General features: G+C 36.6%; 6 protein-coding genes across 16 annotated transcripts; 5 read left to right on the forward strand and 1 right to left on the reverse strand.

The window, feature by feature from the left end:
• Positions 1-332: 332 nt before the first annotated feature.
• LOC135605236 (histidine-containing phosphotransfer protein 2-like) lies at positions 333-5,992 on the forward strand. 2 transcript variants are annotated; one of them, XM_065095086.1, is made up of 6 exons: positions 333-539; positions 1,161-1,291; positions 1,360-1,428; positions 3,485-3,556; positions 3,799-3,871; positions 5,709-5,992. In XM_065095086.1, exons 1-6 carry the CDS (start codon positions 480-482, stop codon positions 5,751-5,753), a joined length of 450 nt encoding a protein of 149 aa, XP_064951158.1. In that variant the 5' UTR covers positions 333-479; the 3' UTR covers positions 5,754-5,992. The 2 variants fall into 2 exon arrangements, with proteins under 2 accessions (XP_064951158.1, XP_064951159.1); XM_065095087.1 differs by lacking the exon at positions 3,485-3,556.
• A 384-nt stretch (positions 5,993-6,376) lies between these two features.
• On the forward strand, positions 6,377-11,697 carry LOC104000246 (probable glycosyltransferase 2). 2 transcript variants are annotated; one of them, XR_010484404.1, is made up of 5 exons: positions 6,377-7,833; positions 10,206-10,354; positions 10,926-11,008; positions 11,095-11,421; positions 11,640-11,697. XR_010484404.1 is itself a non-coding variant. In XM_009422246.3 (1 exon), the coding sequence occupies exon 1, from the start codon at positions 6,420-6,422 to the stop codon at positions 7,788-7,790; it is 1,371 nt and encodes a 456-aa protein (XP_009420521.2). In that variant the 5' UTR covers positions 6,377-6,419; the 3' UTR covers positions 7,791-8,075. The 2 variants fall into 2 exon arrangements, 1 of the variants encoding a protein (XP_009420521.2); XM_009422246.3 differs by lacking the exons at positions 10,206-10,354; positions 10,926-11,008; positions 11,095-11,421; positions 11,640-11,697 and having other exon boundaries at positions 6,377-8,075.
• On the forward strand, positions 11,652-15,824 carry LOC104000247 (uncharacterized). Of its 2 annotated transcripts, XM_065095088.1 has the most exons (7): positions 11,652-11,697; positions 12,652-12,741; positions 12,818-12,930; positions 12,998-13,133; positions 13,229-13,296; positions 14,790-14,876; positions 15,293-15,824. In XM_065095088.1, the coding sequence occupies exons 2-7, from the start codon at positions 12,699-12,701 to the stop codon at positions 15,371-15,373; spliced, it is 528 nt and encodes a 175-aa protein (XP_064951160.1). In that variant the 5' UTR covers positions 11,652-11,697; positions 12,652-12,698; the 3' UTR covers positions 15,374-15,824. The 2 variants fall into 2 exon arrangements, with proteins under 2 accessions (XP_064951160.1, XP_009420522.3); XM_009422247.3 differs by lacking the exon at positions 11,652-11,697 and having other exon boundaries at positions 12,579-12,741.
• A 1,471-nt stretch (positions 15,825-17,295) lies between these two features.
• Positions 17,296-31,325, forward strand: LOC135604786 (pleiotropic drug resistance protein 2-like). The gene is given in 16 exon segments (XM_065094438.1): positions 17,296-17,642; positions 17,859-17,979; positions 18,681-18,769; positions 19,668-19,752; positions 19,880-20,170; positions 20,256-20,346; positions 21,166-21,909; positions 22,361-22,491; positions 23,224-23,556; positions 24,361-24,651; positions 24,754-24,837; positions 26,504-26,637; positions 26,713-26,940; positions 29,450-29,621; positions 30,705-30,959; positions 31,053-31,325. Coding segments are annotated over 16 exon segments (3,669 nt in total).
• A 1,308-nt stretch (positions 31,326-32,633) lies between these two features.
• On the forward strand, positions 32,634-41,308 carry LOC135585562 (uncharacterized). 7 transcript variants are annotated; one of them, XM_065095096.1, is made up of 8 exons: positions 32,634-33,198; positions 35,113-35,214; positions 35,362-35,619; positions 36,615-36,740; positions 36,844-37,012; positions 37,127-37,422; positions 37,880-40,004; positions 40,872-41,100. In XM_065095096.1, the coding sequence occupies exons 1-7, from the start codon at positions 32,821-32,823 to the stop codon at positions 39,863-39,865; spliced, it is 3,315 nt and encodes a 1,104-aa protein (XP_064951168.1). In that variant the 5' UTR covers positions 32,634-32,820; the 3' UTR covers positions 39,866-40,004; positions 40,872-41,100. The 7 variants fall into 7 exon arrangements, with proteins under 7 accessions (XP_064951168.1, XP_064951164.1, XP_064951166.1 ...); XM_065095091.1 differs by adding an exon at positions 41,278-41,308 and having other exon boundaries at positions 32,670-33,198; positions 36,832-37,422; positions 37,880-39,918; positions 40,872-40,962; XM_065095095.1 differs by having other exon boundaries at positions 32,670-33,198; positions 36,832-37,012.
• Positions 41,309-42,532: 1,224 nt separating this feature from the next.
• Positions 42,533-56,227, reverse strand: LOC135605238 (nucleobase-ascorbate transporter 12-like). Of its 2 annotated transcripts, none has more exons than XM_065095097.1 (10): positions 55,405-56,227; positions 55,221-55,318; positions 54,959-55,129; positions 53,700-53,800; positions 52,302-52,437; positions 52,102-52,152; positions 51,701-51,988; positions 46,720-46,954; positions 46,242-46,528; positions 42,533-43,177 (listed from the first exon to the last, which is right to left on the reverse strand). In XM_065095097.1, exons 1-10 carry the CDS (start codon positions 55,949-55,951, stop codon positions 42,956-42,958), a joined length of 2,136 nt encoding a protein of 711 aa, XP_064951169.1. In that variant the 5' UTR covers positions 55,952-56,227; the 3' UTR covers positions 42,533-42,955. The 2 variants fall into 2 exon arrangements, with proteins under 2 accessions (XP_064951169.1, XP_064951170.1); XM_065095098.1 differs by having other exon boundaries at positions 42,533-43,173; positions 46,238-46,528; positions 55,405-56,198.
• Positions 56,228-70,964: the final 14,737 nt, after the last annotated feature.

Below are 70,964 nucleotides of genomic sequence, written 5' to 3' on the forward strand. Positions count from 1 at the left end.
ACAATATTTAGCATTACTCACACTATAAATGGATCCTTCAAAAAAAAAGAAGAAAAGCTCCAACTCATTTTAATGAATATTCTCGTAAATCTGCCACGTCATCGATGGGGCCCAAGAACAAATTTGTCACAATAATTATCGAGTACTGTTAACAGACCGGTCTTTACCATTCTCCACTATTTGGTGGAGCCCCCACCACTACCAATGCCTACCAAATCTAAAAGCATCTTCTCATCCTCGTGTTGGTTGATGTAGGGCAACATTTTGTCAAAAAAGCAAGCAGTTGGTGGCATCAGAACCTTCCTTTTGTGAGCCCGCCACGCTCATTATCTTTTCCATACGCGCATCAATATCGCTCAATCTATTTCCATTGCCTTCTCTGACGATTCTTGCGTCCTCGATGCTCTCTTCCTCCTCCTCTCGCTAGGGTTGGTTGTACTCCCTACTCTTTCCTGTCTCAGTCGCCCCTTCTGTTGTCGATGTCTCTGATGGCGCTGAGGGAGCAGCTCAACGTGTTGGTGAATTCCATGTTCCTCGAGGTACTCAATCGCTTCGGTAACTTCGATCCCTTTTTCTTGTCGAGGAACAAATGGATTAAACAAAAAAAAAAAAATCCTTTTTTGGTTAGCTTTTGTGTTTGTGATCGCTGATTTGTCGTAGTAGCGTCGTCTTTTCATCGTTAAGATCTCGTACAAGGGTTTTGTTTTACGACGGGTTTTATAGGGGGTTTAACATAATCTTTACGTTTGTCCTTTTTCTGCATTTATTTTGCGAAGATTTTTTTTTGTTTTTTTTTGTGTGTGGTTGTAGTCTCTCTTCTGTCGTAAAGAACTCGTCTTTTCGTCGTTAAGATCTCTTATGAGGTTTTAGTTTCATGATGGATTTCAAACTGTTGTTTGAATTCTCTGAATCGAGATCTTGGTGTTCTTCTGGATCAATTTCTTGGTCTCCGCTATTTTAGATCCCCGAACTGACTTGAAGTTGACTTCCCTGTTTGATCAATTTGCTGCTCGTTGTTAAAGGCAACGCCTTAATTTGGTAGATCGCGTTGCTCTTATGATTCGTGCTTTTACTGATGAATCTGCGAAGCAGATGGCGAATATCTATAATGGCATGGCTTGCGAGATCGCTCTAATTTGGTCAACCCTTGTGGCTTGCAGGGTTTGTTGGACCAACAGTTCCGACAGCTTCAGATGCTACAAGATGCAAGTAGTCCTGGTTTCGTTGCTGAGGTGATCACCTTGTTCTGCGAAGATTCGGAGAGGATGCTGACAGAGCTGACAAAACTGCTGTATGTTCTAGCAACACTGTTGTTCAAGCTTCATGTGTATCTCGATCAATCTGACCTATGTTGTGCAGGGATCAAGCTGTTGTTGATTATCAAAAGGTGGATGCTTACGTTCACCAACTGAAAGGAAGCAGTTCAAGGTGTTTGTACATTCTTTTTGCTCCTTTTTTCTAGTATGTTTCTTCAATTGCTTGCATTTCAAAATTATATTATTTTTCCCTGGAAATTTTCCCTTCTTCGGCCACTGACTTGTAATCATTCTACTGAATAATGACATGATAGACAGAAATATGTTGAGCAGTTGAAGAATAACCATAAAGCAAAATTTCTGTTGGATTTGCTAATTTGACATGCAATTTATCCAAAACCATGGTACAAAACACAATGAAACTTTTTGCCCATTATAACGTCCTTTTCTCTTTCTATTTATTATTAGTTTGTTCTGTTTATATTATTTGAAATTAGGTTTCTACAGTATGATTTCAGAAGTAGAGGTGTCTTCCCAATTAATGTTATGTAGTGTCATAAAATGATGCTGAGAACAGCAGCTACAAGTTACAACCAGGTCGTGATCTTTGAACTATTGTTCACTTCTTGCCAATAGGTTTGCAGTGGGTTTTGGCTAATGCGATATGGTATATGATGAAGCACAGTGCTAACTTGTTCTTGCTCTAATAAAGATCAGGCCCACGAACACCTTTGTATGTTTTGGATTATCAGTATGTGGCATACTATTCTTGTTCTACCAAAGATTATACAATTAAGATCTGTAGAAAATGAAGATTGAACTCGGAGAGTCTTGGCAGGAGTTTGAGAGATTTTCAGTGGGATACCCATTTTGTGTTTATAGACCCGATGATGCCTTTTCAGATTGAATGCAACCTCTCTTTGCACTTGTGGTGGTCACATTCAATTTTCCATTCTTGGAGAAGTTTAAAACTAACTATCAATTTGAAAGTTTTTTAATTCATTTATCACCTTGTCTATGATGGCAGAAAAAAATAATTCAATTATCTGACTATACACCAATTAATGCAAGTGTGCAATGTGCAATGTGGAATGTGCTAAGTACTTGCACACCAATTAGTGTGCCGTTACTGCCCAAATGGCTGTACATGTCAATTCTCCTCACATGGCATTTAAGCAAAAAACAATAGAAGGAAAATATCCTTAGTAGTAAAGTAGTCATTTTTTTCTTTCCAGTGTGGAACTAGAGTTTCCGTTGCACATATTTACACTGGCTCTTCATCTTCATGGCTTAAAAACAGAAGTATTGAAAGGCCCATTTAGGTAGTGCAAGAAACATTAACATAGAATTGGTTTTTAACCCTATTTTTCAAGATGGTTTATTGAACTTGAAAAGCTTTCAGAGTCGCAAATTCATACAGATAGTCATAAAAAGAAAGCTTATTATTTGGGAATTGCATTAGAAACATTGCCTATTCCAAGCACTGATGGAAAACACATCTAGAACAAGTAGCTGAACAATTGTAATTTTGTGTCATTGTCATGTCCATTTTGGTCATGCTACTTTATAGCCCTCAAAGCATGTCAAATGCTTCAAAATAAATTGATAAAAAATGTACAATCAGTTTATTTCTATCATCTTATGTGTACAAACATTGGCAACATGTATATTTTGGACTTTTGATGTATTGCGATTGTAAACAACTTCTTAATATTATGGGTAAGCTTTTAAAGTTTTTCTATGAATGGCTATAAATAATGTGAGATTATGTTATGCATTTCATAGGCTACATAAACACTGATTATGGGTTGCCTAAATTGTGCAAAATATATCTTTGCATTTAAGGCTGTATCAATGGACATATATATAACTAGTGTGTCCACATCCTTTTGTGTCCTACTTTTTTAAGATTTGCCAAGTATTCATGCTCATATTGTGTAGCGTCCATGTCCATGCTTTCTCTTTGGAAAACTTATCTTACAAACAGGTTTCCTTTAAATTAGCTTCTGATTTGCATTTTTGAATGCTAAGGTGGTTTACCTTGTTCTCTTCATGAATAACTCCAAGAAATGTCGAACTTATTGCACTGCGATAAATCCTTGGTGCTCAGTGTATCTTTAATTGTATTTTAAAACAATTACTATATATAGAAAATCATTCGTGACTATTTGCTGCCTATTTTGAGAACCTCATGCAGTTTTTTCCTATACGGGTCTGTTGTTATGCAGTGTCGGTGCGCAAAATGTAAAATTGGCATGTATTCAGTTCAAGCAGTTTTGCGAGGAGAATAATAAAGAAGGGTTAGTCTTGTTGCTCAAGATATGCAATCACATAAATATATAAAAATTCTTTTTTCTCTTAAAATAAGTTATAAATGTCAAAAATCCTCATTTATCAAAAAAGAATGGAGCAATAATTAATGATTTGATTGCTTTAAGTTCAATCATTGTCTTTGTTACATCTATGATTTAAAGGCTTGGCATCTCATTCTGTGGCTCTTCTTTGACTTCTACCTATAATGAGAAAAGGATCTCTTTATCAGGTGTCTTAGTGCGTTGAACATGGTCAAACATCAATATTATTCTCTGCGGAGCAAATTTGACACTATGTTGCAGGTAATTCTTTTCTTGTTTGACTGAAAATGCTATGAAAATATCATGGATGTTCCAGATTTAGGTAGTTATTGTTTATTACAACATCTACTCCTACCAGGCAATTGTATGGTGAATCATGTCGAGTGTGATATGCGATTTTTTCTCAAAACAATTGTTAGATTCTAGCAAGGAAAAACCATTTTTTCAATCACTAAAAGTGAACATGCTGGAATTTTTGGTAGGCTCCTTTAATTTTATTATGCTAGGTAAAATAGACATACACTCTGATCTTATATGCTGGTTTTATTGTTGTTGGATTACAACAAGTTACTATATACCATGTTGATTGGTTTGGTGTGGACATGGTTTTAATTCATAAAGGCACTTCAATTTTTTGCCTTTTTGTTGTCAAATTTCCATGCAGATTATCCTGTCAAAAGGTTGAATAAAATAGGATGTCTTTGTAGCAACTCTTTTACATCACCTTCTCTACAGGCACATCTAATTAAGTTTCAAGGATTCAAAAACTGATTTTCAAATTGCAAATTGTTATTTAAATCTTTGAATATCAAGAGACAGTTTTTCCCACTTGAAAAGCGACCTTGAATTGAATGACCTTGGCTATCCTCTAGCTTTTAAATTTTTGTTGGGAAATTATAGGATATATCTTCTCAATCAGACCCATTGGTGGGAGTTTAGTGGACTGGACTGTCCTTTATGTCAATCAGACCCCTTTTGCTTAAGGGTTTTACTTCCGTTTGTCCTCTGTACTCATTGGGTTTGATTTAGTTTTCAGTCTCAAGATTTTGTTCATATGCATTTCTATTTTCTAGTAGATAATGTCAGATGAAATACATTTTGGTGATTCGTTCTTTTTTATCATGAGATTCATTCTGAAGTTTCCATTGGTATGCTTTTATGTTTTATAAGACATAACGGCATATGAAGACTCGGGTGGAAGTTCTGCTTGCTTATTCCTTTCAGATATGAAAGTCATACATAACAGAAGTTTTCACTTACCTTTTGCTGCTTGTAGCTTCACATTCGTTGGATCTGACTATTTCAAAATCTATCTGATAGTGATAAAGTCTACATGGTTATAGTTCATTTACTACACATATGCCAACATCTACTTGAACAAACTACATGATTAAATAATTGAATTAACATTATAGAGATTGCTACCATCTCTTGTTTGTGCGAGCTGTTTGCCATTTTACATAGGAGTAGGTCACTTCCCCTTACTTGAAAGTAAATCATCATAGGTATATTCTTAATTGTGATGATACTTACATTTGAGGGTTTTTGTTTCATTGTTTTGGCATGCCACTTGCTTTTGTCTAGTGATCATGAAATGGTAGCAATCCATAATTGCATTGCTATTAGGGTGGGTCTTGTAGTTGCCATCTTGCTGTCATTCCTTGTATGGGCTCCCATTTCACCACCAAGCTTGATTGAGGCAATGACAAGGTCTTTCTCATAATACAAAGTGGTATCATGAGTTCCGCAATCTCAATGAGCCCATCGCTAGAATGTTCAAATGAAGCACAGTTGTTGGTTTCTCGTGTTATCGGTGTTCACTAGATTTCTTTGAGGACATCCCCTTGTGTCAGATAAGGGAATGACCATGACATGTTCATCTGAGTTAACTTGGTTTTATAGCTGCCCTTTTTTTTTGAAATTAGTGCTGCACAAACAAAGCTGCAAAGCCGTAGCAGCATGTTTCATATCGTCAAACCACAGTTGATCCAACACCCCCTTAGATTGTTTGAATTTCCGTCGCAATTAGAATTCGACATAATGCTAATGCATAACCATTCATGAACCCATAAACTAACTTGTGTCTATTCTTATGCAGCTTGAGCAGAGGATCCAAGCATATGACAGCGAACAACAAAATTAGAAAAAAAGCGGCACACACGATATCATATCATCTGCACTTCGTGTTCCTGTAAATTGTACTGTTTGACTTCACACATTGGGTTCAAGACATATCTCTGAGACCAATTGGGAACTTGGTAGGTTAGTGATGTTAACAAGTCTCATGCATGTCACTGGGAATGTAGAACCTCTTCAATCTTTGTGGAGGACTGACGTTGATAACTGATTCAAACTTGATATTAAACATCAATAACTTTAACCCGACTTATTTGTTATCGGGTTGGTCCGATACGACCTGATTAACCCCATTTATTGTCATTGCTTGTTGTTGATTAAGCTCAATGATGAATGAGACTTGTTGGGTATGAAACAGATCAAATTTCAAGAATAATTTGACCTATCAAGGTGTGGGTCATATCGGATCAAATGGGTATCCAAACCCGAGTCTGATAGATGGTAAACGGGTCAGGCTGATCCATCCATTTGCAATACAAACCCGTCATGTTGTCATGTTAAGTGTTATATATGGTTTGTATTGCAAATGGATGGATCAGCCTGACCCGTTTACCCCGTATATATATATATATATATATATATATATATATATATATATATATATATATATATATATATATAAGGCTTCCGACAAAGCCGACTACTCAACCGAACCGATCCGAAGAGTCCCGTGATGGGCCAGGAGGCTACCGGCTACAAGACGCCGCCGGAGAGGGACCGCCTCGACGCCGCCCGCACCCGCGCTCCCCGCCGCCGCCAGATCCGCAAGACCTTCAACAACCTCAAGATCACCGTCCTCTGCGGCGTCGTCACCATCCTCGTCCTCCGTGGCACTATCGGCATCGGCAGCCTTGCCGGCCCTGGCGGCGAGGCCGACGACCAGAAGGTCGTCGAGGACATCGACCGCATCCTCCGCGAGATCCGATCCGACTCTGACCCTGACGACGACGACAAGATCCCTTTCGGCTTCAACTCCACCGCCGCCGCCCTCAACTACACCTCAGCCTCCGTTCTCGCCGCTGCCGCGAACTACACCCTCGGCCCCAGAATCTCCGACTGGGACGAGCAGCGGCGGCGGTGGTTGGGCGAGAACCCGGGGTTCCCGAGCCGGACCTTCGGCTTGAAGCCGCGGATTCTCCTCGTCACGGGATCCCCTCCCAACCCCTGCGACAACCCAATTGGCGACCACTACCTTCTGAAGGGCACCAAGAACAAGATCGATTACTGCCGCCTTCATGGGATTGAGATCGTCTACAACATGGCGCACCTCGACCGGGAACTCGCCGGGTACTGGGCGAAGCTTCCGCTGATCCGGCGGCTAATGCTGTCGCACCCGGAGGTGGAGTGGATCTGGTGGATGGACAGCGATGCGCTCTTCACGGACATGGCCTTCGAGATCCCTCTCGACCGTTACGCCGCGCACAACCTCGTCGTCCATGGCTACCCGGATCTCATTTTCGAGAAGCATTCCTGGATCGGCCTCAACACCGGCAGCTTCCTGCTGCGGAATTGCCAGTGGAGCCTTGATTTGCTTGATGCGTGGGCGCCGATGGGGCCCAAAGGCCCCATTCGCGACGAGGCTGGCAAGATACTGACGGCGAACCTGCAGGGCCGGCCGGCGTTCGAGGCGGATGATCAGTCGGCGCTCATATATTTGGTCTTGTCTCAGCAAGATCGGTGGGGCGACAAGATCTACATTGAGAACTCGTATTATCTGCATGGATACTGGGCTGGGTTAGTGGACAGGTATGAGGAGATGATGGATAAGCATCATCCTGGTTTGGGGGATGAGAGGTGGCCTTTCGTCACCCACTTTGTGGGTTGCAAACCATGTGGTAGCTATGGGGATTATCCTGTGGAGCGCTGCTTAAGCAGCATGGAGAGAGCTTTCAATTTTGCCGATAACCAGGTCCTCAGGATGTATGGATTTGCTCATGGAAAACTGTCTAGTCCTAAGATTAAGAGGACCAGGAAGCAAACAGCAAAGCCACTGGAGTTCTTGGATCATCTTAAACTTGAAGCCAGGATAGAAACCAGAGGATGAGCGAGGCCATTATCTACACAAGCATCGTTCTCAGAAATCTCAGGTCTGCGGTGCCTTTTTGTTGCTTCGTTTGATAATATTTTGCTTTATTGTAGTGCAAACTTGAGCCTCTGGTTAAGTCACTACATCTGAAGGTAAAATTGAAGATCTTTGGGTTTCAGTTTATTTAGGGTATTTTATCTGGGAAGGAACATGGAATGGAAGGAAAAAAATTCTTTTGTAAACATCTTAAATGTTTTCTCATACATTTTTTGTAATGATGATGAAAAACTGTTTCAGTGACTATCTTTTCCTTACATGATTGCTATTTAAGATTGTGTAACTCATTTTTCTTTTGTTCTATGTGTCAGCTATAGATGACACTGAAACACTTGTGGATGATCACATGAGAAATATACAAGAAGTAAAGGAAACCCTTTAAAAAAGAATCTATTCATGAAAAAAAGATGATTTACTTATCTGCCATGTTAATATTGCAGTACAATCTTAACTCAATCTTGGTTTCTAGAGTCTATAAAATAATGATAGCTCTTTTAGCATGACTGATTTCAAAAAGGAAATCAACTTTGACACCAAGAAGTTAATCCTTATGTACACCTTTGAGGTGAACTTTATCTTTTGTCCTCTTTTCATGAGCCTGGACTTCTTTTCTGGAATATTATGTGAAAGATGCTAATCTTTTTGTCTTTCTTCTCAAGGTTTTTTTGGTTCTCTAAAAGACTTTAGTTTCCTTCATGTATGTTCACTATGTGTCTACATTTAAGAGAGAGATTTAATATTGTCCACTGGTTACTCTACCTTTCTCTGTTTGGTAATACTCGAGTCTTGAAGAATCCAACTTGTGGACAAAGACTTGTTGTTTGGAGTTCTTGGATTTACCTTGTCATTATCTGATCAAATATGCCTACGTTCAATAATTTGGATAGAACAGGATTTTAATTAGATGGTCCAAAATACTTTGACCAGATTCGCTAATGGTGGCACTTATAAGCTAGACCAATCTAATCTAAGCTTGTCTTGTGACTATATAACATGATATTACATACTCATAAATTGTTGGAGTTCCATTTGTTCTCGCCAAGTCCTAATATATATGATTGCCTTACTAGTTCAAGCATCAAGTAATTTAGATTATAGGATAATATCTATAGAGTACTATATTACTTGTAAATACTAGTAGAAGGTCTAAAAATAAGCTAAGTGCATGCAATAAATCACCCACCCAGTATTTAGTGATAGGCTGTTAAATTATTGCATATTTTGATAAAAGCACAGCAGGAAAGGTTTATTTTAGACTGATAAGAGTGACAGTGAATGAAAACTCAAGAGAATGCCTGAGAGTTTCGATCAACAGTGACTGAGGACATGTGCAACTTCAGAATATATGTATTTAATCCGTGATATTGTTTTTATGTAACATTACCAGCAAGGAAGATACTAGAATGGCACCTGCATGGTTCCATGTATGCTATGATGATGTTCCAAATAATATGGCCTTTTATTTTTGAGTCTCAAGTTCAAATCTGCATTTCATACATGGTCTGAGGAGAACTATCAAACTGAAAAAATTCTTTTATCGCTTTTATCATTAAAAGAATGCATGAGATGCATAGCTTGGTGCACGAGGCTCCTTGGCCCCCATATCCGCGCTGGTACCTGATGTTAGTTTCTATACCTGGAAGTATTTCAAGCAAATTTGTGGCAAGTGCTAGTTTCCTTGGCTGTCAACTGTGGGCCTGTGGCTGCTGTAGAGAAGCTATGTGGCTATAGGCTTTTCCTCCTCTGGAGGGAATGCTTGACAGATCCTGCATTAAGATTTCTTTGTCTCTACTGCAGGAAGTATGAAATTACATCTAAATAAAACTTCTAAGCAGATGCTATTTTTAGAAAGCTACCTACCAACTTAATTAATCTGTTAATCAGAGGTGATAGATGCTTTAGGAACAAATCAAGAAAGCAGTGATAATAACTAGAATTACCCTGATATTGACAAGCACGGTAATGAAGTGGCAACATTAGCATCATCAGCAAGGAAAGCAGTCAGAAGTCTCTTTTACTAAATGCTCCAGGTGCTGTGGTTCAAAATGGTTTAAAATTGATATCTGTTATATCTAATATATAATGACCAAGCAGATAGTGTAATCTTTAAATATTTTGCAGAACTCAGGAAATGTTAGTGCTGTTTATTTTGCTGAGGTATGCTTCTGCAGATGCTTGTTTGTGTTTAAAGCCATGAATATTAGATTCTCAGTAAAATAAATATTGAAGTGCAAAGGCTAAGAGAAAATTTTGTATATGCTGGTTCATATATTACTAATGATCTTGTGCTAATTAAGAGGGGATTCTTCCATTTTTGATATTGAAGGACTCTGCTCGTTTTGATCTACATATCTGCTGACTCTAGTGAGCTTTCAGGAACTCATAACAATGAATTCTATGTTCATTGTTGATGCTTCATCTGAAACTCTTCCATTTGTTATTTGATGACACGCATCTTTGGCCTTTGTTAGTGATATTCTAGACTGAAGTAGATCAAAAGCCAATTACAGAACTTTTGGAGAAAGGTCAGCTCTTCTGCAACTTTATGTACATTTTTTTATTCTTTCTCGTTGGTTCTGTGACAAAATGACTGGCAACTCTTACATCTTTAAGATACTTCTTGCTCAGTTCATTTACATAGTAGATAGATCATTATCTAGAACTTTGTCAGTACTGGTATTCCATCCTAATTTATTGTTCCAGCATGTCCAAGAGATTATACTGTGCATTTGGAAATAAATTGGTAGGATGAATTGATGAATTTCAAATGTTTTCATGATTATTATTTTTTTTAATTTTTGCGAGTACTGCTTTAGGATAAAAAAATTGGTATACACGCTAAGAATTCTTTGGATTTGAAGTTAATGCTGACTAATTGCATCAAGACAGTCCAGGTGCAAAATGTAACCATAAAACCAAAGCATGTCATTTGTGGTGGTAATGATCGTGCACCCTACAGGAGTTCAAAGTTTAAACCACTTTCCAGGAAGCATTATGTGCAGCTTGACACCATAATTTTGTCAGTATTTGCTTGTATCGCAATAGTGTTACAGGTTTGATGTTATCCAATTCATGCCTGTATGTTCTTTGCTGCAGAGATCCTCCATGCTGCTGAATACCTGCTTTTGGTGGAAGGTGGAGTATCAGCCTCTAACTGGAATTTGTTCTAGTTCGAAAAGGTGACTGAGGAACACTGTCTGATGATTTCTTTAGAAGAAGATTCAGCCCCGTCATCATTTAATCTAAGATTTATTGAACATTTCAGGATCTCCTATTGCATCAAATGACTCTTGCTTCAACTATCAATTCGCTATATGCTTGGTTCTCCATCTTGCAGTCCCAACATCCATCTCATCTGCTTAGCAGAATACTGCAACTTGCTTGGGAAACAAATGATAGATTTATAAATATATCATTTTCATGTTTAGAGCACAGTTTTGTTGTAAATTAACTAAATAAAACGTTAGCAATTTTGAATGGAGCTCAACAAACACTGACCATTTGCCCACCGGCATGCTGTTAACCAGGACTAGAAGTGGCTCAACTCATACAGATCAGGTGTAGCGGAGGCAATCAAGTTCAAACTGTTCTCGTAAGTGGAAGTTCAAACTCAGTATTGTGCTTGATCCTATTTACCTAAACTTAGTAGTGATATTAAACTTGTTTTTGGCTATCTTTATCGTATCTTTTAATGATTAAAACGAGTTCATATATGTGCAAGTTAGGCAATCCAGTTGGTTCTTGGAACCATTGTTTCTTTAGGCTTGTGAGCTCACTGCAGTTCCACAAGTGTCCTTTTTGTTCTATCAGGTACACTTATGCCTGTCATGCTGCTGTTTCAGGAGCTTCTTTGCCCACACATCTTAAGGTAAATTTCTCACTATTGTTCTAAATTAGTCCTCAGTTTTAAGTTTTCCTTGCAGAGAACTCCCCCTTTTTAATAATGTAATAGTTAATTTTTCTTTCTTAATTAACTTCTTCAAATGAATCGCCTTAATTCATAAGCAGGAATTTAGTAGACTGGTTTAAAAAATATTGTATTCAATGAATTCTAGAAGAGTTAGCCTAACTAGTAAATATTTTGTCAGATCATCACAAAATTTTAGTATCAAGACTTGTTTTACAAAAAAACGTTATTAATAGATTAAATCAAATAATAATTGTGATGACAGTGATGTGCCAAACAGCAAATAACATTATTACAGGTAGAGTTTGCGAGGGCTAGCTTATTAATGCATCAACTGCATATGAAATGTAGCTTTGCGTGTATATTTTTATTGATACGAATTGTTTATATTTTAGTGTCAAAATAGTATCCAATTATCGTAAAATTTATTTCAATCTTATTTGACCCTCAAATTATCACTCAAAACTTGTGTGTTTTGATTGATTTCTTGATCAATTATACTTTTCGCATTAATTACATTGTCTCATTTTTCCCCGTTGAAAATTTTTAAGATTTAATTTAGTAATAATAGTAACTATGAAATTATAGAATATTAAGGTACTATCGGTTCAATTAGAGGAAAAACTGAAACGAAAATTATATTGTATTACTTCAAATATGTTAAAATTAATCACTTCATAGGGTGGTTAACCTCACTTCGTTTATGGATATTAACACAATATTTAGAGGGATAAGCATGCTATATAAGAATTTATGGGGGTGAATTCGTTATTGTCAAACTTTTCAAGGATGAATATGTAAAAGTTCTTACATTATTCCCCTCGTGAACTGTCCAATTTACCATTTTGCCACCTATCATGTCACTCGGCTGTTCCAATCGCCCGCCACATCAACGCCCCCTTTCCTCTGTTAAAGTCTCTGCTTCCGCTCTCCGGATCGACCCCGTCTCCGCAATCGCATCCATGGCGGAAACGGAACCCTTCTCTGTCCTCTTCGTTTGCCTCGGTACTCTCTCCCGATTCCCTAAATCGTGGTCTTATTCTGGTAGCTGCGACTTCTCACTCGGCTGATCTCTTGTCAGGGAATATCTGCCGCAGCCCCGCCGCGGAGGCCGTGTTCACGGATCTCGTGCGGAAGAGGGGAGCGGAGTCCAAGTTCAAGATCGACTCAGCCGGCACCATCGGTTTCCATGAGGTAGTTTTTCATCTGCAAAACGAGATTTTTCCTTTTGTTCTTTAAAGTGCGTATTGTATCGTGCAAGGGTAATCCTGCGGACCCACGGATGAGGGCCGCTGCGAAGAGGCGTGGGATCGATGTCACCTCGATATCGAGGCCGATAAGACCCTCGGACTTCAGGGAATTTGATCTCATATTGGCCATGGACATGCGAAATAGAGGTGCGTCGTGCGTTTGTCTTCTAATTGTTATAGTACAGAAGTCCGAGTTCTGGTAGCTTGATGGTTCGTGAACTGATTCATTACCAATGTTTTAGAGGACATATTGAGTGCTTATGGGAGATGGAGATCTAAGGAACCTCTACCAGAAGATGCTTCCAAAAAGGTTAGTTTCAACTTACTTTTCTCATTCTGTGCATTTGATGTTCCTTGTTCTCTATTTCTTTAATATGGTAGTCAGTACAGTTCGCATACTGTGAACGTTAATTTTGAAAAGCCAAATTATAAGGTGGTCTCATGTCCCAGAAGAATTTTACTTTTTTTTTTTATAGTCAACCTTTCCATTCTGTTTGAACCAAATGAATATTTCTTGTTCTTTTTTCCCACATTAGAAGTAATCTCGCCTTTTGCTCTTCACTTTCTTCTCCGAAGAGTTGGAATGGTGTGTTTGGGTTTATTGTGTGTTGCCTGAACTGATTACACAACCATCACTGCAAGTTCTTTAAAAACAAAAGAATCTCATAGTTCTATAAGCTGGAGGCATAATGTAAACCAGATAGTTTATGGCCTTGACTTTTGTGTAAAGGATAAGAGCAAAATTATATTTTAAGAGAATCATATTAAGAAATTTAATAGCTTTTTCATGCTCTCTGTAACTGACATGCTTATAACCATGAAGTAGTTACAAAATAATGCAATTTCTTTTATCTCCTAAAGTTTGTCCCACTGCTCTCCCCAACCTTTGTGTAGAAACAAAAAATTCCAAAAATAAATTTTTCTGGCACCATCTAAAATGGTATTATTGGTGGTGTCACTTTCCTTGATTTTTCTTGTTTGTATAATCAAATGATAATATGTTCCATATCTTGATTTTTCTTGTTTGTATAATCAAATGCTAATATGTTCCATATCTGAAATGCTGTAAACGCCTACTACGTCTGTCACTTTAGTGCCTTGGCTCAAAACTAGAGCTAGCATTATTAGAGTTTCTTCCTTTACCTCTTTTGTCTCTATGCACAGGGACTTTCTGCTGTAAGTTATTATTAACATGTCATTGTGAGCCGTGGCTATGGTTTCCAATGACAATATTATTTTTAATTTATTAAAAAATATTTTATTACAAACCAATCAATAATAATTGGTTCATGAAAAAGTTATAGACAAACTTGCATCTTATTATATTATCCAAATCCATTAACTCTTATGATTCTTAGAATATGATTGGATAGTAGAAAATTTTTCGCAAAGAAATTGAATCTTATAATGTATATGCAATGACGATTAGTAAAAAAATTGATACGTACAAAGCTTCCTTAAGATTGATCTTCGTGGATATAATCTTGACCATTTGAAGTCATTCTGTGTATGAGGCTTTGTTTCTAGTCAAAATCTTCATGCAGGTTGGTTCCTCTACTCGTATGACATAAGACAACCCTCTGAAGTAGCATTTATAAATTATACTAGTTGAGAACTTTAGGATTAGGAGTCCTTTCTGAAGATAAGTCTTTTTTCTTTTAGGACTCCTTAATGCATTTTTATGATTAAGTCTTTTATAAGACAATTACTTTTAGGTCCATAAGTACAAAGATGGAGCACTGAAAATTGGTATACTTGTTTGTTTATTTTTGTGATTTATTGTCTTTTTCTTTTATTTTTCAGGTTAAGCTCATGTGCTCCTTTTGTAAAAAACACAACGAAGCGGAAGTTCCAGATCCTTATTATGGAGGCCCACAAGGTTTTGAAAAGGTAATTAAGAAGAATTGCTGCTGAATCAATGTTTATAAACATCACTTTTGGGTCAATATTTGTAATTTCATATTTAAAAAATTATTATTAAATGTCATTAAACTCTATGGCTGATTTTAATTGGAAATAGGATACATAAATGCTTCCCCTTGCTTCTTCTTCATCCATGGCTCATTATTATGAGCAGTCCAAATATGGTATGGTATTACATCGAGCAGTTTTTTTAATACAACACAAGTCTCAACTATCCAAGGTGTATAATTATGAGCAATCCAGATACAGTCTTATGCCAAGGTTTTTTCTTTTCTTTTTTTTTTTTTTTTGGGTAGGAATTAAGTCTCAACTCTCCATTCTTTATCATATAACTGATCAACAAATTTGTAAACCACTTGTGCTCTACATTATGTTTTATTCAGGTGCTAGATCTGCTGGAAGATGCCTGTGAATCATTATTTGACAGCATCATGGCAGAGAAGAGTCAAACATCAGTATCATAGTTCCTTGAGGCAGAGTGATAAGGAGAGTCACTGCTCATAATAAACAACTCGTGGCCTTTATGGGTGATCTCGTTTATTTTCTGGCTATTGTGATAAGCGATCCATATTTTGCTTATTGATTGCGATTCTTCAAAGTAGCAGATCAGATATTTGTTAAGCCACTTGATTTTACGATGGTGAAGTGTTGAAACAAATCACTGGTAGATAAAAGTTGTTCCTAAGAGTTCTCTGTAAACGTCACATGGATTAATGTATTGTCTTTTGTTTGGAATATTTCAAATGATGTTGTAGAGACAGTACTTATTTCTAGGTTGCTATGGTTTGCACCTGTTGGCATGTAAACCAAGAATGGCTTCTAGCTATTATCTTCTATGTGCACTGGCCAAATATTGCATCTATTGATGGATTTAAACATTTTGGAAATTCGAACATTATGGATTTTCTGTTCTTACTATGTTTCTATAATCTCTCTCTTTTCTTTTCCTCCTAACTTATAGTCTGTTCCATATGAACTTATATGTGGAAAATGTGCAAACTCATCTCTTTTATAATACTACTGAATCTAGTTGTCACAGAAATTGATGATGGTTGCTATCGATGGAGAAGATGAAAGGAAGTCCATGTTCACTGGCCTTCTATTCAAATGTCCATTTGTTTCTATCCTTCCGAATGCTGCTAGGTAAGTAAAAAACTCCAATTTTATGCAAGCATCAGAAGCAGATAGCTGTTTTCCCAATGAGTAGATGATTATTGGTTTCCATTTAAACTATTCTCTATATTTTGGATTGAATGAACTAACTTTTCTAGGAGAAATGTATCTGATTTCTGAATATAAAATTCAAATATTTTTGGAAATCTGATGAACAACAGGTGGTACTTTCTTACTTTCTAATTGATGTGAGACTATATTTTACATTCAAGGTGATTAATGATGCATCTACCTCAGGGATTCATTTCATGCACATAGGATAAGCCGGCCTATGCGATGGAGTACGAAGACAAAGTGGGCTCTTTATTTTTCTTCGGTGAATGAGACAAAAAATTGGATCTTGAAAGCTTCTCCATCCTATATATCAGAATATAAGTTTCGAGCAATACAAAAATGCTATTTAAATTGGTGGCATTCAAAAGGGTCACTGATCCCCACATCACATCAATCTTGATATAAAAACAAATAGAATAGCATATAATGCTTGAACATTGGGATTTCAGAACTTGGTTGTGCTTTGTTTGCGTGCGGCGGAGTTGAGATATACAAGTGTTCATTCTGGTTTGGAGGCTTCCATCCATGAAGAATCTATATGATAACTATTTAATGTAAGTAAATTGATGCCTTGTCAAATTCCATATATCTCCATATTGACGCCGATAATTTTTTATTTAATTAAACATCGATAATTATTCAACGGTATTCTACGTATAATTTCTCGATGAGAGTGTATATGTAGACCCTTCGAAGACTTCTCAATCCAAACATATCACGTGATAGTAACACGAGTAAGTATTGCACGTTATACTAATCTATAAACTATCGGTGGAATGCTCAAATTAAACTCATGCGTAAGAGCGTATTATTGCATGTACGGATCACGAGACAGACTAAGAATGATCCCTTTGAACATCTATCATCGGCGTTAAACAGTTTACTCAGAACACGTTGGAACAAAAGAGATTTAGTTAATATTAAAAATAATAATAATATTTATACTAATTAACTGATTACTTCACACGCCACCAAAGCCAACCGCAAGACACCCGTTTTAAGTCTCCCTCTCACCCCGCCTTCCTCCATCCCTCAAGTATATTGCCGCTCACTTCGCCGATTCCGATGTAGTCGATGCTCTATATATAAGCGTATAGAGAAAGAGAGCAAGTAGCGGACACCAACGAGAAAGAAGGAGGAGTTCCGGCGGCCGGTCTCCATGGCGAGCGAGCTGACTCGGAAGAACAGCAGCAGCAGCAGCCGGCGGAACTGGGCCGGCGGCTACCAGGACCCGGCGGATGTGCTCCGGCAAAGGAGCATTGCTGCTGAAGAAGGGGACGAGAGGGAGAGCCTCATGTGGGCGGCGCTGGAGAAGCTGCCGACGTACGACCGCATGCGAAAGGGGATCATCCGACAGACGGTTGACGGCGGAGGCGCCCTCTGCAGCGAGGTCGACATCCACCGGCTTCGTCGCCAGGACCGGAAGCTCCTTCTCGATCGCATCTTCCGGGTGGTGGAGGAGGACAACGAGCGCTTCCTCAAGCGCCTCAGAGACCGAATGGACCGGTTCATTTCTTCCCCCGCACGGGTTCTCTTTTTCTTGAATTCGAGATTTTGTTCAAGAATCGGCAACATTGTGCAATTTAATTTGACCAATTTCATGATATCTATGACTAGTTTTGGACGGGATGTGTTTCAAAAATTCATCTCGTTCTTGAATCATGCAGCCTTTAGGTTGGAGGTCTTTTCATGGTTGGTTTGACATATATGAGCGTGGAACAGGGTGGGACTGGAGCTTCCGAAGATTGAGGTCCGATACGAGAATATATCAGTGGAGGCAGAAGTTTATGTCGGTAGCAGAGCACATCCTACCCTGTGGAATGCCACTCTAAACGTATTAGAGGTACTAAGATTCCATTTACTGTTTGTGAGATCTGAATGAGAACTAGAGGTAATAAAGTTTCTCTCCCGATCTGAACTGGATAAGGCAGAGAAAAACTCCCCAGAGATTTAGTTCAGAACAAACAACAAAAGGAACAAGTAGTAAAGAAAGACGGACTAGAAGAAACGATAAAATAAATTAAAACAGAAGTGAGAAGAAAGAAAAAATTGGAGAAAGAGAGAGGTAAAAGAAACATCTTATCATTCACTTATTTGTATTTCATCTCTGTTGGTTTTCTCTATACGGGGATTATAATTCCTAGTTCAGGACTCCTGTTGCTAGAACAAACACAATCATCAGTTCATATTTTATGATTTCAAGTCTTGGCCAGGAGTGGATTTTGTGACCTTGTTTTGGTGTTTCAGGTACTTGCAATTAACATTTTAAGCTCCGTGACCAAAACGTTTCATATGTCATAACCTTTACCATTATCTTCTACTTTGGAAATCTGGTTTTAGTCCAATTTAACATAATAACCAAGTATGCTGCTTTAGAGGAGATACAGATTTTTTTTTCCTGAACATTTATCTGGTTTCACTTCTTCCAGAAATTATGCTAGGGGAAATTCAGGAATCGATTTTGTCTTTTTCTCAAACAATTAATCATAAAATCTTTTGGGTCCATATGATGTTTCTTTTCTGCTTCCTGATGTGGAAATTCAGGGCATTGTTGGTCTTCTACAACTTTCTCCATCTAAGAGAAGGACAAAAAAAATTCTTAATGATGTCAGTGGAATCCTGAAGCCAACAAGGTATGTGAACAATTTTTCTGGAATATTTTGCCTTGCGATACGTTTAATGATTAATTGCTTAAGAAAAAAAATTACGATCCATATCTTTATTTTTTCAGTAAAGTAATGAAAATCTGCAGACATCAAATTCCTGCCTGTTTTGGTTTTAAAATCTTAGGAAAATTGGCTGAAACAAATTCTAGAGCTTTTCAAGAGATGTAGCATGTTTGTATGTTCTTGTAGCTTTGGAAACATAATATTGGTACTATCTTAGCATTCACTTTCAGATAAAAAGAATAAGGACTATATATGTGGTTTCCTAAATGCCTAAACTAACGAGAAAGGACCTGGTAATGTATTTTAGCTTTAACATGTCCCTTGACGGTACAAATCTGATAAAAGGATTAAGGCCTACATATAAATATAAGAAAAACAATGGTTGAGCAAGCCAAGATTCATCCTCATTACCTGCTCTAAATCATCTTACAAGTTTAGTTGGGTGACCAATTCTCCCAAGAGCTCTCTCTCTCTCTCTCTCTCTCTCTCTCTCTCTCTCTCTCTCTATCTATCTATCTATCTATCTCCATATATATATATATATATATATATATATATATATATATATATAAACCAAAAATAAAATAAAAAGACAAAGAAAAATGGAAATCCAAAACTTCAATTATTGGGAGTGAGCCCAATACTAAATTTGAACCAAACTTCACTTACCAAGAGTTAAAAAGAATGACAGCAAATTTCTAATTGTTTTCCTGCAAGAATTAGAGTCCAAATAATCATACATCAAATCATGCCATGCAATGTTGTTTCATTGAGGTGAAAATTGGGTTTCTAGACTTATAGGGCTCTATGGACTGAGTTTAAAACAAGAATCTCAGTTGTTTTAAATCTAATCCACTCTCAGGATGACATTGCTTCTTGGACCTCCAGCCTCAGGGAAAACAACACTCTTGCTTGCCCTGGCTGGGAAACTTGATAAAAATCTAAGGGTGCGCTTCCTCAATTTTTTGCAGCATGCATGAACATGCAGTTCTCTTACAATGTTTGATAAACATGCATGGACAGCTTTATATGATCTATAGGAATGTGCATTTGATATCTTTGCTTTGCTAGCAGGAATCCGGTAAGATCATGTATTGTGGCCATGAACTTTCGGAATTTGTTCCCCAGCGAACCTGTGCATACATTAGTCAGTTAGACCTACATAATGGTCAGATGACAGTTCGAGAAACCTTGGATTTCTCAGGACAATGCATGGGTGTGGGAACAAGGTATGAGATGCTGTCAGAATTGTCAAGACGAGAAAGAGATGCAGGAATTAAACCAGATCCTGAGATTGATGCATTCATGAAGGCTACTGCAATGAAAGGGCAGAAAGCGAGTGTAGCAACAGATTACATCCTTAAGGTTCATGCCTACATCTTCATTTAGCAAATTCAGTTTTTGTCAAGCTGCTACTGGCAATGCTAATTCCCGATATTCTTCCAAACAGGTACTTGGTCTGGATATATGTGCAGATGTCCTTGTTGGTGATGGGATGAGACGAGGCATCTCTGGAGGACAAAAGAAGCGGGTGACAACAGGTATGCTGCAATGATTGTCCATTGCTATAGGAACAGGACTGCAATCAAGTGTCATATGCAAACTTTCACTTTCATTCACTAACCTTTTTTACCTGAAACGTTTTGGCATCCTTTTGTCTTTAAATAAAGTAATTAATTTTCACTTTCTTAGATACTTCTTGGACATACATATAAGTAACACAAAATCCTCAATTTCCTATCAACAAAATCCATTTAGCTCCAGGGTTGTTCATTGCATTTTATTCATTGAACAATTTATACAACTATAAGCCAATAAAATATATTTTGGCATCAAATATGCAGGGTTTCAAGAATTCTGCTACTGTCATTTCCCAGAAACTATATGTTCCACGCAAATTACGATCGGAACAGAAAAACCTGTGCTAGTGGTCACAGAATAAGAAAAAAATATTAGGGGAAGCTCCTGTTTGCATCTACAACTCAAGCACCACATTGAAGAAAAATGTTTTATTTTGTTTTTGTTTTTGTTTTTTTTCTTTCAGTAAGATATAGTATGTAACTATCCCATCAACCATATCTCCAAGATTGTGGGGTTGAGCATGTTGATAAGCATAAAAATAATTTATTTTAGTCTGGTTATTGGGGTTTCTGCCCTCATGTCTAGTTTGCTTTCTTTCTAGCTTATAAAATTGTTTTATCTTCAAAATTTATAATAATAATGTCTCAAGATTTATTGAATAATTCTTTCCTTACTTTGGAAATAAGCCGGTAAATATTTTTGGTCTGTTTTGACTTTTATCTTGTTGTCCTTTATAATTGCATGTAGAGAAGAATTAGGCTATGGTTCTTTGGTTGCAGGAGAGATGCTGGCTGGACCTGCAAGAGCACTCCTCATGGATGAAATATCTACTGGACTTGACAGTTCCACCACATTCCAGATAGTCAGGTTCATCAGACAGATGGTTCATGTCATGGATGGAACAGTGCTCATGTCTCTTCTTCAACCTGCACCTGAGACATTTGCACTTTTTGATGATGTTATTCTACTGTCTGAGGGGCAAATAGTCTATCATGGTCCTCAAGAGAATGTCCTTGAGTTCTTTGAGTCTGTGGGTTTTAGATGTCCTGAAAGGAAAGGAGTTGCAGACTTTCTTCAAGAGGTAACTTCAAAAAAAGATCAAGAACAGTACTGGTGTAACAAGGACCAACCTTACCAATATATTTCAGTCTCCAAGTTTGCGCATCTTTTCAAGTCATTTCGTCTTGGGCAACAGCTTTCAGAGGACCTAAGTGTTCCTTATGATAAATCTAGAACCCATCCTGCTGCACTCACAACAGGGAAATATGGCATTTCTAGCTGGGAGCTCCTTGAGGCATGTTTATCAAGGGAGTGGTTGCTGATGAAACGCAATTCATTTGTCTATGTTTTTAAGACTTCCCAAATTACCATACTCTCATTGATGGCCATGACCGTGTTTCTGAGAACTGAAATGCCCCACCAGACAATTCCTGATGGTGACAAGTTCAATGGTGCACTCTTTTACAGTTTAATTAATGCTATGTTTAATGGAATGGCAGAACTATCAATGACAGAAGTGAGAGGTTTGAATTGATAGAACACAGAATGGGGTCTGCTACACTTGATATAACAGGTTTGCTGATCTAACAGTTGTCTCTTTTAGTTTAACGTTGATGCTTATTGTATTCTTAATTCTAGAATTGAAGTATGAGAGCCTTTGATGATTAGTTACTCAACCATTATGATTTAATTTCTAATATACTGAGATAAATTTTAAAAATCAAGTCGCATACCATCATCATGGGTTGCAATGTTTATGACATTAAAGTAGTCCAATAGCTAATGACAAATGGAAGCAATAGCTATGGCCAACAAACCAGGTCAAGTGTAGCTAAGGACTGTCAATCTCTTAATGGGTTTTTGTATCCATTTAGCAGCAGTGCCTTCAGGCTAATTATATTCTTAATAAATGATTCATTTTCAGTTTTGCTTCAATTATTTTAAAGTTTCTAACTTCTTTATATGCTGACATAGCTGCAGGAAGGAGAAACAGCTCTGATAATTTTAGTTCTTCAGTCCATCCCATTAGGAGGGGAATGGTTTTGCCTTTCCAGCCACTTTCTCTTGTTTTCAGTCATGTGAACTACTATGTTGACATGCCAGCAGTAAGTCAGTAATCCCAAATTGTTATTTAAGTTCTTCAAAGATCAAACAAGTTGTTGTAGGCCATATAACTCCTTTATGAAAGATGCTTCTTTCAATGGCCACTCTCCATTGATTTACATTACAACCTTAAGTGGTTCACAAACAACTGCTTATTGATAGAAATAATATAATCATGTACTTCCTTATTTGAATTAATAGGATCATTGCTGAATGAATTATAGACATTTATTCTGGTGCATATCCTTCCATGACGATTGATAGGCTAAATTATCCGTAGAATCTATGGTTGCTTAGATGATTGGCTACCTGACCTTCTTTAGTTCATCCTGAATAATGCATTTACTGTACTTTCTCATGGGCAACAGCTTTATCTAGTTTCAGAAAATATATGCTTCTACCTTAGTTGTTTCACAGAAATATAGGAAACAGTTCACCATCTTTATCATGAAATTGTACATGATTGGAAATACTTCTCAGTAATTTCATTTGGTATGAGATTCTGTCTTCTTCAAATCCTTCCTTTTTGATTCTTCATAATGTACCATCAGAAATCTCACTTCACGTCTTCATTACATTACCTAATTGCACATGCATGAGTTAACAAATGCTGCTAAGATGAAAATATAAACAGTTGTCATCTAATCTTGAAGCACTATTTCAGTCATTATTGTTCAGAGCAGCAAAAAAATTAAAGAATTTAACAAGATAGACTTTTCCTCTCTCTGCATCAGGAAATGAAGAGCCAAGGAATTGAGGAAGATCGTATCCAATTGCTGACTGATGTAAGTGGTGCATTTAGGCCAGGAGTCCTGACAGCATTGGTTGGAGTGAGTGGAGCAGGAAAGACTACATTGATGGACGTGTTGGCAGGAAGAAAAACTGGTGGTTATATTGAAGGAAGCATCAGTATTTCTGGTTATCCTAAAAAGCAAGAGACCTTTGCTAGAATAAGTGGTTACTGTGAACAAAATGATATTCACTCACCACATGTGACTGTTTATGAATCACTCATCTACTCTGCTTGGCTGCGTCTTGCCCCAGAAATAGACAAGCAAACATGACAGGTTTGTTACAACATTCGATGTATCTGTTCTTTGTACAAGTTGGTAATGAGTTTTAAAATTTGCACAGATTCCATTTTGACTAAAATATTATATTTTCTCTCTGACACCAAAATGCTTTATGTATGTTTGTAGATTTGCAATAACCAACAAAGTTTTACGACTTTCTTCAAGCCATCAATATTTTTTTGTTTTAATGTTCGAACTATTTTGTTCTCATGGTAAGAAATGAACTGATTGAATCCATTCAAATGATCTGGAATTACAAGTGTCAATCCAATAATTAATGGCAATGCCTCTGTAGGTATTAAAATCATGAATCACTAGTTTCATTAGTGTAAGGAAGTCTGAAAATAAAGATTCATATTGATTAGATATTGAGAAACAGTAGAAACTCAACAGGTGGTTTCCTTTATCTGGATATATATACTATGTAAATATGTCTGGTCTTGGTCAGATTAGGAAATTTCTGCTTAACTAAGATCATATCATGGGTCTTGTATTGGATCATACTTGAAAAATGAGCTATGAATAATCTAAAGATAATTCTAAATTAAATGTCTTTTTTACACTTCCAAAATTCTTACATTGACATATCCTCTTTCATGTCAGGTTATCAATGACTGTCCTTAACAAAGGAAAATAACTGTCAAGAAACATGTTGACTGATTAGCTTTTACTTGCTTATGTTCACATAGATATGTTTGTGCTTTGAAGGGAGACGTGCCTGCATGCATGTGCTCTTTTTCCTTTTTCTTTTGGTCCATCGTTTAACAGAACTAACAGTTCTGTGTTTCCGTGATGTAGATGTTCGTGGAGGAGATTATGGAGTTGGTTGAACTTGATATATCGAGAAATGCTTTGGTTGGCCTTCCAGGGGTGGATGGTTTGTCAACTGAACAGCGGAAGCGACTCACAATTGCCGTTGAGCTGGTTGCAAATCCATCCATTATCTTCATGGATGAGCCAACAACAGGTCTTGATGCTAGAGCTGCAGCCATAGTTATGCGGACAGTGAGAAACACAGTGGACACAGGACGAACTGTTGTTTGTACAATTCACCAACCAAGCATAGATATTTTTGAAGCTTTTGATGAGGTTCTTGTTCCTTTAATTTAATTTCACATAGAAGTTGATCCTACTTCCCTTTGCACCTAACACAAAATTGATTCTTGAGAGACTTTATTTTTCTCTTTCCAGCTGCTTTTGATGAAGAGGGAAGGCCAAGTTATATATGCTGGATCCCTTGGTCGTCACTCTCACAAACTTATAGATTATTTTGAAGTGAGTTTCCTTTTGTATAATATAAAAGCTCCTTTGGATATGAATATCAACAATTTAATGATTGAAAAAACTCAAACATTTTACTTGATTGATTGCAGAACTAGTTACTTAAATTTCCTACAACTTTGTCAATCTAGATATTTCTCTTCAAGAATTACCATGGGTCCAACTGTGAAGTTCTGGGAAGGAAATTTTTTTGCTTTGCCTGCATTCATTGTTATGTATGTTCTGGTCCAAGTGTCCAATTTTCCTTTTTTTTTATGACTATGCTCTTTCAGACTTCTTCTGGGAAAAGTTTTACTTTGTTCAATTTTTGAAGTAGAGAAAGTCCTATAAATGCTTAAACTATTGCTTTTTCTTTAGACTGAAAGTACAAGTTTAGTGAAAAAAAACTCTCCTATTGCTGGAGTTCCAACTTAACATGGAACTGTTTCCTATATCAAGTGTTATAGTACATTTGTAAATCACCATTTTGAAAAGCATATTTCTTTCTTCTTGATTTGGTTAATATTTTTTGTCCTCCTCATTTCATTCTATCATGCATATCTTGCCATTATATCATATCTGTTCTACTTTTATTTTTGGTGAATTTATATATTTTTGCACACATTTCTTCAACTCTTTTAATGGTTTGCTATGTCCCGGTGCCACATTATTATTACTATTATTATTATTATTATTATTTCAAAATGCGGGACCAAAAGGAAATAGCCTTTGAAGCAAAGAGAAGGCCCAATGATATTCTATCTGTAAAATAGGGCAATGGGTATGTATGTATGTATGTATATATATATATATATATATATATATATATATATATATATATATATATATATATATATCCCTTGAGTTAGCGATGTCCTCAACTTACCAGCAGAAATAATGTAAGAAGAGATGGAAAAAGGATTTGAAGGAAGAGATATGGTAAGCAGAAGAGCAAGAATTAGGAAGATCAGAACCACAAGCTTACATGACCATTTATCTAGTAACAAAATCTACTCCTAAACTGATAAACAAAAAATGACTTCCTTTATAAACTATTAATTATTTGACTAAAAAATAAGTCCAATGCATTATAGTAACTTTGGAAGTTCTAGACAGGATAAATGACCTAAATTTAAACTAGACCTAGATGTCTTCTGTTCTACATCTCATTGTTTTTTCTTTTACCGGCAGGATTACCATTAGAGTAACTTTGGAAGTTCTAGATTACCATTAAACTATTAATGGTAATCTTTTACCGGCAGGATTACCATTAAACTATTAATTATTTGACTAAAAAATAAGTCCAATGCATTAGAGTAACTTTGGAAGTTCTAGACAGGAAAAATGACCTAAATTTAAACCAGACCTAGATGTCTTCTGTTCTACATCTCATTGTCTTTTCTTTTACCGGCAGGATTACCATTAGGTTCAGTTTGCATTTTTTTCTTAGTTCTCTGAAATCTTTTGATATATCAAGCGAGATATAGTAACACCTTATGACATGAGGCAAAATTAACATAGATTTGTGACTTTTGTCCTTTTACACCCTTTTCATTTCTAGATTATGGTGATATTTCATAGTCTTATAGGTGCAACTATGGCCTACACAGATATCAGCAATCTGACTCGTTTCAAGAAAACCCACATTTAATTATCACTCACTGAGAAAATTTTCCTGCAGGCAATTCCAGGGGTTCCCAAGATTACTGAAGGTTATAACCCTGCAACGTGGATGCTGGAAATAAGCTCTCCTTCGGTTGAGACTAGCATGAATCTGGATTTTGCTGAAGTTTATGCTCGTTCCCCTCTTTATCAGTAAGTAGATGCCATATGTTTTTGTTAGCAAACATACATCAAATCAGTTATTTATCACCGTTTTGTGCCATTCAGGAAAAATCAGCAACTTATCAAAGAATTGAGTATTCCTACATTAGATTCAAAGGATCTATCTTTTCCTACAAAATATACCCAGAGTTTCAGTACTCAATGCAATGCTTGCTTTTGGAAACAGTACTGGTCTTACTGGAGAAACCCTCAATACAATGCTACCCGCTTGTTCATGACGATTGTCATAGGCCTTATTTTTGGCACCATGTTTTGGCAAAAAGGTGGAGAGATGTAAGCTTTTGACTTTTCTCTGGCATTTATGTTCATGTTGCTTGATGCAATCTATAGGGATAAAAGGTCAACAGTATATTTGAGCAGTATAAGCAGAAATTTCTTTCTAAATTTATGAAGTTCCATTAAATACATGATCTTCCTGACTACTGATCTATTTAAACTATGTAGATGCCCTTCTTTACTGGAAATACTGTTCTTAAACAATTGCCTCAGTAACCAAATGTGATTGATAATTCCCTTACTTCAAAATTCAGTAGGATTTTAGTTCAAAATTCCAAAGGCTTCCACTGGCACCTACCTCATGTGGTGCCATTTGAGTTCAGTTCAGTTGTGAGCCACATCTAGATGAAAGGGTGCTTATCTTCTCTGACTAGTTCTGATGCCTTTATAATATGCTTATGCATGTTTGGGTAATAAAGTCATCAGCATGCCTTTGTCCTGTATGCCCAACCTGATCTTCTTAAGCTGTTATTTACATCTGACCTATCTAATATTATGTAAGATAGATTGAGAAGTGGTTTAATTTTTTTCTATATGCTTAAATGATTTAGTAAACTAATGATCAGTTTATAACAGAAAGAAACTTCTAAACTTCAAGAAAATAATTCAAACTAATTTATTATTGAAATAGTTGAGATCTTGCAACCCAAGTTGTCAGTTACATATCCAAGCTTTTAAATGAATTGAGTTTATAGAATATTGTTCATAATTGAAATCATGTTGAAAGCCTCCTCTCCCTCTTTGCCAGTATGTGAACCTGCTGCAAGCCTTGACAAATAATGGCGGTACATGCATGTGCTGTTGGTTGGCTTGGATCTGACATATTTTTAGCAGCAAATTTAGCCCTTTATCTATCCCTCTTGATGAAGTTGTTCAAACGCATTGGTTAAATAAAATCAAACTGCCTTACTCAATCTTTGTGATTTAATTGCAAGCTAGAAGACATTTTGGAAACAATCATTTTGACTTTAGGTACATTAGCAAATTAAGCCAAACTTGTATTGTAAGTCTTGAACACTATATGCCCATAATTTATTATAGTATTTAAACTATGCATATAGATTGATTAGTCCCTATTGCTTAAAACTAGCCAGCATTCCTTAAGATATATGGAAGAATAATGTTTATCTTTTCTTTTTTTTTCTTTTTCTTGGTTAAGGAAATGGTGATGTCCCTAGGAAATTCTATATATCAATATACATCTTTCATATGTATGATAATGTAGCTAGGTACATTAGCAAAATAAGTCAAACTTGTATTGTAAGTCTTGAACACTATATGCCAATAATTTATTATAGTATTTAAACTATGCATATAGATTAATTAGTCTGTATTGCTTAAAACTAACTAGCATTCCTTAAGATATATGGAAGAATAATGTTTATCTTTTCTTTTCTTTTTTTTTTTGGTTAAGGAAATGGTCGTATCCCTAGGAAATTCTATATACCAATATACATCTTTGATATGTATGATAATGTAGCTACTAGTATTAGAACTGTAGGGAGTGTGTTTAGTGAGTTTCCTATTAGCATAGGATTATATCAAGGATAATATCAAAGATTCGCATTAGATCCTCACCTTTTTATATTGATAATGCTTTATGGATCTGAGTGTTTGGTAGTTAGAAAACAACATATATGAAAAGTTTGTGTTGCCGAGATGAGAATTTGATATGGATGTGTAAAGTTACTAGGAAAGATAGGAAAAGAAATACTTTTATTCGTGAACAATTAGGTATCATTTCGATAGAGAATAAGATGAGAAAAAATCGTTTAAGATAGTATGAACATATGCTTAGGAAACCTCCGGATGCAGTAGTTAGAAGAAGTGAAATGATTAATATTAGTGATACAAAAAAAGATAGAAGAAGACCTAAAAAGATCTTAATAGAAACTATAAATAAAGATATAAGTACTCTGAACTTAACTAAACATATGACTTTTTATAAATCTCAATAACAGGAAAAGATCCATGTAATCGATCCCAAATAGTTGGAACTTACGACTTTATTATTGTTGTTATATCTATGAAATAAACTTACGTTAGGAACTGATGCTTTCTTAGTGCTTCCATTTCCTCTTTCTTCTTCTAAAAACTTTTTTTTGGTGTGTTTACAAATGGGAAAATTAATCAAATTTTTTGTTTTCATGTGAGTTCGAAATTATTGTCTTAAAAAGTTGTTATGTCCTGATGGCAGAAATTTGATTAGTAGTGGTGAATCTCTGCCACCAATGAGATCATGTGCTAATTTTGGCATGTGCAAATCCAATGAAAATTGATGGATAACAATGATAAGCCTTTATTCTCAGATTTTTGGGAAGAGGCTTCCTGGATAAGTAACAATTTTTTGGACACTTACCCCTAAGGAAAAAATCAAATAGTTTTATTGTAAAACACTGAAAAGCAGGCCAGCTTTTGCTGATAAAGAATGTGTACATTTATAGTTCTATTATAAATGTGTCAAAACAATTTATCACATTTCAAACTCATTTGGTTACATAAACAGAAGCAAACAACAAGACATTTTTGATATACTTGGAGCTATATATGCTGCTATTTTCTTCCTTGGAGCCAGCAATGCTATCGCTGTGCAGCCTATTGTGGGCATTGAGAGAACAGTCTTTTACCGTGAGAGAGCAGCAGGAATGTACTCAGCCCTGGCCTATGCATTGGCTCAAGTAAGTCAAATCTTTCATGTCACTGAACAAAGTGATTGTGATATTGTTGTTTGCCATAAGGGGCAGATCTTATATTTTCTCATTTATAGTTGTTTATGTCGAGATTAAAAAAGGGACACAATATATAGAAGAGAAAAAAGAAAACATGGCTCATCCCTCTCACATTCACATATGTAAAATATATTGCACACCACATTGTATATATGTGATTAACTTGCAGAAAAACAAATAACGATGATCTCAGTCATTCAGCCATGCCATCCAAGTGCACCTTATGAAACCTTCAAAATGATGAATCATAGTAACTTCTAAAATGTAGTCAGACATTTTTGCTGCAGTATTGCATTCACATGTCCCTTCCATCATTTTCCAAGTGGTGTGCTGCAAAATATATTGGTTTCTTTCTTTCCTGCACATGATCAATTTGTTTAAAGAATTAGCACATTTCTATGACCTATTTACAACGTTCCATTCTTAGCCAGTCAATTTGCCAATATTAATAATTGGCAAAGAGTGACTTCTTTTTGGTTTTTTTCCTTTTAGTTGAATGGCCAACTCTCTGGATCAGCATTGTCCAACATTGTATGGATGGTTTGAATGTGCTAAATATACAATAAGGCTATTGAAAATAAGCTAAGCCTAATTTAGAAATTTGTTTCAAATTTAATCACTCTGCAGCACATGATATGGAAATTATTCGTTGAGATTATAATCTGTGCACTTTTTAGTGAAGAATTATTATGCCAAGTAGCTAAGAAAATCAATTCAATATTCCCATTTGTTCATGATGAAGTGTCTCAGACTAAGTTCATAAATGGTGCTTTCTAACTAGTCTTAGTTGTTTCTTTAAGAAAGAAACTTAGAAGTGCAGTGATCATAAAAAATAATCAAAATTTTGTTATAGAACCATGCAACATGAATATCATTTTTCTCCAGATTCATGACAACTGATTTAATTTTTCACATGTTGCCACAAGACTCCTAGTGAAATGGTTATTTAATGGCAGTTGTGTTCAAATTATTTTAAACCATTTGTGTTTGCTAGAACTACAGCCAAAATTCTCATATTTCTTGCATTTGCAGGTTAGCATTGCGATGGTATACATTCTAGCACAGGGACTTTTTTATAGCCTGCTCCTTTTCTCAATGATTGGTTTTAGTTGGCAGGCCACCACCTTCTTCTGGTTTTTCTTCTTCATTTTCATGAGCTTTGCCTACTTTGTTCTACATGGCATGATGATTGTAGCGCTCACACCGGATCACCAAGTAGCTAGTATCCTATCAAGTTTCTTCTACACCTTTTGGAACTTGTTCTCAGGCTTCCTGATACCACGACCGGTATGTGATCACAGACTGTAAGTGGCATGATTCTTGGCCAACTTTTCTTCACTTGTAGTGCTGATCTTATGTTGATTGCTGCTCATTTTGCAGTCAATTCCAGTCTGGTGGAGGTGGTACTACTATTGGGGTGATCCCGTAGCTTGGACGATATATGGTGTTGTAGCATCACAGCTGGGACAAAAGGAAAACTTGATTGATATCCCTGGAGAATCCAGAATAACAGTTAAGCAATTCTTAGAGGACAACCTGGGCTATGAACACAGCTTCCTCGGTTATGTTGCTCTGGCTCACTTGGGTTTTGCGTTGGTCTTCTTCCTTGTCTTTGGCTATTCCATCAAGTGCCTCAACTTCCAGAAGAGATAGGCAAATTGTTGAAGATAATTTTACTCTTGGCAATTGAAACGTGTTTTTTTTTTCCTTGGACAAGAAAGAAATGGAGTGACAGAAATGTCAATCTTCTTTAGTGATAAATGGAAGCCATCATCACTAGTTTAGCTGATCCTGATTTCAGATATGTCCTACTTCTTCCTTGCTCAATACGTTTCGCCATTAATTTCTTATAAAGTACAATAAATGTAATTGTGCACATTGATAAAACGATAAAATTACTCTTACTTGATCTTTCTTTCTTATAATTATATTTTTGTTTTTTCTTGTCAAAGGTAAACGAGGAAGTTGAGATTAATCTTACAATAAATTATCAAAGGTCTTACTAGTTAACTTAGCTGGCACCTTCAATATAATATAATATAATACTATATATTAAATTATAATATTATTATTTTATAATATCTACAATCATATAAATATTAATTATATTTTAAACATTGATCTGATGGTGATGGTGTACTAAACCCACTTATCAAAGATTAATAATGTAAAATCTCATCCGATATATAATAAAAAAAATTACTACCACACATTTGATTGGCATTTCAGCTTGTAAAATGTGACCTACAAGATAATTGTTTTATGCTAGTATTTTCAATTTTTTTTCACCAAATTTTCAATCTTTATAATTTTATATTTAATAATACTGAAGTTAATTTTTTCAACCATATTATATTGACTCATTTTTTACATCAGTATTTATAACTAAAAAATTAAATATGATCCAAAATTTATTTTTTTCCAAACCATAGGAAAATTAGATTAGAAACGTTCGACTCACCTCAATCTTTCCACATAGGATAGGAGGCAAACATGACATGCATATTTTCTATTTTTAGGTTATTTTTTTAATGTGGTTTTTTAGGCCAAATTTGGCATGTTTTTATATTGACTCTCCTCTCCGATCGATACAAGTCGTTGTTTATTTGTATCTGCCGTGACACAAACAATGATTTCATCAATTTTTCTAATTTTAGGTGATTTTATGGATTCTTTAAAGTCGAATTTGGATCGATTCATATTAATCCTTAAAAAGATAAGGATGTGTGTGTATCATTTTATCATCGTCTTGGCTGTCTGCTATATTTCGAAAATTGCGGCGCTCCCAAGTAAAGGGCAGAACATAAAAAACGGCTTTTTCTGGAATAAATTGGCATATATGTGTTTTAGCTTAATTTGCTTTCTTTGAATTCTCTTTCCAATAAGTCTTTTTCTTAATACTCTTTATTCCTTATTGCAATTAAACCGCCTCAGGGTTTTGCCGAATTACAAATGCACCCCCCCCTTTCACCCGTATGAACCGTATGGCCCTTTCGCCTTCCCTCCTCTCCTCCTCCTAATTTAGGGTTTCCTTCTCCCCGAATTCTCTTGTTCGTCGCTCCATCGATCTGCGAAATTGCCGACCGAGCTGCTCCCAACACATCTAGGGCTTTCGCCATTACGTTAGGGCTGCGGGAATCCCCCGGGAATGGAAATGGAGAGCTCCCGTAGATCCGCCATGGACCGTTCCCGAGAACCGGGCTTGAAGCGGCCTCGATTGGCGGCGGAGGACGCGGCGGAGAGGGATCGCGCTGCCGTCTCCACCAAACGCGACCCTCGGCTCAGGGCCGTCGGCCAGCCGCTGGATCCCAGGGTTCCCAGGCCTCCTCGGGTGGGGGACAGGGAAGGGAGCGACGATGCGCCGAGAGGAGGGTCGCATCAAGAGCTTGTGGCGCAGTACAAGACGGCGCTTGCGGAGCTAACATTCAATTCCAAGCCTATCATCACTAATCTGACTATTATCGCGGGAGAGAGTCTTCATGCCGCTAGGGAAATTGCTGCCGTCGTCTGCGCCAACATCCTCGAGGTGATCCGATCTACTTGAACTCTATTCGATTATGAAGTCTGATCTTGTCTGTGAGGTAGATGAACACTAGTTCTTTCAATTCTATTATATGGCATGTTGTGGTTCTAATCGTGGATGAGCCCTTGCAAGAAGACTTCTGGGGCAAGAGATGTAGTATTCAATAGTTAACTCGACTAGTGGTGCTTGATGATTTCTGATGATTTCCGTATGTGAGATATCATCCTCTGATGTCTCAGAGAAGGCTATTGAACACTTGTGTACATCATTCATTCTCCTTCAACACTTGCCGAGTTGATTTAAATGTTTCCTTGAATCAAGTAATTTTTACCAGGTGCAGTTCTAAGTGAGCCCCTCGCATGCTTATCTTTTGGTTCTGAGTTGCCAGTAAACATATTTGAATTTCATTAAAAAGTTATGTGCTTCTTGAATTTGTTGAGGATGTGGTATTGCTTGATATTGGGACACCTTAAATATTTTGTCCAATGGAAGGGTCCTTCAAATGCCCTCTCCATGACTAAAAGTCGTTGCTTCTTCTGTTAATTAATTTACTAGAATTTCTCATATAGAATAAATAACTCATTCAGCTCTATGATTAAAACTGCAAAAGGAATATTTTAGGTTTAAACACTCGAGATTGATCGTTATCAATCAAATATGACATGATCCTTTCGGGCTGAATCTACATGGAATTCTACCATGACGTACAGCAGATGCCAAATTATGTGAAATGTTGCTGGTGACTTGTTGAGCACATTAATATGATCATTGAAAGTCAATGATGCAACTCTTTGGAATGTCATATCAAGGTTTGTCATCATCAGATTAGTATCTGATCGATAGGAATTTGCTGGGTCTATCAACATCAGGTGAAACCTGGTAGAACTATAAAATTCATATTTGGTTGTAGTTATTTAAAATTGATCAGAATCAACTAGGATCTGTCAGGAAATCTGTTGGCTAGTTCCAAGTGATATTTGAGATAGGATTGATGATTGCTTTGCCTCAAAATTTGATGGTTTGGGATGAGCTTCGCTTGATCTTCCCAATCTGGATGGGCTAGGCCGATTTTTTGATCCATAATTGTGCTGGTCACTGGTCACGTTGGACCGGCCAAGGTTCTGAATCCTTTTATGGCTTAAGGCTAATTAATGGCTTAAATATTAGATCTGCCTTGTGCTGGCCAGTTTCAAATCTTTATCAAATTCAACCAAAAGTTTTTTTTTCTTTTGTCAGGGCACTTGCTTTGTCAAATTCATTCAAATCTTGTGCTGCAGGATGTACCACATATTTATTATCAATTAGTACCAAAAAAATTTAACAGCACTGGCTTTGTAACTTTTAAATCTAGGAGCATTATATTGAATGGAAAGGTAAATTAGGAGCATCTTAGGAGGTTGATATGATTATAATTCCATCCATTGCAAAGTTGTACATGTTGTAAAGTGAGTAAATGTAATTAGTTTTCCTGTTGATGGGACCTAGTCCATGTTGTTAAATGATTGATTTTGTCTGTCCAATGGTTGTGAGATTGGGATCGATATTTCATCAGAATACCAAGTCTCCCCAAAATTTCCAGAATAGCATGTTGTGCGAAACATTACTACATAAGGTGGCAAACAAAGCATGTCATTCTATACATCTTAAATCATGTTCTTTTTGGTTCTTTCTACCTTATTGTTAGCAAGATTTCAATATATATTAATCCACATTATTCTCTTTAGAATTATTGATTTAAATCAGCAGGTTTCTTTGAAAACTTTTTATTGTTAAGAAGTCCTAATTGCTTGTGAGATGCTTCCCCAACTTTAAGTTTTTTCGATGTTCATACTCATTGGAATTTTTTAATATCCTCTGTCCCTGGCCTCTAGTTTTGAGATAATATTGATGATGTATTGTTGTAATGCTGACCTACAGGTACCCAATGAACAAAAGTTGCCATCCCTGTATCTCCTAGATAGTATTGTGAAGAATATTGGAAGAGATTATATCAAATGTTTTGCTGCAAGGCTACCTGAGGTAGATTCTGCTGTTAAGGTTATGATATCTCAGATTTCATCATTTTGTTTGCTGTTAAGCATATTTTAGCATCGGTTCCTACTTTCTGTTCCTCTCTCACCCCCTTCAGTTCTCCCTCTCATCTGGTGTGATGCTTTTAATTACTAGGTCTTCTGCAAGGCTTATAAACAGGTTGATTCTTCTATTCATTCGAGTATGAGACATCTGTTTGGGACATGGAGAGGAGTCTTCCCCCCTGCCTCACTTCAGATAATTGAAAAAGAACTTGACTTCCCACCAATCACCAATGGTTCATCGAAATCTGAATCATCAAAACTTGATTCCCAACCACAGCGTCCAGCCCACAGCATTCACGTGAATCCAAAGTACCTGGAGGCAAGACAGCGGCTTCAACAATCATCTAGGGTAAGTATGTCAAGTATGATTTTGGAGATCATCTTTATTGGCTTTGTTCTGCTTTGTAGTCTTAACAGTTATTAAACTGTTCTAGTCTGTTAATGTGTTCCTAAATACTTTTGTTGACTGTAGAAGTTTCCCAAACCTTTTCAACAAACATACTAGTGTTGTGGTCAATTAGGTGTGGTTACTTTTACTTTTGTTGGATAAGTGTGTTTGCATTAGGATGTCTAAAATAGTGTAAATTATCATGAGAAATCACTTCAACTAGTAGGATTTATAGAAAATCAAGAATGTGGAAAATGGTGAATGAATCGGTTTCACATCTTGGTCGTAAAGGATACTGTAGTAGAAATAGAATTTGGATGTTTCTTGGATATATAGGCTATTCACCTGTAGTAAATATAAAAAAAATGAATATGCATTAGAATAAGGGAAAAGGTTCCTACATGATTTCTCAGGGTAATGTTGAGTTAGCAAGATGGCCAAAGGGTGGAAAGCTGAGAAAGAAGATTTATTTGTCTATAATTGTCTTTAAATATACTTGTATATCATCAATCTTTTACATATTTACCAAGAGTTTTGAATATAAGCTCTTGTTGTAATAGTAATGTTTAAAGCTTGGGTTATACTGGTCGATACCGACTAATATTTACCAGTTGGACGGTTCACCATACATGGATCAAACAGTTTCACTTGCACTGGTACAAAACCAAGCTCAACGCCTTGTTACGAACTTAGCTGATTTGCAGTGGGTCAGCCTACTTTTGATTTTGTGCAGTGCCGAAGAGTTTGCAGAGGGTCAGCCTACTTATCTTGTTTTTCACAGTTTACTGTTAGCTAAACGGATGGACAAGCACTAGAATTTTTTTCTCTATCATATGTCAATTGATTATTTTGGTACTTATTTTCTGTTTTTATACTGTCTGTAGAATATTGTTACTTGTCATTCTTAGTACCTCAATATAACCTTGTATGTTGATTATCTTGTTTGGTTGGTGAAGGCCAAGGACATAAGCAGTGATGATTTCAGTGGTGTGGTTAGTACAATTGATGATGCAAAGAGGTATGACAGAATCACTACGGTAGGAAATTCAAGGCAATGGAAAAATCTACCTGCTAAAATGCCTGTATGTTATTTCTTGCCCGTTGTTTTCATTATTAGTTCCATAAGTATATTTCTCTTTTTTAATTAAGGTCTATATTTTCCGTTAAATTAAGTTCTATTTGCAGAATGTGCAATGTCCTCAACAGGAATTCATTAACAATGTCATCCATGATAAAAAAAGGCTTAAAGTTATTAGAGATCATGAATATTCTTCTGATCTTTCACAAGAGTTGGACCTTGGAATTGGAAGAGTTGGTGAGAGGCTTAAAGACGGAGATGGGCACAACAATGCTGGTACCAATTTTACTGAAGCACAGCTTAACAGAATGAATGAATTTGATGTAAATCATTTTTATGATAATTATCAAGTCTCTGGATCTAGACGATCTAATACTCTGCTAAGTTCAGTAGATTTAGGTGATAGAGATAGAAGCAAGTTAGAAGCATCTAGAAGCTGGAAGAACTCTGAGGAGGAAGAGTATATGTGGGATGACATGAAAACAGGAACAGAGTATGGAGGTACCAACAACTCACTCAAAGGTGATTGGCATAATGCCGATGCTGATAGGTCTGTTAGAATGCAAAGTGGAAAGTGGATGTCTTTGAAGCCAGAGCATGTGCAATGCAACTTGAACAAAGTCAATGATGCTTTCCCTCGATTAGTGAAGACTAATAAGGGTGAAAGCAAAGTGCTGCCTTATGAGGTATTTATTGTTTTAATATCTTTGATCATTTTCCTTGGTATTTAAGCCCAGTAGTACATGCTTTTATATTCTTTTTTTTCTTTTTTGCAAAGAGAATTTTGCTCTCAACTTGGTTGGATACAACCAGAAGATTTTACACTATGTATATGTTTTTCTTATTGGAAGCTGATGTAGTATTTTAGATCTCTCATATCAATTCTTGGTAATGTGGCAATTTAGTTTCTGCTAGACCTTGAGTACTGTATTTTTCTGAGCTGGTACAAAGAAGCAGAAGGTCTAGAGTCTTTTGTCATAAATTAGAACTTGCAATCAATGTATTAGCGAAGGCAGGTAAACTTGGAACTTCTTTGCATTCTTGTTCGGAATGGTATATTTACATCATCCAGTTGCTTCCATTTGTCTACTAAGTGCAGCTTCAGGGTTATCAAATAAATGCTTATATCATTGAAATTTACAGGCTAATGATATTCTCAACAAGCAGGATTTTTTTGAGAAGCTTCGACCATCATCTGCTGTTTATGACACTAATTTGGGATTACGTACAGAGGCTTCTTCAAATTCACTATCACAACGGAAGGCTTCATCAGAACACCATTCCTCATCTTTCTGGACCTCCCATGAGTTACCAGCATCTTTGGTTGGATTAGATAAAAATTGCTCAAGGGCTGGTCAACCAGAAGGACAATCGCTCTCTTTCAGTGCTGGTTTATCTACAAGCATTTGTTCATCTTTGCCACTGCCTGGGCTGTGTTCTTCTGTGCCGTCTTCAACTTTGGGCCTTCATGCTAATATCCCAGGGTCAAGCGGAACTTTTGGACAGCAGTGGCAGCAAACTTTGCAGCTTCCATCACTGTCTTCAGATTTAACTCCATCTTCAACATCCATTCAACAACGGAAACCACATAACTCAATTGATCCTGATTGTCTTCGATCTCATTTGTTCTCTCAAACTGGTCATAAGCCTTTGCATCTAGCAGGTTCCGTGGATTTTGTTTCAGGTAAAAGTCATGCTCAACCACTTGGTGCATCCCAATCAGAGATTACTCAGCACCTTGAAGACTTATTTGATCCTACTACCTCAACATCCTATAATCAGCCAAGGGATCGTCCCCCTCTCATACAGCAATCACAATATAATCTATCTCAATGGCAGGCAGCAACACAGTCTCAGCCTTCTCGAACTGAAACCGAGACTCAACCTTCCCTTCGGAGTGAAACAGAGTCTCAACCTTCCTATCAGACTGAGAAACTGTCACCTCTGCCCCCGGGTCTTGGAACTCATCAGGCTGAAAAAGATTCTTGCACAAGCCACTCAAATGATCCTGCTGTAAGACAGCCTCACACAAGTAGTTTATTGGCTGCAATTATGAAAAGTGGTGGTCTGTTACCGAATAATTCAATCAGCAACCTTCAAAAGCCAAGTGTACAGCCTCCTTTGCCTGTTGGACCTCCTCCTATCCAAGTTACATCAGCTGCTCCTTCAAACACTCCATCGGTTTTCCCTCCACTTTCCCTTGATGATACACCTGATCTGAAGCCACCCCAATTTGGAGACACGATACCACCCCTACCACCTGGCCCTCCTCCACCTTCCTCATCCTCGGTAGCTGTGAACTCAGACAACTCGAAGACGTCTGGAGCCAATGTGAATTCACTTTCAAGTCTTCTGAGTTCATTAGTTGCAAAAGGTTTGATATCCTCATCATCAACTGAGTTGCCAACTACATCTACAGCTAAGCTGGTTGATAAGGCCAAGGATCAGTGTATTGGCTTTCCTAGCAACAGTATGGAGCAAGTTCCTTCATTCTTAACTACCTCATCAGGCATTCCTCCAATTTCTACAGAAGATCCTGCTACATCAAACTCAGTTGCAGGTGCTGCATTATCACAATCCAGTGCTGCTGAGTTGAAGAACCTTGTAGGCTTTGAGTTCAAATCAGAAATTATGCGTCGATTTCATCCTTTGGTGCTTACAAGCCTATTCGATGATCTAAAACATCAATGCAACATATGTGGTCTGAGGTTCAGACTTCAAGAGCAGCTCCAATGTCATCTAGATTGGCATGCGCCAAAGAAGTCTGAAATGAGCAACTTTAACCAAACGTATAGAAAATGGTTCCCAGAGATGAGAGATTGGGTCAATGGTCCTGTTGGACCACAAAGTTCTTTGGAGGCAGCAATATCGCTGGAGGAAGTTGCCCCATATGAAGAGGAATCTGAACCCATGGTTCCCGCAGACGAGAGCCAATGTTTGTGTGCATTATGTGGAGAACCATTTGAAGATATTTTCTCTGAATCAAGAGATGAATGGATGTACAAGGGGACTGTATACTTGGAACTACAAAATAAGCAAGATACTACAAGTAATATGGATGGACCAGCTGACCAACTTCCTATTGTGCATGCTCATTGTATGTCGCAGTGGTCCGCCAGACATTGCTGAGAATGGTAAAGTGGACCAACCGTATGCACCAAGTGGCCTATTTTGAACTGAAGGTGACTATGCATGGCCTTCCCTCCCATGTGCTGCTTTCACTCGGCTACAAGTCTTTTCAGGATTATTTATTAACATTGCCAAAATTGTAAGTAGATAATTGCTCCTCTTAACTTAAAATCAGATTGAAAACTGCTGCTTTAAATTTCTCGATTTAATAATTTCTTGCTATTTTGCAATTCTTTTCATGCTACTTTTTCCTGTAGTGCATATGAGAAAAGAACTGTCAAATCAAGAAAACATGATTCTGTAGTATATGATACTGTTTTGACATATTTTTGGCTCATTCTTGCCGGAGTGTTTTTGTTCTCTATTCTAAACCATATAACTAGTATGTTTCAAGTTAAAATCATACTTTATGTGGAACTTGAACCAACAGATCAAATATATTTTTAATACTTAACATATGATGCTCAAACAGGCACACTTGCATCATAGATGGTAATGGTTTCAAAATTATCGATGGATCATGCATGAGAGGAATTTGTAGAATTTCTGCTTCTGATCTGTTTATTAGTTGTGCTACTGCATGCATATGCTGAATTATGAAGCTTATGTGTCTGATTGTTGTGTTAAAGACTGGAGCTTAGTAATCAACTACTTTTTACCCCATTTTACGTCTTTTCTACTTTTTTTTTTCCTCTGATTCATAAAATGTCACTGAAATAAGGCCAGTTAAACTAAATTGACTGTTTGCGTTAGTCATGGATTCGTTTTTCTTGATTATTTTGATTTCAGAACTCAGTGGCTAGAGAGACAAGTAATTTATGAAAATGTCTTGACTTTTTTTAATCAGTGGCTAGAACCGAAAGGCAGGGGCAAGAGATAAGTGGTCAACGTATGAAAACATGTATTGAGAAAAAGGAGCTAGAATTTGACCTTTTTGTTGATATCTAGAGTTAGATTTTTTTTTGTTGATCAATCATGTATATTATTGTTTCCTCATCTCTTACAGTACTGGGAGCGCTGTTCAAAAGAAGTTTATTCACCGGCTTTGCTCTTCATCTATAGTCACCGGAATCAGATTGGCTGGCACGCTTTTATGTGTATGCCATCTCTCACATCTGTTGATTTTTGTTGTATGGCAAATGAGAAATAGATGTTTGTCCTTAATTCATCCGTCTATTCAGTCATGCCATATATACTTGCAAAAGAAATGGATAAGAAAAGTTCATTTTGCTCTTTTGGCTGCTGTCTTTCCAAATTAATCTTCACGCAATGTTTTATGCTCGGCCTGAATGAATGTATATTGAAAAGCACGTTCTAATTACTTTTTCACCACGTCTTTTTTTTTCTGTTTAAATTTTATTTTCGGCCCATAAGGTTTGTCTGCATGAATTGTAATCATGATTGTTTTGCAGATAATGTGTTACATCTGTTGTTTCGTTTGGGCCGATAGATCTCATTCACCGCCGAGATGGACCATCACATTAGACACCGAACTGCGCTGTTAGGCGGCTTGCATGGGGAAATTTCTACTTGGGATAGGGGTGAGATAGGATAATTAGTTCCCTGAGGCGTACATTATAATTCTTTTCTTATCTTAAACGCTTTATTATCGGATATCCGAACCTGAAGTTGGTGAGAGTGATAGATAGGATTCTCTAGTGCGGTTGGAATCCGTCGGTCAAAGCATCATCTTAATTAGATCCTAGTTTGAGGAATTGGATTATTGACACCCCTATCTCTGGCTATTAGATCCTCAATTTAAAGCCTTGTATTTGCAAATTTCGGTAGTTTGGTGATTGGTACGTGTACGAAGTTGCACGTCCTATTTGATGTGCTGTGCATTAATTATTGTGCTGTGCATCAATAATGAGTTGATTGGTACGTGTACAAAGTTGCATGTCCTATTTGGTGATTGGTACGTGAAAGAAGTTGAAGCAAATGGCGCGTCTTAATTCTAATTAAGAATCACACACGTATCGTTCTCATGCTATATATCTTTGGTCATTTATTTAGGTGAGCCACTGATCTATTACCGAGTCCTCGAGTTAGGACATCACTCGAGGACCTATTATTGCGGCCATGAGTTTTATTGGCCAAGGCAAGGGTAGACATCTTCGGTCGTGCAACAAAGGTCTAGATTTTACCCAAACAGCCACAAACACTATATTTGGTCGCACAGATTCCCCTATCTGAATTATCCTAAAAACTGATCAATAGATAAATAGATATTTAAACCTAATTTAAGCAAATCAATAGACACGAGTAGATATCTAAGCTATTTAAGAATCCTTGTTGAAGATTCTAAATAAATATTCCTAAATAAATACCCAAGAAAATCGATCCGGGCAGATAATCAGTCAAAAATCTATATCGCAAAGATTGATTGACCTGCAGGGAAGAAGTAGACAGATCAGACAGAACCGAGATAAATAAAAAACGACTAGAGGTTACAAGCAGGAACTTATCTGTCATGGCCGCAGACTCTGAGGCGCGCAGATTGAAAAGTTGAATCAGAACAATAAAATAAAGACAAATGTATGGTGGCTGCCATGATCCAACATTATAATATCTGCATCTTAGTCCTGTATCCAAACAAGCTATTCTGTTCTGCAGGTTGAAAGAGCAATATACATAATTTGAACACCCATACAACTAATATCACGCAACGGTACAACCCGAGCAGAAAATATAACAGGCCGTTAACTTTCAGAAGGTCCTCGAGTAGTGCAGGTGCAGTTGCTGTACATGAATTCAGATTCACAAACTCTCAAAACCTAACAATCAGAAGGAAATCAGAACATACCACTCATGAACTATGCAAAAAATTATAGAACACATGCTGTGAAAGTGAAACACATTACAAGAAATTGGTATCTTGGACGAGATAATCAAACCACACTGCACATGCTCATCGTGATCAAACAGGCAAATGTCATCAGAATTCTCAGACCAAGTTGGAGAAAGAAAGCACAGATCGGGCAACTATTTTCTGCGCTCGATCCACATGAAAGATGCCTTGAGTCTGAGTTGTGATTATGTTTCTGGGATAGGTCATCCATACGCAACATGTACCAATCTTTATATGACTTTTCATAGACCAACCCATTTGACCCATCTGAAAACTTTTCCAACTTTGAAAGGAAGCTCATAGTCTCTTGTCACGGATGCTTCCCTTCTTGCCGCCTCTGGTTCAGACCAAACATACACCCCTCGTTCTTGTTTACTACCAGGAACAGTATTATCAAGAATTGCAGCAACAAGAAATGCTATCACCATGTTGAATGACAGCAATGTGTTCAAAACGAAATCTATCTGTAAGGAAGACAACAATGGAAACCATCAATGTATCAGATATCAAAAGTTCTAATAATACAAATATAATCTCGAGTGTCAAGAAATCATGTTTTGTCCAAATCAATAACTATTTTATCTGCACGTGAAATGCTGCATTTCATCATAAAGCATTAGGTTCATTATAGTGCCACGTAGAATTCACCACCCAGTAATAAAGTCATTCCACGATATTGTTAAACTGAATCTGTAACCTGATGTTAGTTGTTGGATAAACTAAAAGTACAAGATTTATATATGAAAAAACTTTAGGTGGTTAATGTACTGTGACCTAAGGTATAGTATCCATAATTGCTGTAAGAATTTCTGCACTTCAACTTCCAAGAAAAACTTAAAGAACCAAAATAAAGATGACTAAAAGTGTAGATGTTTAATGGATGACATAATCTTATGATTACACTATTTGAGATGTCTTTTACTTTTGACGATGTAGTGACTATGATCTGCCCTACACTAAGATCCATCGTTCTGTCTTTTTATACTTTCTTCACCATAGTGACTTGTGACATGCCCTGTTTCCAGAACCCTTTCTTTTTTAGCACAACCCGACAGATGTTCAGCCCTTCAGCAAGCTCAAATAAATGTACTGCATCTCCTTAATTACTTCAAAGAAACAAAATACATTCGGACATGACGGCACAAATTCTTTTACAAGTGAAAATATTTGGCAGAGGCCTGAGTTTGGTGCCCCATTCATATGGCACAATTTCATGGCTCATGCAAAGTTTGCAGGATCAGGATAGACTAGGGTCAGGGATTGGGATTTCTGGGGCCATGATCAATTAAAAACTAATTTTTAATTAAAAGTAAAAATAAATAAATAATAACAAAATATAGTAGAAATATCATCTATGTTGAAGAAAAAATAAATCAAGCATACCTATAGAAAACTTGGTTATACATTATTTTAGAAAAATGTAACATGACAAAAGGGAAGAGAGAATGAAGAGATGTATTTAAGATCATATCCATATAGTACATAGGTTCAATAATGAGATGCAGAACTCCGCTGCATGGATTCATACTCCCAAACCTTGCTGCCACCCGCGGTCAGTGTTTTGCTGCCGCCCATTGACTAAGGACTCCTCTTCATTCTCCCTCCTCTCTCTCTCTCTCTACCAACCACAGGAGAGCAAATAACAACAGTGTTGCCCACCCACATCAACGGTGCAGTAGCAGCAGCATTTTCTACTACTTGAGCTTCTCTCTAGCCATCTCTTTTGTGTTCATCACCAGCATCAGTAGAGACTAGCCACATCTCATTTGATCCAAAAGATAGGGGCAGCACCACACATCCACAAGTCCTGCTATAAGCTATTTTCTTCAAATCTCTTGATTGAGATTTGCCCAGATTGGCAAGGATCAGCTAGTTCAGACCAATTCCCAACTGATCTCAATCAATTTCTCACAGATCCGCCAAATATTCTACGATTTGGTTAAAAACTATTGTGGAATTAAAATGAGACTGTTCCATCCCTAGATTGGGCTCACTGATCCAATGAACCCTGAGTTTACACGCATCGAGAGAAAAGGGAGCAGGGAGGAGGCTTCTTGAGAGTCTTGTCACCAATGAACACTAACTTATTCCAAAAGTAGAAAACATGCACAACAGTATATAGTATTCATAATTGGGATTACATGTAATTTACTGGCTCTCCCCGCACCAAAACCATTCGATGCATCCTTTTAAATTAAAGATTACCGATCATAATCTGTAGCTATGAGTGCATCATTTTAAATTAAAGATTGCTAATCATAATTTGTAGTCATGAGGTTCTTGTTCCAACAGGCTTTATCAAAGTCATGCTAACACGCAAGATGAACAATACTCAGTTTTCGCAGCTTGCATAATAAAAAGATTCCATGACATCAATGATACTATCTAACATTTACCTTGTGGGCTTTTGAAACTGAAAAGGCAAATACAAATAAAAGGTGCAATTCAATGTATTCAGTATGCAACATATTTAACATTCTAGTTGACTTATATTTATGTCTTCAAAAGCCCATACACATGAAAAATGCAAGTCTATGCACCGCATAAGCAACACAAGTTAACTTTTAATTCTAACTGACTTATTTCTGCGTGATTATATATCCAATATTTTAATTGAATCAACTTTCAATCCTAATCATTTCTTTGTGATGATGCATACCATATTTCTTTAAAGAAGTTTCATTCATTGATCAAGAGAGAACAGCCAACAGAGAACTCATAATGCATCTACTTCCCCCTTAACCTCCAATCCTCCCAATTCATTTTATGATTGAAATGTTCTACCCATAATAACACAAATCATTTAACTCAGCCAAATCAATTCAAGACACCTACTAATTAATCTATGATTCTACTGCCAGAATCTCCAAACTCAGCCTGTATCACTTCAGCCTTTCTTGTTTCGTTTTGTGGCTGATATAACATACCACCAAAACAAAATGACAATTTACTGACCACCTAATTGATAGGGACTAGCTTAGTGAATTTAAACTTCTATGCCTGCAACTTCTTAAGAATTAGATTGCTGGTCTCCTAATTTTGTAGGGACTAGCAGCAAAGGGTGTGTGGACATGGGTCATTTAAGCGGGAGACATAGGGTTTTGAAGTTCAAACTAATGATGTAAAAAGGACCAAACGCCCATCATAGACCCAAGGGACCTTAGTCCAACACCGATTAAAATATATTTGGGTTATATACATGGCTTTGAGGCCCTGCTATGAACTGATGGGTCAAGCCTCCTTAATCCTTACCTGACAACCAACCAACAAGTCTGGATGGCATCGTGGACAACTCCAAAACAACCATCTTTGGCTTAAATTTAAAATAAACTTGCAAAATTCATATAGTATGTTAGATGAATGATTATGATTATATGGTAATCATGAAATATGAAACAACCAATGACCATTCACTTGTATTATCTATATCAAAAGAAAACAGTAATATAATTTGAATTTCTCTCTTGAGTTGAAAAAAAATCAATTATACATGTAGAGCTTCTATCCATGGTAAAGACTAAGACATACCCCTTTATATCCGGTGTGAAAAGGCCCATGCAATGCCACAATATATGGTTGGAAGTAACTCGGTACAGATGAATTTGCATTGGGAACAAGTCCATATTGCTGGAAGTATGCAGGTACAGATAAGGAGAAAAACAAAGAGAGTCCAACTATGATACTATTTCTGGAGCTTCCTGTCTCACTGTACCGTAGGTTTGACAAGCCCAAAGCAGCAAGCATGGCCCACATAAAGCATAAGAGTCCAGCAACCATGACATCAGGGATAGAAGCAATGAAGCCACCAACTTTACCTGTTTATAGAAGAAAATTGAACACTCAAATTAAAAAAAAAACATAATTGATGCAATAGAACAGAAATTTCAAAAACCAAAGTAAACAATAAGGTAGAATGTTTATTGTTTTATTATTATATCGTTATCCTTTTCGCAAAGCTTCCAGTACATTTAACTGCTTGAAGAAGGAAAACAGAACTGCTGCTTACCCACAAAAGATAGAAGAATCAGAATGACAGCACCCAGCTCAACTGCTCTGCGACTGCCCATTTTAGTTACAGCAATAGTGTGAACATTTTCTGTAAGAGTTGTTGAACCAACTCCTGTGCCCCAAAGACCAGCAAGAATGCTGGAGATGCCTTCCATACCGATACCCCTGCTAAGAACTCCAGCTGTTGGAGGTCTTGAAGCCACCAACAAAGATGAAGCATGGTATGTACCAACCTTGTAAAGGAACCAAATATCAGAGAAATAGAAAAGGATGGGGAAAAAATTCTGCACTTTCGTGAAAAGAAAGCATCAAGTAAGACATTCAACAGAACAAACTAAAAAAAACAAAAAAATCAACAAGTCTGCAATTTAATTGATGTAGAAAGCCTTAATAACCAAAATTAGGCTTTGCAGAAGAGTCAAATATGTAATGCCCAAATTGCAGCAAGTTATTTGAACATAATTGCCTGAAGATTCACAAAAATGATATGAATATCCATTCAAGCAATATGTTCAGCTTAAAGTAAATTAAGATGTCCCTCTTCTGATGCTCTTAGTTAGTAAGTGACATGTCATTCGATCAGCATCCTCCAAAGGAAAGGCTTGTCCTAACATATCCATGGGAAACTAGATAAAACAATAGCCAAAACAAAGCAGGGTTTTTTTTCCCTATTATACACATTTCCCCAAGTCATCATGAGCATACAATAAACTAAGATGTCCCTCTTCTGATGCTCTTAGTTAGTAAGTGACATGTCATTCGATCAGCATCCTCCAAAGGAAAGGCTTGTCCTAACATATCCATGGGAAACTAGATAAAACAATAGCCAAAACAAGGCAGGGATTTTTTTCCCTATTATACACATTTCCCCAAGTCATCATGAGCATACAATAAACTAATACCAAATATATGAAGAAAAAACGTTAATACAAAAGGAAATGGATGAAAGAAGCAAAGGAAAATTGATATCAAAACTGGCTGTGACCTTTTCTTTATACCAGATGTGACCTAGCTTGTGACCATTACCAGACCTACTTTGAATATAGGGTAATCAGATAATTGAGAACAGGCGAGATTGTTTTATTGAGTTTTCAGTTCTAGATTGATATCTTAGTTGAATTCTTAGTCAAAGCAAATAATAAAAAGGATGCTGCTGTTTCTATGAAGTTGTATGATAATGTTGATAAATAATTTTGAGAAAAACCTTTTTTCGTCCCTAGTGCTTTCTTCTTTTCTTTATCCCATTTTTTTTATCCCTTTGCTTGTTTTTTCCTTCTCTAAGTACTCTTCTAATTTCAATCTATCCCTTCCCAAATATATGGTCTGGTTTCTAACATTGATTTCAATAGGCGTTCGGGCGCCCGCCTAGGCACTCGGGCGGGGCGAGGCGAGGCGAGGCAAGGCCCAAGTGCCTCGCTTCATTTCCAGATGACGCATTTCAAAGAGGCGTCGCCTAGGTGCTAGCCCGAGCCCAAGCGTAGGGTGCTTCAGACAAGCGCCCGAGTTAAACCAGGTGACTGCCAACGTTTTAGGTCTGGTTCGGTCTCTGGTGCTTTGGTTGGTTCAATGGAACCAACTAAAGTACCGATATCAACCTCCCAGCATCCCTCTTGCAACTTCCCCAACCCAACCCTGCTCGTGATTCTGCCGCCGAGATTTCTTCTCCACTACCATTACCTCTCTCCGCTATTGCTGCCACTGTCGCTTCTCGCCGCTGTCATAATCGTTGCTCGTCGTTGCTGCCGCTGTCGTTGCTCTCAATCAACAGCCTCGGTCTTCCTCTTATTCACACTCTTCTCACATTGATAGTATACTGTTAACAGTATATTAACAATATACTACTAACTGTATACTAGTAACAATATTTTTATTTATTAGATCAATAATATATTATTTTGATTTTAATACTGTTAATTTTTATTTATTTTAAATTATTGTTAGGTTTCAGGATAAATGAGAAGTGTACAGAGCAACTCAGTTGATTCTCCAATGACATCAAAAAAAGATCTTGCATGGAAGTATAATTATCTAAAAGATCCGAAGTATAATTATATTTATTAATTATATTATATATTTTTATATTTTTATATTTTAGCGTCTCGCTTTGCTCGGGTGAGCCCCTAGCGTCTCGAGCGTTTTTGGACCTTGGTGCCTAGCGCTTTTTAAATCATCGGTTTCTAAACAACTATTCATCCAAAAGTGTACTGATTGTCGCCTGGATGTTAGATTTGATAAGGTGATGCATATAGATGTTGCAATCTATACTGAGACAAGTCCTGGACTACAGCTTATATCTAACTTTCACCAGCTGCCACTAAGGTGCTACTTGTTCCATGATATTCATGTAATAATAATAGAAAGATTAGTGTAACTCTGAAAACTATTTCACTGTTGATCACAATACCTCAGCAGCTGATTGATTGTTATCTGACAAACTTCATTATATTAATAAATATTATTTTAATAAAAAATGATAGCGCATTCATGTTGCATTCAGCCTCATGCTGGCTTCGTAATGCATGCTTATTGAGATTATACTCGATGAATCACATTATGTTCATCAATAGCCTTCTACAGATAGTGCACTATCCTGTGTAAACTAATAAAAATATATCAAAGGTTAAGAATAAAATACCAACCTTTGAATGTTCTTTGTAATTCATCATATCCGATAATTTCAATTTACAATCAAATGTATGCAGCTTTTTGGAATTAACTGTTTCCCACAGTTCAGTTCTACTTATAACATATTGATCACAATGTTTTTTTCAATGCTCAGACAACAGTATTAAACTGGACCATCCCCATTGCCAAAAACAATGCATCTCATATCTTTACAGAATTCAAAAATTTATGCACAGACCAGGCACATCCCCTGTTGCAATAATCTAATACTAGTTATGTTTGTCTCACATATATTTCTCCATTGAGGCATATCAACAAAGGTTCACCATTTATAATCCCAGACCCATCTCGGCAATCTATCAAACCGGTACGAACCGATCAATACTGACAAAACAACACATAGAATGTCGATGCATACTGGTGTTTCGACAAGGAAGAAATAGAGGGTGAAGAGGAAAGGGCAGTGGAGGAATAAAAGGAAGAAGAAAGAAGAAGAAAAAAGAAGAGGAGAAGCAGAAGCAATGACAGCGTACTTGGGTAGCAACAGCAATGGCAAAGTGGCGGCAACAATGGCAAAGGAAAAGTAGCAATGGTGAAGCAAAAGCTGCCGCGGCAAGGGTAACGACATCGTATGCAAGAAAAGGGTTCACGAGTTGGACAGAGGTCTACCACTTTTTTTATTTTTTTATTATTTTAACCGGACCACTTGAAATGGGGTAGTCCGCATATCGGCCTATGCCCAGACCAATACGTACCGACCATACCATACCATTTCGAGCAGTACAGCAATCCCTGATATCAAGCAATATTTTTATTGATGCTCGAACATGGTATTGACTTGGATCATTCCTATTACCAAAAAATTCCCCCAAACAATGCATCTCGCATCTTTGATAGAGTATTTCCTTAAAATATTATGCATAGCTCCCATGACAGCCTAGAGCAGCCCCTATTTCAATCACCCAGTTCTAGTTGTCTATGCCGATCACATGTCACCATTCTACTAATGCATGCATGTATGATGTTTTTCCAATCTGGTCTAGCACCATAACCTCTTACTATTAAGATCTTTCTCCAGTACCAATCTAACATTCAGTCACACCCTCTAGAAAATATTAATCGACAGAATATCATTCAACACTAGCATAAATCACAACTCACCAAGAATCTGTTCTTAAGCCTCTGGCTCTCAAGCATCAACTATCAATAAGAGGACAATCCCAACACTACATATCCAGAGACAAATTTATCTATAGGCTATAGTATGCCTTAAAAGCAATTACCATTTCAGTGATCTGATTAGATTTTTATATACTAAAATAGCATTTTAAAACCCAATCTAGACAACTATGGGTCAAGGTTTGATGGTTACTGGAATATGGTTGATGGTTGGACTGTAGTTCGATCAAGTACCAACAAGTACATCAGAAATAAAATAATAAAATACTTTTAAATTTACACACTTGATAATTCTTTTGATGCAATTTTCAAATAAGATGCCAGACTAAAATATGAAAAATGATTTGATAGATTTAATATTTTGCTTTTTTTACTGTTGAAAACTATATGAATGAATATGAAATCAGGAATAGCAGTATTGATCAAATTGTTCAACCCATGAAAACTGAAGAAACAAGTGGTTCATCAAATAACTGGATTGTTCAAGACATCCAAGTTGATGGTTTTCCCAGTTTTTGCTTATCAGGTTTGAGGTCACCTGAACTGCACAGCCTGTTGTTTCAGAAGTTCACAATGATTTATGGTTCATCCATTTCTCCTTTGTAGTTGTCTTATCATGGAAGATCTCCCTCTCCAATACAAAGGTCCCTCAAATCTAACCAATACCTTGTTTCATCCTTTTGTGTGTTTTCTGCAGCTAAAATGCAATCTCTTTATAATTTCTCTCCACAGTTTAATTCCAGGAGCCCACACAATGAACAATATTGACCAGCATCACTCACAGTTGGGAACAATCAAACTGAATATTCATCCTAAAATTTAATATCCTCAAATAAAAATTCTGATTATAGGGTAGTAAGATTTGGGGAAAAAAAGTCTAATCAAAATAGAAGGTATAAGCACAAATGCTATTATGGACAAAGTTAATTAATCCTTCAACAAATGTATGATAAAATAGAGTTGGTAACCTTTTGCTCTAACTTCCAACAAAAGAACAAAAATATAGAGATGAATTTTCATTCTAAACTTTGATAAAAAAATATTGATTATACATAAGAAATAAGCTAAGTTGCCAATAAGGACAATGCAAATCAATATCATCATTGGAAAGATGCAACAAATATTTCAAGAATGACAAAAGCTGAATATTGTTGTAAAGCAAACAAGAAACTCACCGAATCAACTGTTGCAATAATGGATACTACACACATAACAATGGCCATTTTCCAACCGAAAACAGGTGTGCCCCATTGCAATGGATAAGGAAGTCTAAACCATGGTGAAGATTTTATGGCATGAGAAGTATCTGTACGGCAGTGTTTCATCCTTGGCACATGCTTTCTGCAGTATGCTGATAGAGTATTGGAGGCAGGTACATTAATATCACAACCTTTATAGTTATACACTCCAGATTCTGTAAGAAGAAATGCGATAGCCCATGTAACTCCCAGACCCAAAGGGACCTGTAAATGGCACAGCAAGATTCTCACAGGGTGATATGTTGCCAAAATCACTTAGATTCATTTTATGACATGAAAAATAACAATTTTTGGCCATGATTGTTAGTCAAGCTTACCGCATAGATCAAAAATATTCGATGACCAAATATGCGAATCTTCCGAAGATACTGCAGAAGGAACAGCAAAGGCAACTCAGATGAAACAAACACAGAAATAAATCCTAAAAGCTAAGAAACAGAAAGATACTGCAAATTGTAAATGTCATATTGCATAAAACAGCCAAGATGTATCAGATGTAATCATTGCCGAAACTCACAAGTGAGAAAATGATAACCAGCAATATCTGCATCATACCAATCTCCAGACAATTTCCTACTTGAGTGAAGCCATAACTAAAAAAAGAAAGTCCAACAGCTGCAATTGTCGGAGATACAACAACTGGATTAATCAACCTGCAACAAACAATTAAGTCTGAGTGTTGCAATGTGCAAGCACATTATAAGCGCCAGACTTCCAGGAAGAGCACACTGGAATCCAGCACTTCAATATCAATATCATTGAAGCAATATATAAGTTAAAAGTGCAGTATTTAATCATATGGGCAAGCATAGGCAGGTCATCCTCTTACTCCATGCCATGTCCAACTGCAGATATGGTTAACTGCTTAATGCTAAAGTTATATTTGGTCAACAGCAAAGTGATCGAGAACCATCTACGGTTATAAAGGATTTCAGAATAGTTTATTTTAGACAAAGAAAGCAACAAAAAATCATCAATTAGTTAGCCTAGAAACTTTAAGAGTTGTGTGAAAAACAAAAAAAATCTTTTGGTAATTCTAGGTGTTAACCTTAGGATTCTACTTTCGTATTAAGTGCACTCTTTTATTTCTCAACTGTTATAGGTATTTTTAAAACTATAGGTATCCTAGAAGTCACATTGTAAGCTTCTAGAAGGCATATAAGTTTCCTAGGATGTTACTCTTGAGAATCACTGTTTTCATTGATTGCACTAAGGCTCCTAAACTCCTGTAAATAGTGGAGCTTTATCAATCGATGAAACACGTTAGATTTTAATGAAAAACACTTGCATCTTCTCTCTTCTAGTCTCTTACTCTCCCCTCTAATCTCACTCCTCTTTTGTTCTCTCTCTCTCTCTCTATTTCTCTTTTTGTTCTACACCACAAAGTCTTACCAGCTTTCAATTTGTTATTAGGTTTATTATCTGCTTAATAATTTGCTTCACGTACAAATCAGCTACTCATCTCTAAACATAGTTGCTACTTTGAATATTTATGTCTAAGTATCAAACTAACTTAATTTGTTCAACTTTGAGTTAATACAGGTTCACTGTTTTAGCTTCCCATCACTTGGAAAATCTTTTACAACTTAAACAGCACAAGCCAAGCCAAATTTGATCACATTTAAGCCAAGCATTATATTCAAACTATATGTTACTCAAACAGCACAGGTTCATATTAAAAAAAAATTTAAAAAAGTGAACCTGTAAAGCTACAAGCCAAAATACAATTACAAGAAAGAAGCTAAAACAGCACTGCAACCTTAAAATTTTAACTATATGTTACATCAACAAACATCTATTAATATAAATGTTAAACCAATCAAGCAAACGTATAGATATCATGGGAGGCTGACACGAAGATGTATTCTCACGACATGGTACATGCATATTTTAATGTAAGCCAGAATGAACACACCTTAAAAGCAATGATGTTGCTCCAGTATACCCCATTATTGCTTGAAATGCAGAAGAGATAATTATAGCTCCCTGTAGCTCCTTCATTATGTGCTTAAAATTCTGCAAAAAATAAAAAGATTCTTCAAGTTCAAAATAAATCTGAACCTAGTTAAGATATAAATGGCTGGTAAAACAGTGAAATTTGTAATAATATCCAAGTCATAAGTGATAAGGGACACAATGAACCATCCAAGGATTGACACATGGGCACCTCCACCTCAGTAAAACAGGCCCCCACTTCCGAAGGTCAATTGTGACATGTGGCCATATAAGGGGATGACAGTTGTGATGGATTAACCTGTTGTTGCACCACGTCAGCCGACGTCACGCCACTTGGCAGGTTGTTAAGCCACATCAGCGGGCAATACACCAAATTGGTGGGTTGTTAAGCAATGCCAGTAGGCGTTAGGCTACCTTAGCAGGTTGTTAAGCCATGTCAGTAGGTGTTACGCCAGTTGGTGGGTTGTTAAGCCATGCCAGCCCGCCAAGTGGGCGTTATGCCACATCAACTGCCATCTCGGTGGGCAATTGCACCATGCCCGTAACTGTTTTAACCACTCAAACCACCTATGACCATAAGGACACAGGTATAAATACCCCCTCTTCCATTCTCTAGGGAGAGGGCACCTTTATTTTTCTCGATACTTCGGACACTATTGATTGAAGAATTGGAGGGACCGAGTCGGGTGACCCCGACCTCTGTCTTTTGCAGGATCTTGAGTAGTGCAGTAACCAGATTCGCAGCAGCTTTTTTTCAACCATCCTCAACGTCTCAAGATGGCAACATTGCCAACGTCAGGTCCGAACCGGGTTGGGTCGTTCCTCCCTCATCATAAGAAGGCCAACCTCGAAGTAAACGATAAGCACCAAAACAATAAATCAAATTGGAAATATACAATGGCCTGGACTCAGTTCTCTCGACTGGAAAAATTACCTATATGCTTCATTGATTCAAATATGGAAAAGTTAAATTTGATTGAAATTGTGTGCATTCAGCTGACATAGTCATGAGATCATTGTCTGTGGCTCTATCACCTAACATGCTTGCAATTGGTCAAGCACACAGTAAGAAATCATGGTACATAATTCAATGGTTTTTACCAAGTTCCTATACTCTGGCATGTGCTTGCGCATTCACCGTTTTCAAATTTGATTGAATTTAGATATGATAATAAGGAATAAAATCTTAAGCGTTAAATACATATAAAAAAAACTCACATTCTCATTAAGACCCTGAAAATCTGGAGAATTTATTATTGCTAATGCTGGAGCCAGATACACAAAAGAAGGGCCCTGTATGAGTGGCAACCTAGTTCCAAAGAGTGTGTGCAACAATGTTGTCACTCCTGAAACAAACAAGACAGTCGACACCAACGCAGAAGTATCTTCCTGCAAATATATGCAATAATCTGTAACAACCCAACTCTTATAATGAATTAAAAGAGAAAAAAAGTGTCACGAGGGGGAGAAGATGTATCACATAATTGCCGCCCATAGCTGGAACTAAAACCAATGGGATCAGAATCAAAGAACCGATTATTGATAAATAGTGCTGGAATCCATAAAAGACTATCGGCACTGAAGATAACAAAAGCAAAAGTTAGGATTATGAAGCCAATAAAAAGATCAATCTTGAGAAGAGTAGATGAATGATGAATCCTCACCAAGACCCGGACTATCCCTCAGCTCATACTTAATATGAACCTGCCTTGACGGGAAGCCTTCCTCGTCCTCTTCTAGCTGAGGCAGCGTGGCCGTCTCCTCCTCCCTCCGATGCCTTGACGGCTCATCAAACCGGACCACCTGTCCATTGGGTCCAGAACCTGCACTCTTGTTTCCACCATCCGAATCCCTGCTCTTCCTCGCCGTCTGATCGGCTGGCAACGGGACTGCTCCACCACCTCCTCCTCCCGCCCTGTTCTCCGGCTCCCCATTGACAGCGACGGCAGCGGCGGCGGCGCCAGGAGGAGGCGGAAGAGGAGTAGCAACATTGTCCCTAGACCCTGCCTCCAGATCGAGGTTGGATCCCGGCTCCTTGGGCCTGGGGAGCGCAATCTGGCCGGAATTACTGGCGTTGGACTCGCCGGAGACCCTTCCCTTAAAATCGGTCCTCTTTGCCCAGGAGAGCGGCGCAGGGGCCGGCGTAGGGTCCGGAGCAGGCGGCCAGGGGCCCTGCCGGGGCCGTCGCGGCGGCTGTCCGTTGTTCGCCATCTGCTACCGCGCCCCGATCTCTCTCGTCTCTCCCTCTCTCTCCTAGGGTTTCGCACGTCGCATCCTCGTCATCCTTCTCGATCTCCGAGAAAAATGGGTTAGGGTTTGAACAGAGAGTTTGCTTCTTTTGAGCTGCGAGAGGGAGAAGAGGGGTTTGTGCGTTGAGTGGAGTGGGGCGGAGTGGAGTGGAGTGGAGTGAGGGAAACGCCAAAAGAAAGCAACGACTCGAGATGGGGATGCGTCGCTGGGAAACCAAACGGGTTTGGGGCTTTCAAATCGTGTGGGAACGACGTACGACGCGACAGCGAGAGAGGGAGAGGGAGAGAGAGAGACAGATTCATCGGACCGTTTAATGTATCAGCCCATTCTTTCTCTACGCGATTTTCCATTACCCACATGAAGTTAACAATGGGGCCACCGTTTGCTCCAATTACAAGGAAGGGACCGAAGCGAGTACGTGCTAACCATGTAGAAATAATATTTATTTAGAGATATATATATATATATATATATTTGACAATCGCATAAGAAGGACGGAATTAAAGAGAAATGTGTGTTCAATTGATGTGGGTGGCAAATGCTGGTAAGCATATGAGCTTTTTTGGCCACGGCAATGGATTTCCAATTTTGGAGAGATAAGTTTGGAATAAACTATTTCTTTTAATGATCATTCAAGGGCATTTTACCCTTCTGTTTTTTTTTTTACTGTTCGATTTTTACTAACACCCTTAATTGATTTAACCCGAGAATATGTTTTCTTAATTCAAACTAATAAAAATATTTTTCGTTTTCCATCGACTAGAAGTGTTAATTATTCTCTCAAGTTTGGATACGCCAGCACAAAGGGATAAAAATAATAAAATAAATAAGAATAAAGATAGAGATGATTGATATTTTTTATTGTCATATAAGGTAAGAACAAGTGTCTAATTGCCCACTGCATCTTTATACACATCCCTATCCAATATTTATTATGCTATGGTATACCATTTGATATGGGTGATATATATTAGTTCGATGGGCAATCGATACACGGACTTGTACTGACTTGTACTGATCAATAACGATCAAATTTTCGAACGTCATCATTCATGAACCATATGAAAGGATTTTTAAACTCTTTCCTCTCTTTCTTTTAATATATTTCACTCTCTTAATTTCAATTATCTCAAATTCTTTCTCACTCACATCTCTCTTTTATTCTCATATTTTTACTCTATTAAACTCAATAAAACTATAATTTATAAATTTAATCAAAATTTAGACACTCCAGTTAAAAGGTATGTATTTTCTTTCTAATTTTTTATTGATTTATGAAATGGTTAAGCCTATTTTATGTGGTTAATGATTTAATATTGATATATTATTTGATATTTTTTTTATAATAGAATATTATTAGTTAGGGAGTAGTTGGATTAAATTTACACATTTAATACTTTAGGTGTTTGACATATTTATAGTGGTAAAATAGAGTTAATTAATATTTAATTAAGATTTTATTACTATAATTAGCATATTTAATGATAATTTTAATAATATTAAGTTAATTCTACTTATTTAGGTTGATTAACATATATATAGTGATAAAATAAGGTTCATTAAGTATAATCACTTATTTTTTTTTAATTAAGGCTAGTCATAACTTGTTTATTTGATTCAATTTTGGTAAAAACATAACACGAAAGGAAAAAGCACAAGATGACGCTAGGAATCATACCGGAAGATAGATGAGGTCGTCATCATTGACAATATATTTATTATAACTATATCGGTAAGAGTGAAGGAATCACCCGAAGATACATTTAGTTGGTGGGTATCTCGATATTGTAAAATAAAAAAAAAGATTTCGACGGAGGTCTATAAATCTTTTCAAGATGAGTTATAATAGATAATGGAAGATATAATGAAAAAAAAAAAGAGCTAAGAAAAAAAAAACAACAGGCTAAACAAGAATCAATATATGATAAATATAAGGGTTGTGAGGATGATATCGACCCAAATTTTAAAGCTAGTATTTATGCATCATTAGAGTATCAATACATATACGACGAAGTAATGAGACATCAACGACTTGACTCATAATGGAAGCATAGTAGTAGTAGTGGGTTTGTTAGGATCAAGAGCACTAAAAGGGGAGGCTGGGGGTGAATTAGTGCAGCGAAAAACTTTCGTCGGTTAAGACGACTTTCGTACGATGAAATCTGATTTCGATGAAAACCATTTTGGAAAGATCTTTTAAATTGAGAGCAAGTAGAAGTGTAGTTGATATAAGGCAATGAAGGCAGTTTGTGTAACATCCCCCATTAAAAAAAAAAATTAGTAAATGCTTGTTTGTAAATATGAGGATTATTTAAATATTTTTTATTAAATAATATTATATTAAATTTTATGGCTAAGGACCTAAAGGTAAATAATAAAATTTTGATATGATTTATAGAATATTCAGAATTGAGTAAATAAAAATAAAATAAAATAAAATGGAGGACATGTGTCATTAACAAGGATGAGTCACTTGTATTTATTCTAAAGTTGACACCTAAACCCCATGCATGTTTGCCACCTCACTATTTTAGCATGAGCCAAACCTAAATAATTTAAAGCACCGTTAAAAAAGAAACTTTGCAGCCAACGTTAGTTTGAGGAGAAGAAGAAGAAGAAGAAGAGAAGAAGTGGAAACTTTGTTTGAGGTTTTTTGCATCAACTCCCTATATTTGGCAATCAAACTCATCTAAGGCAAGTGTACTAACCTCTTCCTACAGAATTCCTAATCTCTGTTTTCCTTTTAATACTTCATAATTCAAAAGATTTCAGCTTAGTACCAAAGCTTTCTTTCCTTTTGATACAAAGCCATGAATCTGAAATTTTTCGGTAATTTGACTTCTATACATTGTTTTGGATCGAACTTTTAGCACTAAACTCTGATTTAGTCAAAGCCTAATCCATTTGAAAGTAGACTCAAATATCTTTATTTTGACACTGAGATTGAATAATTTGGAGTTTAAATGTCTACTCAGACTTCTATTTCAATTAACCCTACAAATTCTGTAAAATAGGGACTAAAATTTCTGACCTTCTGTTACTAAATTGCTCATAACTCTCTAGTGAAAATTCTGAATTATACAAAACTTAGTTATTTTGAAACTAGATTCCCATATCTTTCTTTTGACATATAATTTAGTAATTTTGAAGTATGTTTTCCTTCTGAAACATCTATTTAAATTGACTCTATCAATTCTACAAAATAGAGATGATCAATTCTGACCTTCTATTACTAAATTGCTTGTAACTCTCTAGTGAAAATTCTGAATTATGCAAAACTTAGTTCTTTGGAAACTAGATTCGCACATCTTTCTTTTGACATATAATTTAGAAATTTTGAAGTATGTTTTCCTTCTGAAATATCTGTTTAAATTGATTCTATCAAGTCTGCAAAATAGGGATGATCAATTCTGACCTTTCTTTACTCTATTTGTTGTAACTTCCTGTTAAGAACTCAAAAAATTATAAATCTGAGTTCATCCGAAAATAGATTGATACAGCTTTCCAATGACATCTATTTTTAGTGATTTGGAGCATATTTGGTCACTCAAACAATTCAGGAAATGTACCATTCAAATTCTATCAGAATTGAAAACTTTGTTGGGTTTTGCCTATTCAATTTTCATCCTATTGGAAATTTGATTTCTGCTAAATTCTTCTTCAATTGAGCATTATACTAGTCCTTTGAAATTCTTGTATTGTTCATCCTGAAGTTGTTATATATCTGAAATTTATTATGTAATGCTTTGTATGCATTACCTTGTTTGATAAAGGCACATGCATATCTTCATTGTTCCGCATGTGCTTCTGATATGTGCCAATGTTATTATTCATACTACCCTTTTTGTACTCTGGTGTCTTGTGGGATATTGTGAACCTTTGCCAGAAATGGTAAAGGGAGTTATGCTTAGAGCCCGCGATTGCTCTGCCGGCCCCATTAACTTCACTCAGACGTGGGTGGATGGAGCTCCCAGACGTGGGAGACTTATGCTTGGTGGTCATCCAGAAATGGATGAATCACATTATGTATGTGGTCCCACAGCGCCCTCTATGTTTATTGATATGATATCCAAAGCTTTGTTTATGAGTTCATATTATGCTTTGGATAAAAATGGAATGCATGCTACATCAAAAATGACATACAAGCTTGTGTTTATTATTCGGTTCACTTGTTATACTTTGAAATGTTTTGTTTGTCATTATTATGCCCCCAAACACTCTTATGCCTTTGATATGCACCTAAATGCTTCATCTGCTATTTGATACATGCCTAAATGCTTCTTTTGCCACTAAAATGCTTCAATTTCCTTTCTCCTATTATTATATCTAATGCATGTTTTTGAATAAGGTAAACCTTTGTGATTTTATATCAAATGAGATGACTTCAAATGAATACTTGTATTTCTACTTTTGTATCTTGATACTAAGCCTGCTTGAACTTCTCCTATCGCCATGGATATGTTAGACGCTTGCTGAGCTCTTTATGCTCACCCCGTTGCTATATAAATTTTTCAGGGTAGCTTGTCACGCACTAAAGAGCTAGAATTGGGTTAAAGCAGTGAAAGGCTAGAAGATTTTTGAGCTAATCTTTGTTGGATGATAGGTTTTTATTGTATAGTATACTTTACTTCTGACGTAATGTTAATGAATTTGTTGATACTTATGTGTTGTAAAAGTTTAAAGGACCGCTCATGTGTATGGAATGATAAGTTTAAGTTATATAAGGATAAGAACTCATGGTAAATAATTATCTTTTTTGTGATTGTATATATTTCTATGATTATGGATTTGTGTTGTGGTTGATGTTTAGTTGAGTTGCCTTTAGATTTTGTGAATCTTTGAGTGAAGTGGATTATGATTTATGTAACGTATAGGTTTATGAATTGTGAATATTAATTTTTAAATGATTCTTAGTATCCTCAAATTGTTAGATTGGATCCTGGATTGAATTGATGATGAATTATAATATTATTGATTTTAGACAAGGTCACACCTCCTGAATGTGATAATTCGGGGGGGCGTGACAGTTTGCAGTTAAGATAAAGAGCAGAAAATAAATACAAACTGAGATTTAGAGTAGTTCGATCAATCTTGACATACATCCACTTTTGGTTTCCTCCTCCGATGAGGTCACCGACGTCCACTAGAAGTCTTCCTTCAATAGGCGAAGGCCAACCACCCTTTTACAACTTTTTCTCCTTTTGACGGGCTTAGGAGATAACCCTTACACATTTTCACTCCTCTCTTGAATGATCAACACTTAGAAAGAAAGAGGGAGAAGAACTTTAGCTTTTACAACACTTTTAAGCTCTCAAATACTTGGAATAAAAGCAAGCTTTCAGGTTACCCTTTCATGCAGAGAGTGTGAGGTTTATATAGGCCTCAATTAGTTTGAATTTGAAGCTCAAAAGTGTCCATTCTCAGATTTCCGGGGTCCTAGCGGTACCACTGCCATAACTGGGCGATCCTATCATCTATTATCTGTCACTGAGCGGTACCACCACTCAATCTGGGCGGTACTACCGCCTGACAGAGCTCGGAGACTGAACTCTGGCGGTACCATCACCTGACTAGGGCGGTACCACCGCTGGCAGTAATAATTACTAGCGGTACCACCACCTGACAAGGGTGGTACTACCACTCAGAACTCATGGGAGACCAAGTCTCCTAGGTGGTGCCACCGCCGGCCCTGGTGGTGCCACCGCCGGCCGTAGCGGTGCCACCGCCGGCCAGGAATTTTGGGTTCGAATAGGCTGATCTATTCGGCCCAATTTGGGTCTGCCAAGGGCCCAGTTGGCCCCAGATTAAGTTGATGGGATTACCTTCCAGTCCTAACTTAATCTGCATGCTAACTACAATAATTAAGACATCAATACTGTAGATCGTGTTCCGGTGCGTCAATTGCTTCTTCCGACGAGCTTCTAGAGAACTTCTGACGAACATTCAACGAACCCTCGACGATGCTCCAGCGGACTCCCGGCAAACTCCTAGACTTACGACGATCCTCTTGGCGAGTTCCAACGAGTTTCTTTGGCAAACTCCTGGACTTCTCGGATTGTTCCCGCAGAACCTCCGACGACCGTCCAGACTTCCAACGAACTCTCGAACCCCCAACGTGATCTTGGTTTTGACTCCGGCTTAATACCTGCTGCATATCTTACTGCCATCATAGTTAATCCTGCACACTTATCTCAACATATGGAGTAGATAACCAAATGACAATTGACATCATCATCAAAATCCGAGATTTAACAATCTCCCCCTTTTTTATGATGACAATCAATTGATGACAAAGTTTACCTTAACTCCCCTTATCTATATGCCATACTTGAGATAAGTCATTCTTGAATTCAAAGCCTTTGAATTCAAGAGACATATTGATAAATTAAGTTCATTTAAACTTATCAATACCCCCATCATGATTCCTATCATGATGTATCTTTCTGAAAATGATGTCAAGGCTTAACATCCATTTTCAAGTCTTATATTTCAAATGTGAAAGATAGCAATCGTAGCAATTCATCACATGGCAAGATATCAATTTGTAAGATTACGATGTAAGCTCTAGATATCTTAACATGATGCAAATATGACAATCATAGCAATTCATCATATGGCAAGATATCAACATTGTAAAATTGCAATGTAAGCTCCAGATATCTTATCATTAATGCAAATATGACAATTATAACAATTCATTCTACCATCAATTTATCACATATTTCTCCCCCTTTATCATCAACAAAGGAGAACGATTCAAGCGTATTTCAAGCATAGTAATAAGTGTGGTAAAGATTCATGTTATTTTTCAACCATAAGATACTATTCATATAAATTATTTTTCAAGCAATCATGACATGGTATCATTCAAAAGTCCATTAAGGAGATAGCTTTCATTACTTCTTCCTTATTTGTCATTAACGTTTTGCATGAAGGAGGAAAGTCATCGAGTTAAAAACGATAAGAGATTAAATCATGCTTCATTTTCACAAGGATCAAGATATACATGTGAAATTTAAATCCTTGCAAGTGTTCATCTCAAAAAGAAATCTTCTTTCATCAAAAAGGAATTCATGTGAAAGAATCATTACATCAAATCCATTTCTCGATTTAAAAATTATTTTTCATAAGGTAAATCCATGAGAGATGCATTTGTTAATCAATTTCATATGTCAAAAATCATGAAAGCTCATGAAAGCTTGATATGACATAGGCTCATGAAAGCTCCATTCAAGAAATACATTTAATCCGGAAGAGAAATACAAAATCATGCATTATTAGGATCAAGAAAGTCCAAAAATAAAGTTTAACAAATTCATGCATTCAGACAAAGTTTTGCCATAGCTTTTCAAATACAATCATGAAGGTAAAGCACGCTTATCATTATAGAAATCAAGACACATAATTTCCAACATGTTATTGAAGCATATAATCATGTAAGATTTTCAGCATTAAGTGATTAATCATAGAATCAAGAAAGTCTGAAAATGAAATTTAACAAATTCATGTATTCGGACAATGTTTTGCCATAGTTTTTCAATCACAATTATGAAGCAAAATTATTAGTGTTTTGTAGTGCTCAAAGATTAAAAATCCGATGTATGAATGAACCTTCTCAAATCATAACGAGAGTATAACATGCTAAACATGGAAACTTTTAGTACCAAGGTACAAAATTTTCAACTTTAAAGTAAACACGTTATTGAAGCATTCAATCATGTCAAATTCGTATAAAATTTTCAGCATGGAATTTAAGTGATCAAAGAATCAAGAAAATCTGAAAACGAAGTTCAATCAACATTAATATTCCTAACTCCATAAATGCTCACCAAATAATATATCAAGTCGTAGATACCAATAGTTAAACATATCAAGGACTTACGATCATCAAAGTAAGTGGCATTAAGATCAAAATGAATAGTATAAAAAGTTTACAACAACATAGTTTTATAACATGACAAAAAGGAATTGTGTCTACATTATACATAAGCTCATTCAAGTGATGGAAAATTAAAATGCCTAAACAGAGTGTCAAACTGTCGATGAATCTACTGCAGCTCAGATAGAATTTGATCTTGGTGATGTTCAAGCCGATCTTGTCTTTATTCAAAGCGATCTATCCGAATCCCTATGTCTTCGATAGATGATGAAGGAGCTTGCTCAATTGGGTATCATTCCTCAAAGGGACCAGTTGGAGGAGATTGATTACCCCTAAAGATTGGTGTTTCTGGTTCTGGTTCAAGTTGTGGGGGATCGGTTCTTCTAGGCATTCTATCCCACATACCATTTCTAAATATACATCTCATTCGACGAAGTAGATTTTTATTTATAATGCTAAATCTATCTACCTTTATAACCTCTTCGTCGGGTGATATTGCAATATCGTAAGCATTAAGTATTCTAGTGATTATGTCACCATATGGAAGCATCATATCCTTTTTAGATATCTCTATCATGTTTTATTGGATAAGGTAACCAAAACTGTTGTTAAATCCTTTCATGATCCAGTACATGGTTCCTAGTTCCATTTGACTTATTTCATCATGATGGTATTGTTTAGAAAGAATGATACTAATTAGGATATGATGAAGTATTTTGGTGTTTAATGGTAATAGATGTTCACAGCTTTTAGGAAGTACCATTAAGTTAGGATTACCGAAAATTGTTCCTAAGGCATCAACATACATGGTCCCAATCGTTTCATCGTCTCATTGTCCTCTAAAATAACAACTTCTATCTTTTACATGGATGCCTATGATGTCACAAAGGGATCTATCCGTAACAGATATATGATATCCTAGAAGATAGGTAGACACCCTTTCTTCTTCATCTATATGTAGATTGTTATAAAACAACCTAACAAGTCTAGGGTAGATGGGTTCACTTATTTATAGGATTGGGAGAAGATCTAGATTTGCAAACTATTGAATTGGCTCTAAATCGTTTAGTTAATCTATATCAATATACTTTCCCTTATGAATATTTCTAAATTCTATGAAAGCAAATTTTTGGGCATGTAGATTTGAATCAAAAAGTGTGGAGTCAAAGTTTTCTTCTAATCTCCTCTTTCCTTTGTCCCTAGAGGATCTTCTAGAACCCATAAATACTGCTATTTAGGAAGATAAATAATGAGCAAGAGTAGATCAAAAAAGAGAAATCAAAGGTTTTTTGAGAATACCTTAGTTGAGATCTTCAAGAGGAAGTAGGATTGATTTTTTTATCTTGCAGGAAATAGATAATTTTTGGGCAGCTAAAGGGGAGGAATAGAGTTGGAGGAGAGTTTAAAGTTGCAAGGAGGAGAAGAGAATGAGTTGGGGTCGGTTCTACCATCGGCCCTAGCTCGGGTTTAAAAAGGGGTAGGTTGCGGGCGGTGGCACCGCTGGCTGGGCGGTGCAACCGCCTGCCACCCGTGACAGCCGATGGTGCTATTGCCAGCTGGGTGGTGCCACCACCTACAGGCAGTGAGCACTGCTCTCAGGGCTGTGTGGGCTGATGTGGGTATTTTCAATTTAAAGAGAGTTTTTATTTGTGGAGCAGCCAACCTTAATTATGTAAAAGTTTCCATCACAAGATGAGAAATTTTGTACGTTCATGATAGATCTTGTGAAATGCATACTCTACTCAAATGTGTTTGTGATAGAGTTTTCAATATGTTCATGACTTGTCATGCAAGCTTGTAAGTCTTGCTAGTTCATGATTTGTATACAGACTTGGCTTGTAAGTCGTTAGTTCATGATCTTGTAAGATATAGTTGGATCCAGAAAAAATTGAAGAAGAAATATATCCAATGAATTCGAAATTCCAAAGGATGTGTGAAGGGGAAATCCTGAGTTTCAAAATTTGAGGGAACAAACAGGATTGTATAAGCATCATTTTGTAATTGATAGTTTCAATTTTACTGATCCTCTTTTTGTCATTTTAGTTAGAGAGCGTTATGAGTCATTTTGGATCTCTTGGTCATAGGCCTCGAGCATCCACTATCAAGGTACCATCTCTTGCTCCTAGCTTGTGGTGATATATGTTTCTACAAAAAAGGATGATTTTTAGGTACCCATTTAATCTTGAGTGCCTCAAAAACCGATCTAAATTGTTTGTCATGTTGCATGGAATTCATTATGGTTCCTTTAGGAATCCAAATCAATTTGTTAGGTTTAATCTTCTTGAATGGACAATGATAAGTTCTATGTCCATATTTGCAACAAAAGTTACACTTATTTTAGTGTGAAACATGCAAGATAGGGCCTTTAATGAAAGTGGTTGGATTTTGGTGAGAGCTTCTCACAAATCCGATTCTACTTCTTTTAGGAACGTGACCCTTATTGGTAAGGATCATATTCAAGGATTTGCTACAAACCTCGAATTTCTTAAATGTGTCCTTGAGTAGCAAGTTCTCCTTTTGGAGTACTTCTAAGTCATTGCATTTCGTACATGGAACTAAACTATCATTATGCTCAATTTTTAATTTATCGAAATTACTAACAAGAGTATCATGCTCCTTTTTTAACAATTTATATTTTCTACTAATTATTTTGCATTCATCAACTAAGTCATGGAAAGCATTTAACAATTCATCAAATAATAAATCTGCATCAATTAAATTTGATACCTCCTCTCCAATGGTCATGAGTGCATGATGAGCAACTTGCTTGGTGTTGGACTCCTCTTCTTCAGATGCACTTGAGTCATCCCACGTTGCTTTGAGCGCCTTCTTCTTTGGTATTCTCTTCTTAGCTTGGGGACAATCACTTTTATAGTGTCCCGGCTTCTTGCATTAATAGAAAATAACTTGGTCCTTTTTGGGTTCAAATTTATTTTTAGTGTCATTTTTAACTTTGTTTCTTTTAATGAATTTTTTAAATTTTCTTGTTAGAAGTGCCAAGTCATCGTCAAAGTCCTCATCACTTAGTTTTCTCTCAAGTGGTATTCTTGAGTTCTAAGTGACATATCCTTCCTGTTCTTTGGAAGGGTGTTCTCATGCTCTTCATGAGCTTTGTAAGTCATTTCGTAGGTCATTAATGACCCGATTAATTCTTCAAGAGAGAAGTTATTTAAATCTTTAGCCTCTTAAATAGTGACTTTAGGGTCCCAACTCTTTGGAAGGGATCTTAGAATTTTATTAACGAGCTCGAAATTCGAAAAACTTTTACCGAGTCCTTTTAGATCATTGACGACATCCGTGAAACGGGTATACATATCACTTATGGTCTCACTCGGTTTCATTCGAAAAAGTTCATAAGAATGTACTAAAAGATTGATTTTAGACTCTTTCACTCTAATTGTGCCTTTGTGAGTCACTTCGAGTGTATACTAAATATCAAATGCAGTTTCACAAATCGAAACATGATTGAACTCATTTTTATCAAGTGCACAAAATAATGCATTCATAGCCTTTGCATTTAGAGTGAAAGTCTTCTTCTCCAATTCATTCCAATTGATCATTAGAAGAGAAGACTTTGAAAATCCATTTTCAATAATATTCCAAAGTTTAAAATCCATGGAAATAAAGAAGATCCTCATTCGTGTCTTCTAATAGATGAAGTCCATCCTATTGAGCATATGCGGATGTATAATAGAGTGACCCTCTTAGTTTCTGGCATATGTCATCTCTCTTGGGTTTTAATCCAACTGAGAATGAACCCGCTCTGATACTAATTGTTAGGATCAAGAGCATTAAGAGGGGGGGGGGTGGAATTAGTGCAACGAAAAACTTTCATCGGTTAAAATGACTTTCGTATGATGAAATCTAATTTCGATGAAAACCATTTTGGAAAAATCTTTTATGTTGAGAGCAAACGGAAGTATAGTTGATGTAAAGCAATGAAGACAGTTTGCAATTAAGATAAAGAGCAAAAAATAAATGCAAACTGAGATTTAGAGTGGTTTGGTCAATCTTGACCTACATCCACTTTTGGCTTCCTCCTCAGATGAGGTCACCGACGTCCACTAGAGACCTTCCTTCAATAGGCGAATGCCAACCACCCTTTTACAGCTTTTCTCTTTTTGATGGGCTTAGGAGACAATCTTTACAAGTTTTCACTCCTCTCTTGAATGATCAATACTTAGAAAGAAAGAGGGAGAAGAACTCTAGTTTTTACAATACTTTTAAGCTCTCAAATACTCAAAATAAAAGTAAGCTTTCGGGTTACCCTTTCATGCAGAGAGGGTAGGGTTTATATAGGCCTCAATCAGTTCGAATTTGAAGCTTAAAAGTATATATTCCTGAATTTCTGGGGTCCTAGTGGTACCACCGCCATAACTAAGCGGTACTACCGCCTGTTATTTGTCACTGAGCGGTACCACCGCTCAGTCTAGGCGGTACTACCGCCTGACAAAGCTCGGAGACCGAGCTCTGGCAGTACCATCACTTGACTGGTGATACCACCATTGGCAGTAATAACTGTCGACAGTACCATCGCTTGACAGGGGTGGTACTATCGCCCAGAACTCCTGGGAGACCGAGTCTCCTAGGCAGTGCCACCATTGGTCAAGAATTCTAAGTCCAAATGGGCTAATCCATTCGGCCCAATTTAGGTCTGCAAGGGGCCCAATTGGCCCCATATTAAGTTGATGGGATTATCTCCCAATCCTAACTTAATCTACATGCTAACTACAATAATTAAGACATCGATACTATAGATTGTGTTCCAGTGCATCAATCGCTTCTTCCAGCGAACTTCCGGCAAACATCCGACGAACCCTCGGCGATGCTCCGGTAGACTCCCAGCAAACTCCTAGACTTACGACGATCCTCTTAACGAGTTCTGACGATGGCAAGCTCCTGGACTTCTCGTATTATTCCCGTAGAACCTACGACGACCATCCGGACTTCCGACGAACTCTCGAACCCCCAACGTGATCTTGGTCTTGACTCCGGCTTAACACCTGCTGCATGTCTTACTGCTATCGTAGTTAATCCTGTACACTTATCTCAACATACAGATTAAATAACCAAATGACAATTGACTTCATCATCAAAATCTGAGATTCAACCGGGTTTACACTATAAGGAATTCTGAGGTCAACTAATATGGGACATTCACTTGTCCCACCTCGATTAAGTCAAATTGGTAATATAAGGCGGGGTGAAATCTATAGTTTTATAAGAGGACTTCGACAAAAGGTTAGCACAAGATATTATTGATATTAATATACAAGTCTATCCTCTATAAATAATGAAGCAGATATAGATTGATGATGCATATACAAAAGAAAAGAAGTAAAATATTAATAAGGTGATTATAAAATGATTTAACTTTCACATGGTTTTAACAAACATAGCCCAAGGTCCATATTATCAAAACCTAATATCCTCTATTTAAATGTCTAGCACAATGATTCAACTTCCAACACCAAAGGATATCCACAATATGTATTTAAATAAGGAGGTGACAGAACTGAATGATTGAATTAAATTCTTTAAGAGACAATGAGATGAATATGAGGTGATACTGATATGTGACAATTTGATAGGATTAATAAAAATAAGTATCATCAATTTTCTTATGAATTACAACATATAGATAATTTTTCATTAATCAATGTTTCTGATAAGATTCAAGATGCAAACTATATTGAAAACCTAATGAACATCGTAGTAGAGAAGATCAGACCATAGAACATTATTCAGATAATCATCGACAATAGAGCAAATTTTAATATGACTGATTTACAATTAACGAAAAATATGTATATTATTTTGGACTTCATGTGTAGTTCATTGTATGGATCTAATGTTGAAGGATATTGATACGATATCATTAGTTAACAAGTGTATAGATTAAGCACAATCGATCATAAAGTATATACATAATCATTATTAGGTCCACTTTTTAATTAAAAAGTATGTAAATGATGAGATATTCAGACTTTCACTCGGTTCATTACAAATTTAATTATCTTAAAGTCAATACTATAAAAGAGGTAGAGACTCAAGACAATGACCACCTCACAATGATCATCTAAAAAAAGATGAAAAAGATTATTTTTTCTTCTGGATTTTAGAATATTGTAAATGAAATTATAATAGGAGATGAACCACTTTACGTTGTCATTGATATAGAAAAACATCCTCAAATACTTTATCTTAGATATATTTTGATTACAACAAAAGAAGAGGCTAGAAAAACATTCATAAATGATTTTAAGTCTAACCAATATTTATATATCATCGATCACATCACTGAAGTTCATATAGACCAAGATGTCAAGTGATAATTCATAATTTTTAATATTTAAAAGTTCTTACTAATAAAATTATTTATCTTATAGCATATTGTATTATCTAAATTTGATCATTCAATTTTAGTATAATCTTATAATACAACCACATCGATTATCGATACTAAGAAAATATTATATATCGACTCTTATCGAGTATTACTGATGTAATAAATGTTATTATAAAAAGTTAATTTTTTAAAAAATAATTAGTTTATTCTTCGATGTTATAGCTATATCATGTCATTGCAATATGAATCCTAATGAGGAAAATTTACGCTCATATTCATTATAAACTATTTTTATATTAATTATTTATTATACTAATAAAGTCCTATTTTATAATTTTTATAATCAAGTAGTGGCTATAATTTGGAGGGACACACCAAATTTAAGAAAGTTTACCGTTCGTCTACTTTCGCAAATAATGACATCTACTGGTTGCGAATGTAAATGATCAACATTCGCATTAATTTACACGAAGATCCATAACAAACTATCATATAGATGGTTGGAGAAATTGGTATATGTCTATTACAACATGAAACTAAAGTTGACATATGTCGAGCTAGATAATGAGCTAGAGAAAAAAGAGATCAATCTTATTGACCTCCAATACTACAATAAAGATTCAGAATCAATGTTAAAGTTAAGAAGATCCTCTACTTGATAAGGTGGGAGATCTTTTTCGTCTTTCACGTTTTATCACCGAGACAATAGAAAAAGAGGAAACACATCTCCAACAGGAAGAAGATCC

Source organism: Musa acuminata, chromosome BXJ2-2 (genome assembly GCF_036884655.1).
Source record: "Musa acuminata AAA Group cultivar baxijiao chromosome BXJ2-2, Cavendish_Baxijiao_AAA, whole genome shotgun sequence".
Taxonomy (NCBI): Eukaryota; Viridiplantae; Streptophyta; class Magnoliopsida; order Zingiberales; family Musaceae; genus Musa; species Musa acuminata.

Coding starts and splice junctions, on each gene's coding strand:
- LOC135605238 (XM_065095097.1), bottom strand. CDS start 55,951: ATGGCGAACAACGGACAGCCGCCGCGACGGCCCCGGCAGGGCCCCTGG. Junction 51,989..52,101: donor GAATATTTTTGATCTATGCG/GTAAGCTTGACT, acceptor TGCCATTTACAG/GTCCCTTTGGGTCTGGGAGT. Junction 43,178..46,241: donor TTCACACCGGATATAAAGGG/GTATGTCTTAGT, acceptor TCTTCCTTACAG/ATAGATTTCGTTTTGAACAC.
- LOC104000247 (XM_009422247.3), top strand. CDS start 12,594: ATGTCACTCGGCTGTTCCAATCGCCCGCCACATCAACGCCCCCTTTCC. Junction 12,931..12,997: donor GCACCATCGGTTTCCATGAG/GTAGTTTTTCAT, acceptor GTATCGTGCAAG/GGTAATCCTGCGGACCCACG. Junction 14,877..15,292: donor GCCCACAAGGTTTTGAAAAG/GTAATTAAGAAG, acceptor TGTTTTATTCAG/GTGCTAGATCTGCTGGAAGA.
- LOC135585562 (XM_065095091.1), top strand. CDS start 32,821: ATGGAAATGGAGAGCTCCCGTAGATCCGCCATGGACCGTTCCCGAGAA. Junction 35,215..35,361: donor TTGCTGCAAGGCTACCTGAG/GTAGATTCTGCT, acceptor TTTAATTACTAG/GTCTTCTGCAAGGCTTATAA. Junction 35,620..36,614: donor GGCTTCAACAATCATCTAGG/GTAAGTATGTCA, acceptor TGGTTGGTGAAG/GCCAAGGACATAAGCAGTGA.
- LOC135605236 (XM_065095086.1), top strand. CDS start 480: ATGTCTCTGATGGCGCTGAGGGAGCAGCTCAACGTGTTGGTGAATTCC. Junction 3,557..3,798: donor GAGGAGAATAATAAAGAAGG/GTTAGTCTTGTT, acceptor TCTCTTTATCAG/GTGTCTTAGTGCGTTGAACA. Junction 3,872..5,708: donor AATTTGACACTATGTTGCAG/GTAATTCTTTTC, acceptor ATTCTTATGCAG/CTTGAGCAGAGGATCCAAGC.
- LOC104000246 (XM_009422246.3), top strand. CDS start 6,420: ATGGGCCAGGAGGCTACCGGCTACAAGACGCCGCCGGAGAGGGACCGC.